We start from the raw sequence: 72089 nt of genomic DNA on the forward strand, positions 1-72089 counted from the left end.
AGTGTGTCTAATAGAGCCTTTAGAGGAAAATGAGGAATTAGATGTATCACATTGTTTTGTACGTAGGAGTGTTGTACGGGTTCAAGACGTTGAGGGAGAAAGAAAAGTACCGGTACATATTGACAATTTCGGAGTGGAGGACAAAGAGTTGCATAAGGGAATATTAGTAGCTACAGTCAGTACTTTTGAAGAGGAAGATTTCATTTGGTCAGATAGTAACGATGGTCAGAAACCAGACGCCTATAAAACCGCATTGCGCCAGAAGATTGAGCATTTGAAAGGAAAGGATAGAGACACGATAGAAGCAGTTTTAGTTGAGTTCCAAGATTTATTTAATGCAGAAGGTCCATTGCCAGCAACAGACATCACACAGCATAGGATCCCAACAGGAAATAGCCCCCCAGTTTATAGGAAGCCTTATAGAGTTGCGCATCACTTACAGCCAGTACTGGATGAATTTATAGAACAACATCTAAAAGATGGAATTATAGAATATTCTGATTCGCCTTATAATTCAAATATTGTAATTATTCCAAAGAAGTCTCCCGACAGTACGAAACGATATAGATTTTGTTGTGACTACAGGCACCTTAACAAACAAACTATCTCAGATGTTTATCCTCTTCCAAACATTACAGATATCATTGACAGTTTGGGTAACAGTAAATACTTTTCAACAATCGATTTACGTAGCGGATATCATCAATTGGAAGTTGCACCTGAAGATAGGCATAAAACAGCATTTTCTACCCCTGGAGGCCACTGGCAATTTAAAAGAATGCCTTTCGGTTTGAAAAATGCACCAGCAACTTTGCAAAGACTACTCGATGGAGTATTGCGAGGACTCAAAACTCAGCAATGTTGTGTATATCTAGACGATATTATTGTATTCTCCAGAGACATTAATGAACATGCCGTGTGTCTGCGTAATGTTTTTCAGAGACTTAGAAAAGCTAAATTAACATTAAATATGGAAAAATGTAGTTTTGCATTGACAGAGGTTACATACCTAGGGCATGTCATTAGTGAAAAAGGAATTAAAACAGATCCTCGATTAATTTCGGCTGTTAAGGACTTCCCAACACCACAACGCGTTAAGGAGGTACAAAGTTTCATTGGTCTCGCATCGTATTACCGAAAATATGTTCAAAATTTTGCTGAAATTGCCCGACCCTTAACCCAATTATTGAAAAAGGGTGCAAAATTTCATTGGTCTGAAGATTGTGAATCTGCATTTCAAACCCTTAAAGATAAGTTAACACACAGTCCAGTATTAGCCTACCCAGATTATAACAAAGAATTTATTTTATCCTGTGACGCAAGTGGTCATTCAGTAGGAGTTGTTTTGAGTCAGAATATTAATGGCGCGGAACACCCCATAGCTTACGCTTCGAGACAACTAACAACAGCAGAAAGAAATTATTCCACAACGGAGAAAGAATTGTTAAGCGTTATTTATGGTATCAAATACTTTAAATGCTACTTGTATGGTAGAAAATTCAAGGTCATTACAGACCACGCAGCTTTAAAATGGTTGCTTGGATTAAAGGATCCATCTAGTCGTCTTACCCGTTGGGCCCTATGTCTTTCCGAAATGGATTTCGAAGTTATCCATAAACCAGGCAAAAAACACACGAATGCAGATTGCCTAAGTCGGAAAATAGCACTTTTGGAAGCAACAGGCCGAGATACTGAGGACTGGAAAAAGGCACAAGATGAGGATACAGAATGTAAAAAATACGCAACTCAAAAACAATTTTGCTTTGAAGATGGTGTATTATGCCGTAAAACAAAACTTGGACCGCGAATTGTTGTTCCCCAACACCTTAGACAAGAAATAATGGCAGAGGCCCACGATCATATCCTTGCAGGACACGGTGGACAGCGGACAACCGAAAGACGAGTAGCAGAACGATTTTGGTGGCAAACCAGAAAGCAGGATGTTGCGCAGTACGTTCGTAATTGCATTGCGTGCGCACAACGAGCTGAACTTTCTCGTTCAAAAATACCCTTACAGAGGCTCCCCGAGGCTTCATGTCCATTTCAAATCTGCGGAGTCGATCTCTACGGGCCATTTCATAACACACCTGCTGGTAATAAGTATGTCCTTACAATTATAGATCACTTTTCACGCTATCTAGCTATGGTGAGTCTCCAAGATCAGCAAGCAAATACAGTTGCCCAAGCTTTAGTTAACAACTGGATACTTAAATTTGGAGTACCTGAAGCTATTATCACAGATCAGGGATCTAAGTTTATGTCTGAATTAATGAAACAGCTATGCCACTTATTAAAAATACGCAAATTACGCACAACTCCGTTACACCCTCAGTGCAACGGGCGCACAGAAAGAGTTCATCGGACAATTGGCAAGATGCTTAGTTATTATATTAACGAACAACATTCTAATTGGGATACGTATTTACCAATAATCGTGTCGGTATACAACGCCAAAACGCATGAAGCAACTGGCATGTCACCTTATGAAGTGGTCTATGGGAAAAAAATGCCGTCCCCTTTTGATGTAATCAGGCAGAAAAACGGAAAAGTCGGAGAAACAGTAAGAGATTTCAGTCGAATGATGAAGGATGTATGGAAAAAGGTTCAAAAATCTAATACAACGGCTTTGGAACGACAGGAAAGATTAGGTAATACCCAAGCTAAATATCCAAATTACAAAATCGGTCAGTGGGTTATGCTTTCAACTCCTTACATAGCTAAAGGAAAAACGAAGAAATTTGTAACAAACTACAGAGGTCCTTATCAAATTATTGAGATCACGTCACCAGTCAACGTTAAATTGCAACTGCCCACCCGAACTACCATTGTCCATGCAAGTCGTTTAAAGCCTTTTAAGGGCGCTCCAGATGTAATTCCTTCAACAATAGTGTCTGCTTTTCCGAAGGGTGGAGGAAGTTCCCGAAGAGGTAGAAGAGTGGCCGCGCCGGCACAACATACAGACATGGCCCCATAAAATCTTCGACCAAGAGTGCGAATGTCCTAGTGGAATCTTAGTAGACTGTGGATAATATACAAATGTGAATAATTAATAAGTGATAATGGTTTATTTTTTAAGAAAAACAAAGTTGAACGTAGAAACATGTAGATCTTGTAGTTAACAATGTATTCCTTCTGTGCTTTATTTTTGTTTTTACTAGGTTGGTAGGTTCATAACCATGTTGTTTGCTTTTTTCAGAAAACGCCATGCAAGCATTTCCTACATAAAACCTATCCTACCTCAATGACTCCCTTGACAGTTCCCTTCTGAAGTCATAAACTCACAGCAAGGCAAAATTGATCCCAATGTTATGACGCAACATGTCTTACAATTAAAAGGTGAACAAAACTAAAATTATAATGCTAGAAACGGGTATATCTGGAACCTTTGTGTTGGTGTTTCTGCTTTGTACAGTTTCCTTTTATTTAAGACGAAAAAATAAGCCAAATCATAATAAGACACTTCATCAAATCCCTGTTAACTGGATACCACACTCTTAACTGGTGTACTTCAGCAGTTACTTTTGAGCATTAGTGTATTAATTTTGTTTATTGTACTTCATTCTTTATTAAACAGTCTCTTGTTAACATAAACAATACTGTAGAATAGATATTCTTTCATTAGTGTAGGGTACATTAAACAGCTGTTGCTATGTAATTTTCTAAGTGCAAAATCTATTTTTTGTTTATTCATTGTCATCAAGATTTGTTACACTTATTACAACCATTTATGTACGAACTATGTGATTCATGACCCTACAGTGCTTTTGTAAAGTGATAAAGTATTTTCCACATACTTAATGTGAAGCGTGTGTAATCTTCTAAGTCGAGAGTTTTCAGTGTTTGTGCTTTTTCCGTGTGAAGAGTGGAGGAATGTTGAGTGGTAAATTCGAGGGCGAATTTCTCCGAAGGGTGGAGGAATGTTGAGTGGTACTTAAGTAAATAAATTAGTGAAATCAAAGTGAACTAGAAATTAGAATATAAATGGAAAACTTGGTTTAGTTTAGAGAGTTACATACTCGCATTCAGTGAGCAGAACAGCAGAAGAGACAATGACCATGAAGTCAGCGAGTTCCACATAAGCGGGCGCTGTCGATTCAGCCGTCAGGGCATCGCCCGACCGGCTCACGTGTTTCTCAGTTGTCGCATGTGAGCAAAGGCCCTCGCCTACATTCCAAGAGCCAATGACCGACGTTAAGAAGATTCTTCGAGAAGCTTTTCAACGTGACGGAAGAGGCAATGACCGGCTCACGTGTTTCTCAGTCGTCACATGCGATCAGAGGCCCCCGCCTACATTCCAAGAGCCAATGACCGAGGTCAAGAAGATTCTTCGAGAAGCTTTTCAACGTGACAGAAGAGGCAATGGCCGTGAAGTCGTTCACCTCCAGTGAACTGAAGTGAATAAATACGCGAGACGCGGTGGGCCCGAGAGATGAAGACAGAGGAAGACAGATGAAGACAGATGAAGACGGATGAAGACAGATGAAGACGGGGACGAAGACGAAGACGGGGACGGAGACGAAGACGAGAGACGAAGGAAGAAAAGAAGAGTAGCAGTAGTTTTCAGTCAGTTTCGGTGCTGAAGACCGTCATGCAAGAAGAGACTGCATCATGCACAGACGCACCAAGTCCGCCGCTGTAATGGAATAGCAAGCAGCAGCCGCGGCGCCAGAAGACAGAAGTTAAAAGGTATTTGAAGTCTGGTTTTTACATACCCGGGTGACTCGTGAGGACGGGAAGGAGACGGCCTCACATCAGTAGTTACCTGTGAGCTGGGATGAAGACCTGACAGCCGAAGACTGGCAAGCGGGAGTCCGTGGTTCGAGTTCGGGACACTGGCCTTCCCCCGCCGCGCCGCTCCGCTGGTCGATGCACAACACACGCGGCCGCTTAGAGAAGAGAAACACTGGGACGCCACATTCAAGGTATCACCATCCGATGCACGACGTCGCTCGCAATAATTAAACGGGCCACCTCGCGCTGCGCGTCTCCGGTCAGCTGGGCGAGACGGCGACACGAGATACACACCGCTACGCGTAATTAGACGCCGCCGCCGCCACCGCCGCCGCTGTCGCAGCAGAAGGCTACGCAAACGACACAGCTGCCGCTCTCCGAACCAGAACGTCCCAGTAAGATACAGTTGTACGAAACTTTCAATAAAAGCTATCTTATGTAAAAATGATGTTTCATTCGACCTCATACCCGAGCCAAGGGAGAACCCACCCTGCCCACATGTTGTAAGAGAGAAAAGTTAATTTATTTAATATTTTCACCCTGACAGAATGCTTAGAATGCTCATCCTGACAATTGACAGCATCAAAAGAGAAACCACAGTTACATTGAGTGACAGAAGTGTCACATTTAGTAACACGACTGTTACATTTGATGTCAGAAGCACGTCATAGTTGTTCCTGAAACTTTTGTACTTGCTCTCAAACCCATTTTCAGACACTTTAGCCAACGCGAGCTCTTGAAAAAGTATCTCCATTGTAAAACTCAGAATCGGGGTAGGGAACCAAAAAGCCAGGTCATCGGTCCCATAAAGAAGGAAAGACAAGAGGCTGAAGCTGAGCCACAGTATAGCCCGGGAACGTTTTCTAAGTGTGTCTGGGTGGTATTGTACATCAGTTCCTCGCATGTAAAACATTAATACAGTTTTTCTCAACTCTTCATTTTTTAATATTCTGATACACTTTCCTCAAAAAATAACACTGATAAAGGCATCAAACTTGCAGTATCTCTTGATAATGAAACGATGGGCTTGCAGTGGCACCGAGAACGAATTTACAACCTCCAAGGTTCTTAAAAACTTTATAGTTCTTCTTTTCTTCAGAACCAAAAAAGCATTCCTCAAAACGTATATGAAATACAGTAACTAATTTGTACGTGATTTGAGGGTGGTGTTTCATTTGTATTCTGTGAAATTACCGTGTCCAAAAAAAAAAAAAAAAAAAAAAAAAAAAAAGAAGGTTGAAATGGCTCAGAGCACTATGGGACTTATGGGACTTAACATCTTAGGTCATTAGTCCCCTTAGAACTACTTAAACTAACTAACCTAATAACATCACACACATCCATGCCCGAGGCAGGATTCGAACCTGCGACCGTAGCAGTCCCATGGTTCCGGACGTAAGTGCGGCCGGAAATTACCGTGTCCTCAGTGTCTTAAGAAATGTACTTGGCGCATATATATCGTGCACAGTATCAATACGAAAATATTGTTAAAGTAATACTGATGTACATGAGCGTGTTTTTGACATATTATGTACTCATATTACTTACTACTTTCCATATAGAGCAACATGTGTTCTCGAAGAAAACAGGTGTGTCCACCAGTCCCTACCTGAAATCGAAATCTGGATGAATAGATAGGGATTTGGAACACGATACCTCATAATACGCACCCACTGTCTTCACCAAGACGTCTCTTCCTCGGTTAACATCCTGAAAGACTTTTATTCAAGCAATTTTGGATTTATTTCTGACTTCTTCCTTAAGCATTTCCTCATTTACTGTGTCCCCAAATCCCTGTTTTTCTGATCAGAATAATAATTCCTTGTCATACAGAAAAAGTGAATTAAAATCTGCCCTGTCTAGATTAGTCTCCCACTGTCGATAACTGCTATACTTTTGTACAGTTTGCATTTAAAACATTTTATTAGTGTACCACATGAATGCTTTGGTCTGATATAGCAGAGATTATTTCATTCAAATGGTTTTCAGAATCACAAATTATCACGTTTTAATGAACTGGCATCCTAAATATGATACACAGCTTACATAAGCAGACTAAATGGACATGAGCACTTTGTTACAGGAAAGTTTTTCCACACAAGTTCCGTAACATGCTTAATAAAGTACACTGCCTTTTGTGAAAAGTGCAGCACCGAGAAGGAATTACTCGAATAGCACCACACTTGATGGTGATATGTAGCTATCGGATTTCACTTCGAGAATACCAATGATAAACACGGAAACATTCATATTGTCTTTATACTGCTGCGTTACGAAGAGTAACGTAGTATTTCTTCCACACAATAGAAAGTCAAACATTGTATAGGGCGAATGTGGGGAATTATGCTGACACCTTCCATTCATCGCGAGAACAGACGTTACAAATTTGCACCTCTGCGTATACGCCACCCAGACTGTTCTAGAGTCCTTGAGCTCACCTGCTTTTTACATGCTTCCCAGAAAGGGCATCCCAACTGACGGTAGCAGCCTTTGTTCCCACACGCTCCTCAGAGCTTCGCGGTGTGGACGAAACACAATAACAGGCTGTAAATTAGAATCGTTACCGTGTTCCTCACAGCTTTCTCCACGCTGTTCCGTTCCCGTGGCCCTTTTTATTGGACATTAAAGCGCCACGCGAACAGAGGCTCAGGAATTGAGCTGTAAGGTGGTATTAATATGTATGTATGCAAGGCAGCCGCGCACGCACATCCTTTCGCCTGTGTATTGGCTCTCAGGCCCCAGCCAACTCTGTGGCCGAGCTTTTTGTGAAGCGGCCAACGGCACGGTTGCTTTCTTTGCCGCAACAGCGAGGTCACCTATCGCGGACCCTAATGCTTCTGAAATTCTTGCTGAACCATGATATCTTCAATGATTACCATCTCTCCATATCGTTTCGGCGGAATGAAAAGTTCGCGGTCTCTCTACTAACGAACCACCGAGCGAAGTACAGACTCATACACTGTGGAAGTGGAGTTCCCTTAACCATCCTAAATAAGGTACAGCTATGTCGCTAATAGCTGCGGCGCCAGTGTAATGCTAACTTCATCAAATGATATTCGAATATGGCCGGATAATACACTTCTGACAGCAGGAAACTGTTAGCCGATTGTTCACTGTGTAGCAAGAAACTAAATGGTTACAACACTATCGATAATGAAGCGCGCATAGCTTACTGTAGTGCGATGGAGCGGACACATATCGTGTCGTCTGGTCCCTGGCTAACACGTTATATAGCAAACGTAGGCATCCCCTGCTTGAAATACAGCTACCGTTGTAGTTAATATTCAGATGAACAGCCATTGATCGCGTGCTATTGTATTCATTGTATGGGTTTTCTCGTCAGGCACGAATATTGTCTGGTATTAGTTGTCTTAATGATAAGACGTAAAGTGTTAAAAATATCGCTTGCTACCATCACCCAATGATGAACTGACTCTTCATTCAACATGTTGCACCGTGTCCTTCCTGACAACAAAATCTCATTTCAGTCACAAATTTCGTATGGTACTCCACATGATCGTACTTTCGTTATTAAGCGTTTAGGCGGTACTGAGTCAAATTCGTCTCGAGAATCAACAAATACTGCTGCTAGGCTTTCAGGGGGTCATACGTGGAGATCACGTATCTGCTTCGCACCACAAATATTTTTGGAAACCCTAATGGTAGACGTGGCTAAGGTCATTATATTGGAAATACCTAATTGTTGTTGAGCTCAGAACAAATGATATTATTGATCAACAGACAGTTGTCAACGATAATGGACGATAGTTTTGTGGGCTACTTAAGTTACTCTTCTTGTAGACGTTCGTGATATGTACGTTCTTGAAACCACTACACACAGTTATTGTTCGAGTGATCGACGGTATATGGTGGTTAAGACAGAGACCGGTGCATCTACCTATTCTGTGTAGATCCCTATAGCGCTCTATCTGGTCCTATGGTCTTGTTCAACTTCAGCAATTTCGGCTGTCTTCAACGTCACTGACGCTAATATCTGTAACATTCATCTCTGCAGCCGTACGGAAATTAAACTGCAGCAGTACTGCCACAACTTTTCTAAACGAGGATTTGAAAACGGATTTCAGTAATTCCGATTCTGCTTTCCTACCTTCAATTTCAGTTCATCTTTTTCTCCCGAATGGAAAGTAACTTGGTGCCATCTATTGATAGCCTTAATACATAATCAGAATTTCTTTGAGTTTTGTGATCGTTCTTTCGATAATGTTTTATTACGGCAGCCGCTGAAGGTTTCATGTTCTGCACTTTTCATAGCCAAAAGCTTTTCACTGAGAATCTATCCCTATGTATAGTCAAATGCTTTGTGTTATACCTATAAAGTGAAATTCTCTGTTTCTTTAGAAGTTCATTTACAGAGATACTATGCCACTTAGGGTCCCTCCAACTATGAACTCTACTGGAAGTAAGTATATGATGGCGTGCTGAAAAATAATGCCTGCGAAATTTTTATCGGGTAACTCCTACAACTTCTTAAATAAAACTAACTTCACTAACATTGTAGGTCTTTATTTTTAATATCTGCATATATCTTTCTCAACATGTACACCCCGGCGACGAACACACTTGTCCCAAAGAGAGACGACTTCAATGATACCGTCACTGAAGCGTGTTTGACTTTGTTGATGGAGCTACAACCACACCTTTGTTTGTCCGGCTTCATCACTATGAAGTCCTTGAAGGTGTCCTTTAAGTTTTGTTAACAGATGAAAATCGGATAAGCCCAAGTCGGGATTATGTGGAGGACAATCAATGACAGTGAACCCGAGACGTCGGATAATTGTAGATACTTTAATGAAATTAAATAGAAAAATAATCAGTTACCTTTTTTATTTGCTTTCTGTTATTTCTTATTTTTTGTTTTGTTTTAGTACGAACTTTGTTGTAGAACCTCTTATTTACGTGTGGTAATAAAAATTCATTTAGACAGAATTAAGTACATTTAAAATTACGTGAACTTAGTCAACCTTCTCATGCTGATAACTTCATATTAACTGATTAAGTATATTTAGTTGAGAATTAAATCATTTACATAATTCGGCCTTGGCACACATTTTCTAAATGCAGTGGTTTTTGTTTTAAATATTTACTGAATTCTTTCCCGGCGTTAGCTATGGAACACAAGACTATCTCTATTAGCAGAAAATGGTTAAATATTGCCAAGCCGTCGTTTAATTATCACTGATAAAACACACTTCACTAAACATTTAAGTTATTTGAAAGAACCAACAAATTGTTAAATTTCAACGTTAACTATCCGCCTATGAATGCTCAAATGTGAAACTAGTAATAAATTCCGTCAGTCTCTGGATCGCTGTAAAAGAAAAACATTTTCTTAATTCACTGCCAATTTTTATCTGCTCCCGATTTACGGGTTTGGTTAATTTTTCTTAGCGGAACAATTTTTTAAATTTGCCGCCGCTGCAAATCGTTCGGTCGCGGCACAGCCCAGCCACACCGCTAAAAATGCGGAACATTCTTTAAAGAAATATTACAGATGACATGGGCAAGCTAATTTACATTAGTAATACACACTTTTGATAAATTATAATGTATTTAGACCACAACAATAATTCAACTTATATTAGTTTGTAAATTCTCCTCTAATGGCGGCTAACTCTAGATACAAACAGATGAAGTCTACCCATTCATAAAATGTTACGTCACAGGTTCCTCTCTTTCTCAGCTCTCGAGGAAGAAGACAAAGAATGCACACTATGTATTCCTATTTATACGACTCTCAACCGTTATTGTCTCTTTGCAATCTGCGGCTGTATTTTACATTTTTCTTGTCGCAGATATTGACACATTCCTTATTACATTATGAGTATAGAAATATTACAATCGTAAATACATGGAGAATATTACTACAGAAAATATTACAATAATAACGAATGTCGTTTAAACAAAATTAAATAATATTTTTTGTTGAATAATTACAGTATATACAAATTGCTTCATAGAGGCGTATATAGTACAATTAAATTTTAGTTTATTAATAGTGTGTGTGCGGCCAGGGAACGTTACATTGCCCCCTGGCAGCATTTGACAAAGAGTTTCTATACTTTGACACAATGGTGCCAGTAACGTTCTTTACAATTCTGTTTTTTTTTATGGAATGGCTCTTTTAATTAGTCCCAGGGTTATATATGTTCATGGCTCCCCCATTTGGGCGAAGGCAGACAGGAAACCAGGGCTAAACTGGGCCGTAGCCCAGCAATCCCAGTTGGTTCATGATTAATCTTGTCTCTTTAACAGTCATTCTTTTGAATTGATTTAGCAGTTTGTCATCAACGGTTACATAATATCACAGTCACATAAAGTTCAACGAAAGTTTGTTGTGTGTTATTATCAACTCGCAATTATTATTTTTGTGTTATACTGCATGGTCACTTGTCCTAGGATATATCACTTAGTTTTTTGAAATCAATTAGCACAACGTCACTTTTCATAATGTTCCCACTACCTACGTGTTACAAATCTTGTTAGTGTTCATTTTCTCTTCTGAATTTACGGGTATACATAATAAATGTTCAATATTTATCAAAAATCGAGTTCATTGACATGTTATGCAGTTTGTGTAAATATTTTGGAATATGTCAATATTTGTAGTTGGTGAGCGGTGCGGAGTGATTGTTGAGAGGCGCTCGGCGCGGCGCGTCGGCTCCGTGTAGGTCACCGCCCCCGGTGTTGACAGCTACGGCGTGGAGAGGCGTGTGGCTGTCTGGTCTGCTACGGGCTGCTGCGGCCGCTGCATGGCTGAGGTAGCCGGATGCGCGTTGTATATCAGTTCGCCCGTGAGACATCTTCTTGCCGTGCTCCAGCAAACATGCAACAAGTTCACAAACAGTGTACTATCCGTATGGGCATTTTTCCTGCTGTGGGAAAGAACGCACACAGTTATTGGCAATTATTATTCAGTAGGCTTTCACTAGTCTGGTTTGCACAATGTTTCGTTGTCACAGTATCACGTTTTATGGGCACACAATATTTTTTCACCATGTCATGACTTGTCATTAGTCACACGCAAGTTTTCACCTTAGGACAAAATGTATCTCTGTTGTCAATGCGCTTTTCTGGCGTCCCTTGACACACAAAGAGCTATAGTTTGACACTAACTTGGTCCACCGTCTGTTATCGACTCACTGTTCGTGTCGTGCTAGTTCCTTGTCCACTTGCACACACGGCGATGATACAGTTTCTTATTGCTTGTTCAAAACAACCTCGTGACGTATTGCTGCAGGTTTAACAGTCACTGTCTGTCTCTGCCACACAATATTACACTTTTGTTAAAGTTTTTTCAGTTACAATGTCCGTTGTGCAATTTTTCTGCAACAGCACATTCGTAACTTCTTTGTTTGCTCTTTACCAAGGTGTGTGATAATTGCGTACATAGTAAAAAATATTAAAATTTCGTATTAGTTTGCCCAAAAATCATCTATATTTATGTTCGAGTAGATTTTATTTGTGCATTCCAGCCGGATTCAAGCATATTGTTCAATAACTCTTTTGAAATCATGTCTCACTTTACTTGCAAGGTCCTACGTAACTACAGTGTGGTCTCTGTAGGCTAAAATTGACTTGGACTGTATCAGGCTAGCTCTTTTAACTGATGGGATCTGCACATGCTTCAATTGAAGCTTCTTTGTTCGTAGCTTCGCGTTACTTAAATTTGCAATAAATTTTCCTCCCATGGTGCCCTCGGGTCACTACTGGGTGCATTATTCTCTTTGATAACACTGGTTTGAAAATAAAGTTCTCAGGGTCTCATATGATTGATATTATTGTGGGTTCGAATCTGTCAATCTGACAGTTACACATATATACATACATACATACATACATACACACACACACACACACACACACACACACACACACACATATATATATATATATATATATATATATATATATATATAATAGAAAAGGTTATACGAAGAAATATTTCAAGTTTGACACACATATAGAATATTATGCAGTACACAAATTAATCACTACTAGAATGTTCCTCCTGACTGATCTCTGTCACAGTTTAACACTATAAATAATTGCACTAATCAGGTTATCTGTCCAGACATTTAGAGCATGTTTAAGCTAACACTAATTAAAAAGAAGACATAACACAAATATTCATAAACAAAAGAGAAAGTCAATCATGTTCTTATAACTAAATACTTCTACACTAGTACATTATCTCTACAGATCACATATCATTAATGTTCCTTCATTTTCAAAAGAATGGTGTACCTTTTTTTACACATAACACATAGGACTATTAGTCGTTTACTGTAGGAATATTTTCACATCCTTACGCGGATACAGTCCCCGTACTCTTCCTGAGTGGAGATCTGCTAAGAGATAGCTACTATTTCCTTCTTGGACCAAGGAATGGAGTATGACGCTCGACAGTAGGTTTTGTGAGGCTTCACCTCGATAGTGTATTGATATCCCTTAACAATTCCTGGTCGTTCTGAAAATACATCTGCATAGTTAGATAATAACTGTACCAAATCCTGCTGTTGCACTGAGTTCAAATTTTCGGACTGTGATACTTTGTTCACAAGTGCGTCCACATTTGCTTTTAATCGATCACTTTGTACGTCTGGATAATAGAGATTTTGCCCTAGAGAATGATTGTCTAAATGTAGTATCCACTGATTCCTACATTTTATGTTAATAGCGCTACGATTAGGCACAGGTTCCTCTTCAGATCTGAGCATGGACAATTCTATCCTCCTACCCGCGTCCATCAAACTTAATTTTCCCCGAGAAAGGTCGATTACTGCGTCCCTTTCTCTCAAAAAATCTACCCCCAAAATGTAGGCTACCTTTAAACCCTTTACTACCAGGAATGAGCACGCTATGGCTTCTCCCCCTATATACATCTCTACCCGCACTTGGAGTTTAATTATTTGTCGCTGTGCACTGATGGCTCCAGTGACTTTGCAATTGTTCACAGGAAAAGTCAGCATACGCTTTTCTTTCCCCAGTACTCTGAATAAGTCCATACACATGACACTGACAGTAGCACCTGTATCTACGATTGCTTGCACATCAATATTGTTAATTTTGATCTCTATTATCGCTTGTGCTTTGTCTTTGTGCTCCTTTATGCACGTGGGTGGTTCAGTTATTAATTCATGTCCCATCTGTACCCCGTCATTATACCTGAGGATACAGATTCTCGATGTTTTGTTCTGTCGGGCTGCTCTCACTCCAAACCTCAGCCGACGATGGAGAGCGTATCTCGGCTGAATCTAGTTTGTTGGATTATTACTGGTGGATGGGTGTGGCTGCTCTGTGTCGCTGACCTCCACTGTGTGTAAGTTGTGTTGCGTCGGCCGCCACGGTTGCGCAATTGGCGCATTTTGTGGTGGCGGTCGGTTATTGTCACATCTTTCACTGTTTTGCCGGTCCGGACTGGGCCTCTGGTTCTGTGGCCAAGTTCGGTTTGCATCGTTATAGGTATTACTGTTCCACGGCCCCCTGGCATTTTTCCATCTACTATTGCTTCGTGGGCTTGTTTCATATCCGTCATCGAACCTTCTTTTCCGATCATTATTCACCGGTGGACTATTGCCGTTCCGGTCTACCTCTATTCCCGTTTTGTACATAATCTTGTCTCCTATTGTTACCTCCGCCGTTTCCATTATTTGGTGGATGCGTGTTATTTCGACCATTTCTGTAACCGTTTCCGTTACTTCTAGCCTGTTCAGAGACTGCTTTAACATCCTCCTGAATCAGGTCAATTGAGTCCAGAACAGACAAGAAATGTTCCATGTCGCTCTCCGGTACGTGTATAAGTTTTTCCTTTACGTGTATCGGCAAGTGTGATCTCAAAAGTCTGATCAAATCCCGGGATGAAATCTGCTCGTCCCAGTAACGGGTCTTATTAATGTACTTCTCAAAATATTTTCGCAAATTGCCTAATCGTGGAGAATACGGCTCTGGATTATATACCTCTTTCCGTAATCTCTCCTGAATACATGTTGACCAATATTTGGCCAAGAATGCCTTTTCAAATTGCTCATATGTGTCGCAACTGTCAGCTGCTTCGGTTGCCCATAATGCAGCACCTCTTTGTATGTAAGACATAACGAACTGTATTTTCTGTGTATGACTCCAAACGCTAGGCAAAATATTTCTAAATCCCTTGGTAAATACTACAGGGTGAACAGATTTCTTCTCCGTTGTAAAGATCCGAAACTGTCGGTTTTTAATCAGGCTTTCTTCAATCACTATTTTGGAGTGACATTTGTTTGTTTCGCTAACATTGGTTGCCTGTTCTGTCTCGCAGTCGCAATTTTTCACTGCTGTATTTATACGCCTATCATTGTTGAACCTGGCTGGCGTGACACACGCCTGTGCGTCGCCGTGCAGCAAGCTGTTTTCCAGCTCCGCAAGACGACTGTTGACATTCCTTTGTTAGGTTCTGCACTTCCGCATTGGAGCCCACGGCTTTGGTTTCAATCGCGGCGTGCACCTTCTCGTCTATTTTTTTTAAAAATTGATTTTCAATATTGTGCACTTGTTCGGACATTTTGTGCTCAATTACTTGACTTGTGTCAATTTCTAATTGTTCCACCCTGTTAGCCAGTACACTGATTTCATCTACGATACTGGCGTTAGCCACCTGGATATTATCTACTCTTTTGCTCAGTTCTTGCACCGCTTTGGGTATGGTTTCATAGTTTTGTCTCAAACTAACAATCTCACTTTACATAGCATAGCTTTACATTGCATTAACTGTAAGTCTCTCTCATGCTGGCGTCGATCACGCTCTGCTTGTTTAGCATCACGTTCTCTTTCGCGTTCTGCTTGCATACGTGCAAATTCAGCTACCAATCTCTGGTCACGCTCTGCTTGTTCAGGCACAAACGTAGCTTGGAAATTGAGCATGCGCTCGAACATAACTCTTAATGATTGCACTTCTGACATCTCACCACTCTCTGGTCCGTGTCTAGTGCTTGTGGGTGGCACAGTATTTCTACTTTCAACTGAATCACTGGCTGGCAGTGGCAACATTTCTTGCTCATCTGCCCCCAGATTCTGACATTGTACTTCCTGAACTACGCCACTAACATTACTTTGTGCCTCACTTTCTAACCCGGTATCACTGCTTGCTAACCGTTGTTCATTATCCATGTTTATATCTTTCTGACTACACAATCTAACCATAGTCAACAAAAGAAACAAAATCTGAACTAAATATCCTAACACTCAGGTTTCACTGACATAATCACACAAGAAATGGTCATTTGTTGAAACACACTTATTATATTCTACGATGGCTAACTGCTCAAATGTCCTGTTATTTAAAAAAAAAAAGAACACTAACAACAAGCACACCGCTAATGATCCGAGAACACTGCACGGAGGCTACTTTACTACCCGCAGGACAACTACACTGTAGCCTTACCTTTTGGTGATCTATCTAGGGTGCAGCTCCCCCCTGGTATTGTGGTAGGTAATTAATTTTTTGATATAATGAGCCCTCTTCTTCAGTTAGCCTCTGGGTATATAATGTTCTCATGCAAAATATCATATACAGGTATTACCACACAATATTGGTTAGGCAATTCATACAATATATGAAAAAAATATTAATTGATCTCCAACAAAGTTCGACTACAATAATTCCCTAATTATCTCATGGGTATTTTGTGGCCACTGCATATTCGAGCCCCACGTTGGGCGCCAATTTAATGAAATTAAATAAAAAAATAATCAGTTACCTTTTTTTATTTGTTTTTTGTTATTTCTTATTTTTTGTTTTGTTTTAGTACGAACTTTGTTGTAGAACCTCTTATTTACGTGTGGTAATAAAAATCCATTTAGACAGATTAAGTACATTTAAAATTACGTGAGCTTAGTCAACCTTCTCATGCTGATAACTTCATATTAAGAATATTTAGTTGAGAATTAAATCTTTTTACATAATTCCTTGGCACACATTTTCAAAATGCAGTGGTTTTTGTTTTAAATATTTACTGAATTCTTTCCCGGCGTTAGCTATGGAACACAAGACTGTCTCTATTAGCAGAAAATGGTTAAATATTGCCAAGCCGACGTTTAATTATCACTGATAAAACACACTTCACTATACATTTAAGTTATTTGAAAGAACCAACAAATTGTTAAATTTCAACGTTAACTATCCGCCTATGAATGCACAAATGTGAAACTAGTAATAAATTCCGTCAGTCTCTGGATCGCTGTAAAAGAAAAATATTTTCTTAATTCACTGCTAATTTTTATCTGCTCCCGATTTACGGGTTTGGTTAAATTTTCTTAGCGGAACAATTTTTTAAATGTGCCGCCGCTGCAAATCGTTCGGTCGCGGCACAGCCCAGCCACACCGCTAAAAATGCTGAAAATTCATTAAAGAAATATTATAGATGACATGGGCAAGCTAATTTACATTAGTAATACACACTTTTGATAAACTATAATGTATTTAGACCACAACAATAATTCAACTTACATTAGTTTGTAAATTCTCCTCTAATGGCGGCTAACTCTAGATACAAACAGATGAAGTCTACCCATTCATAAAATGTTACGTCACAGGTTCCTCTCTTTCTCAGCTCTCGAGGAAAGACAAAGAATGCACACTATGTATTCCTATTTATACGACTCTCAACCGTTACTGTCTCTTTGCAATCTGCGGCTGTATTTTACATTTTTCTTATCGCAGATATTGACACATTTCGTAATTTCATTATGAGTATAGAAATATTACAATCATAAATATATCGAGAATATTACTACAGGAAATATTACAATAATAACGAATGTCGTTTAAACAAAATTAAATAATATTTTTTGTTAAATAATTACAGTATATACAAATTGCTTCATAGCGGCGTATATAGTACAATTAAATTTTAGTTTATTAATAGTGTGTGTGCGGCCAGGGAACGTTACAATACCACAGCTCTCATGTGTGGTCTGGCACTGCCGTACTAAAGAAGAGGGTGCTGCAAGTGCGGACCAGCTCTTCGAATTCGTACTTTCAATTTTCTGAGTTGTTTCTCATGCAGCGACAAAGTCACATTACACACTGCCATGTTACTCACTGCATTCCGGAACCCTGTAGCGGCTGAGGACAGCAACTTGCGTCAGCGAAGCAGGAAAGCTGACTGAGTAAACGGCGTGACTTGTGATACCTCAACCGATATTGGGAATCGAATAAAAAATTCTGATTCACAGCTTTTCTGCATGCCCTTATATATTCAGTTCTGGCTCAACTTTTGTTCTGAACCTGAGAAATGTTTCTCTTATACCCCTCCGCACAGAAGTACATGATTCGAGATATGGCACAACTACACTGTTAGCTAGCTTCCAGAAAACGTTTATATTCTTACTTGCTTTATGTTAACTTTTTGCTTCGGTAACATTAATGCTACAACTGGGTCGAGATCATTGATACCAGTTTCAGTGTGAGTAGTCTCTTATGTGTCAGGTCCATTTGTTGCTATGAGATCTAATGTACGAACGAGTAATGCAGAAGTTCCGGTTCAGTTTCACACATAAACCAAACTATAAATGTGTCAAATTTGGAACACTATTTTAAACCTCATGAAAGAAATAGATAAAATGGCCACCGCATAGATACTATCATTTATATGGCGTCTGTTATTGAGTTTAGTACAATTTAGACTAGACAGTATATGCGCCTGCAATTTTACTCTTGTGTTGAGAGTGCTGCTTGTGTTTTACAAACGAAGGAGAAGACAGGGCCAGTATGTAAGGAGGAGACTCAATCCTTTCTCCAGTTAACTGAAAGCTGTTGTGCTCATCTGAAACTCACCACTTAGAAGGGCGGTCTTACGCTCCTGATTACGTGTGATAGTGAGGAGTCAATAATTATCAAACCTGTAGGAGGTTCTAAATAAAAGCCTGCATATTCGTTTGTTGTAACTTGGAAATATACTCAGAGAATCTTGGAATATGACGTTTCAGCTGAAAATAAAGTTTACACTGGTTACATTCATTGATCACATATCAGCTGATCTCAGTGGATGATCGGCAATCGCATTTTCTTCCCAAGTATTTAGATGAAGAATGAAAAAGGGAAAAAAATTATAATAAATAGCAAAAAAGTGAGAGTAAATAAATAAATAATAGAAAAAGGCGTGCTCACACACAAACACACACACACGCACACACACGCACACACACACACACACACACACACACACACACACATACTTACACCGAACTTACATGACCACACCCCAAACATTTAGTCACAGAAAACAGCAATTGAAAACAAAACTTGAGGAAGTTGGCTACATTTACAGAAACGAATGACGCTCAAGACACACAAAATGGCAGTTACAGTGCTATATTTCAAAAACAATGACCACAAAGGAAATTCCCAACTTTAGACTCTAGCTTTCCATACAAGGGAAAGCTGTCTGGCTTCCAATTAATGCATGAGACGGTAATCTGTATGTGCTTTCCCATTTCATTATAAAACTTGAAGGAAATGTTTTAAATATATAAGCTGTATGTGCAAACAATAGCCGGCCAGAGTGGCCGTGCGGTTCTATGCGCTACCGTCTGGAGCCAAGCGACCGCTACGGTCGCAGGTTCGAATCCTGCCTCGGGCATGGATGTGTGTGATGTCCTTAGGTTAGTCAGGTTTAATTAGTTCTAAGTTCTAGGCGACTGATGACCTCAGAAGTTAAGTCGCATAGTGATCACAGCCATTTGATCCATTTTGCAAACAATAACCTACATGTGCACACAAAAAGCTGCACCGTATTTCAGGAGACTCACTGGAGATGACTTGTAACTAAGGCAAAAGTCGTCTGGGTTAAACAAAAAATCTTAATGTGCAGCTTGCAAAGGGCGTATTTCTTTTGAACTATACAATATATATACAGCTGCTGTGAAAATGGCCATCACAAGATACTTTATAAAAAGAAAGTAGCTGAAGTAGTGGCTAGTGGCTGTCACTCCAAAAATCATAGACCTTGGCTGTTTACTAAAATCGACGCTTAACATGATAAAGTACATTAAATGATTGCTGCAGATAATTTTTCAATGAAAATTTGAAGAATACGCCTTTAGCATCAGCAGAATAGTAGATACTTCTTCATAGAATTATTTTGTTGTTGTTTTGGTCTTCAGTTTTAAAACTGGTCTGATGCAGCACTTCATGCTAGTCTACCCTGTGCAAAGCTCCTCATGTCTGAATAACTACAGCAGTCTACATAGAGCTGAATCTGTTAATGACGTCAGGTCTTGGCCTTCCCATATAAGATTTAATTCCCCGCCCACTTTCCTACTCCACTGAATATACCATTTCTTGGTGCCTCAGGATGTGTCCCGTGACATTTAAGTTGGGTGATCATTTTCTTTTCTCCCTAGTTACACTCAATAAATGTTCATTAATTATAATATCTACCCTTCCAAATTACAGCATTCAGTATTCTTCTCTAACATCACATTTAAAAATATCCTTTTTTTCGCTCTGTTGCTTATAGTACACGTTTCGCTTCAGTAGAAGGCTATGTTCAAGACAAATATCTTCAGAAGAAACTTCCTAGCACTTTACTTTATATTCATTGTTAACCAATTCATCGTTTTCAGTAATTATTTTTTTATATATGCTACGTCTACTCTTCCGGAAATGTCCGAAAGAACAGACACCACACATTCAATTAAGGTGAGGAAGACCCATTGATCACCTCAGTCCGGAAGCACACCATACTCGAATTGCTACGGGAATCAGCGAAAAGACGCGAATGATGAGGATAATGTGCAAGGAGCACTACACCAGGAGTGTGTGAATAAGTTCAGAATCTGGGTCTCACAGGAGGCTTGCTAGAGTAGTCCGTGTTGTTGCGATGACAACTGTGTCCAGATGGCATAGTGGTTAGCGCACCTGCTTTGTAAACAGGAGACCCGGATTTGACTCCCTGTGCGGCACAAATTTTCAACTTCCTCCATTGATTTAAATCAGTACCCACTAGCAGCTGACATCTTTCATTTCTTTGTGTCTTAACTCTTTTGTTGTTGTTGCCAGTATCCATTTAACAGCCTATGTATTTCGGCCGTCGTCAGTTATCTTGCTGACCAAACAGTAAAACTCACCAACTACATTTGGTATCAAATCTCCTAATGTAAACGCCGCATCATAGTTCGATTAAATTAGACTGAATTCCATTACGATGATTTACTTTTGTTGAAATGTATCTTTTCAAAACACTATCTATTTTGTTTAATAAACCTTCCAGACCTTTTGCATTCTCTGACAGGATTACAATGACATCGGCAAACCGTAAAATTTTTATTTCTTTTGAGACATTTCCAATTTTTCCTTTGTATACTTTACTGTTTACTCAACGTAAAGATTGATCAACATCATGAACAGCATACAAAGTCAACAACTCCTTTTCACTACCTTCGCCATCTGATACCTGTGTAGCCGGCCGCGGTGGCCGTGCGGTTCTAGGCGCTCCAGTCCGGAGCCACGCTGCTGCTACGGTCGCTGGTTCGAATCCTGCCTCTGGCATGGGTGTGTGTGATGTCCTTAGGTTAGTTAGGATTAAGTAGTTCTAAGTTCTAGGGGACTGATGACCACAGCAGTTGAGTCCCATAGTGCTCAGAGCCATTTGAACCATTTTTTTTTTTTGGTACCTGTGCCACCTGTAGATAATCTTTCACTTCCTATAATTTATCCCCGATAGCTTCAAAATTTCAAAGAACGTATTTCACTTAACATTGCCAAAAATCTTTCAATAACTCTATAAAGACCATTACCTTATTTTTGTCTTTCTGTGATCTTTCTAGTAAGGTAAGTCGTATGGTCAGTACTGTCACAAGTCTTCCTACATTTCTCTGGAACCCAAGCTGATCTTCTGTAGATGTGTCAATATTTCGCAGTCAAAGCTAACGGTTCTGTAATACTCACACATACTTGAGCGTTTGCAGGAGCTTAAAGGAGTTCGACAGGGGTATGAAGAGAAGGAAGACATAAAAAAGTGACTTACTTCACTTTACAAAGCTTGAGCCCCGCTGTTATTCCTCTTTCTACATTACAATTTGTTTCCCCCTACAACAGGCAAACAAAAAAAATTACGTAAGCAAAATAATTGTGCGTTCAGCATTTCTGTGCTCGAAAGGTGCATCGAGAAAAATTCCGGAGCAGTGTGGTAACAGAAATGCCAAACTTATTTTCTGTCTTTTATAGGCCATACAATGATATAGCTTTAAGAAATAAAACCGGATGCTGTCCACGCAGCAAGAAACAGTCAGCTGGTCTTCCCCTTTTTGCCTGAAACTCGCGATACATATCGCACAATGTTGGAAAGAAAAGTTACATTGCAACATGATACGACAGTGGATTGCAAAACACTGACTAGAAACTGCTTTTCTTATCATAGTCTCCCAGATGTATTGTGATAGCAGCCCATGATTGGAGTATTATCCGACTGTTATAGTTCAAAATTATTCAAACTTGTTAAACAGTATTTGCTATCCTTAGTCAGTCGACAGTGACCAAATTAAACTTTGGAATTCTTTTGAAAATAGTGAATGAAGATGCCGAAACCGAGGAAACAATGTTGGAACAAATGTCACTATGCCAACAGAAAAGAGGCAAAAAATAAAAGAAGAGAGAAGTAACTGTTAAAAATAATTATTTCTATCATCCTTTATTTCTTCCTGACGTGGAGAGAGCGCCAAGGAAACGGTATAACGTACAAGCGAGAAAATAGTCGCAAATGTGTTAAAAATAGGGAACGTATCAGGGGTTAAGAAAGTGAATAAAGTTCTGGCAGGAAGAGCCTAGTACTAAGTTCCGTCGGGAAATCTTTGAATAAGGAGCTACTAGAGACGTCGAAATGAGGATAAGTGTTTTGAAAGGTGACTACAAGGCGTGACCGCTCTGTGTAGAATGCATTTGCTTTTGTACCCATCGATGAGGATATGAAGACTCTGAAGAAGTCAATGTGTGCCTCATTTGAAAACTCTCATTCTATCGAAGGTGTTGAAACTGTTATTTAACCGTTCTTTATAGGTACCATATCAAATACTTTTATCAGTCACTAACAAGGGAACCTCCCCATCGCACCCCCCTCAGATTAAGTTATAAGTTGGCACAGTGGATAGGCCTTGAAAAACTGAACACAGATCAATTGAGAAAACAGGAAGAAGTTGTGTGGAACTATGAAAAAATAAGCAAAATATACAAACTGAGTAGTTCATGGAAGATAGACAACATCTATGAGACTGGGAACGCGGAAGCGCCGTGGTCTGGTGGTAAAGTGAGAAGCTGCGGAACGAAAGGTCCTTGGTTCGAATCTTCCATCGAGTGAGAAGTTTAATTTTTTATTTTCAGTTTATGTGACGAACTCTTATGTTTTCATCACTTTTTTGGGGAGTGATTATCACATCCACAAGAAAACCTAAATCGGGCAAGGTAGAAGAATCTTTTCACCCATTCGCCAAGTGTACAAGTTAGGTGGGTCGACAACATATTCCCGTCATGTGACGCACATGCCGTCACCAGTATCGTATAGAATATATCAGATGTGTTTTCCTGTGGAGGAATCGGTTGATCTATGACCTTGCTATCAAATGTTTTCGGTTCCTATTGGAGAGGCACGTCCTTTCGTCTACTAATCGCACGGTTTTGCGATGCGGTCGCAAAACACAGACACTAAACTTATTACAGTGAACAGAGACGTCAATGAACTAACGGACAGATAATAACTATGCAAAAATAAAGAAAGTAAAATTTTCACCCGTGGGAAGACTTGAACCAAGGACCTCTACTTCTACAGCTGCTCACGCTGCCACGAGACCACAGCACTCCTGAGCTTTCGTCCTCCTTGATGTTGCCTATGTCCCCCATGGACTACTCAGTTTGTATATTTTGCTTATTTTTTCGCAGTTCCACACAACTTCTTCCTGTTTTCTCAATTGATCTGTGTTCAGTTTATCAAGGCCTATCCACTGTGCCAAGTTATAACTAAATCTGAGGGGGGTGCGATGGGGAGGTTCCCTTGTAAGAACTATTTAGTTCATATTTGAGGATCCATTTTACATATCCGCTATCTATAAAAAAACGCAGAAAACTGACGAGTTTAAAAGTAATCATATCACAGAATATCCTTCAGTGAACTCAGGTCCGACAAAATTTGGATATAAACTCAGTTTTCGTTACACAGGAACACTTCCCACTTGATACACGTCGTGTACGTCTATCACCATAACAAAATGTGACGGGATCAGTAGTTCTCAAAATGAAAGCGGGCGTTGTAACAGCTAATGTTACACATCAGCAATTGTCGGATGGAGGAATGACTGAGTGGCTTATAACGAATGCATTCATGCGAAATAATTACTTGAACATAGCTTACCCTTGGAGTACCGGTCTTTAATCAGCCATTTATACATAATAAACTGCCTGAACAGCTAGTCACCTTCTTAAACAAGGGATAAATTACATAAGCATACTTGTTGCGTGTGAATTAATTTCATATGCTCCGAAACATCTTGAATATTCCTCCCACTTCCAACTACTACCACAAAATCGTCTCTTCATCGTCGCCTAACAGCAATCTGTGAAAGAACTGGTCGCGTAGTTACGGTTGAAGCCGATAGTAATTTCTCAGTGAAGTCTTTCACGACCGGTTATCTTAGCTGTTGGTAAATTTTCGGATTGTATGCTCGCAAGTCCACGAAACGTTTTCGTTCCTGGGTTCGTCCAGAGTTATATTGTACATCTGCAGAGGTCATCTTGGTTCCTCTAAATCTTAGAATCCACGAGATTCAGTGAAACCAGGAACTTTTCTGAAGATGTCCAACGCAGCTCTGGACGAAACGTCAGGAACTAAAATGTTTCGTGTGTCACAACTCTAAAGCCGGGAAGATTCACGAGAATCTGTAACAACAGTCGTTTGTATTTATACACAACACATTGTACCCTGGCATTTACCTGTCTCGATTAGCAGTGCAGCGATAATTTCAATATAGAATCACTTATCTAGTATAGATCTCGAGGACAAAATGAAACTACTATATTGCAACTATTTTCATAATTATGAAAAAGTATGGACACACACGTCAAGATAAGTTTTGCATCACTCCCATAAGTCTATAGGTGTGTTACGGTTGTGACTGTTCCTATTCTGGTCGGAAGTCATTCCTGACATTCTTTGTGGTCATGTACATAGTTACTGTGGCACCACCTGTGGTTAGAACGCCGCACTGGAATGGACTGTAGCATCTTAGCTGAAAGTAAAAACACCGGTAAGGACGCATCAGAGACGTCTGTCGATGAGTGCAGTGAATATGCTTCACGCCATAAAGGACAACCACGACAGTGATCTGGTATGTATCATCAAGATGCGTGAGAAAGGTTTGTCAACCAGTTAAGCTGCTCAACTTGTGCGTCGGAGTCATGTAATGAGGTGAGGACATAAAAACAGTTCCAATTGACGGGCAGTGTTGAGGACTTACACCATACAGGTCATCCACGTTCGACAGGTCCACTGGATCGTCAATATCTATGCGTTTTGAGTCAAAGGAACCACGCGCTTAGTGCTCCAGAACTGAATGGTGGATTCAAAGAGGAAACAGGACATCATTTATGGCATGATGCGACTCTACATTCCTGGAGACTATGGCGAGCAGCACGTCGTACACGACAGCACCACTGACTCATTTACAAATGGGCAAGAAGCCAAGCTAGAAGGATGTCCCACAGTTGTTGTAGGGTATTGTTTATGGACAAAACTCCGGATCTGTTCGTACCATGATAATCGCAGACAACGTCTTAGGAGACATATCGGTAATATCGAACGGCCAACACTGTGACCTATTTGTGGAATAAGGTGATGGTGGAGTGATGTTCTGGGGTGCCATTACATGAGGCCACTGTACATGTGTTTGATGAGGGCAATTTCACTGCTTTGTGGTTCAGGGACGAGATTCTGAACCAGCAGTGGGGCTGTACCCACATCCAGGCTGAAAGACGTAGTAGGCCGACGGTCGTTAATCCTGTGGGAGGATTTGGTCTGCGACCAGCGCCCCCGCTTGCCTCGTAAACTGAAACACTAAACGGTAGCCTACAGGACGAATAAAAAGTCAGAATAGGGTAAGTGATGTTGAATCGCTAAAAATCTCCTAATAACCGTGAGTTGGGAATGAATCAATCTTGGCTTAGGACCAGTGTGTGAATTTCAATTAACATTGTCCACTAATACCTAAGACTGCAGTTAATCTGTAAATTAACTGAAATATTGCTGTCAATCGAATAGTCCCACCAAGAATAATTTTAAATTCCCCTTCATTGTTGGTTGCGTTAGGCGCGATTTGTCTGTACTGTTTACTGTGCGAGGCTTGGTTATTAAATCAGCTACGATAAAGTACGGTAATGCCATCAGTTTGTGAAGGTCAAGCTGTACAGCAGTAAATGCACAGAAATAAGTTAGCCGACGTCTGATGTAGTAAGGTATCGTGTTGGGTTTGCTCACGCCAGAGTCACATTTCGTTATTACATGCTGTCTCCAATCTTCACTATATTTTTTAAAATTTTCATTCATGTTGAAAAACTGACGGAGCTCTCTTGGCTCCTTGGTGTACTAAGAAACTAACAGCATCCTCTATTGTTTCTTTGATGTACTAAGCTGCCACAAACGTGAACATGCGATATTATAATCTAGCCAGTCTCGTACTGCTTTAATTTACCATACATATTTTTCCATAATCCAATTTTGATGAAATAAAGCCTACACGTTGCCCCAAGCTACTCCCAAGTTAAGCTCGTGAAAATTGGTCTCGTAGTTTGGGACATCAGCGCGTTCAGACAGACTCAATGGTCTTATATAAAACTTTAAATTACCATACCTTTCTTTTCCGTAACACTATGTTGATAAAATTTCGTCTTTACGTTGCTCCATGCTATGCTCAAGCTACGTTGGAAATCCTGATGTAAGTTTGTATAGGAGTTTAGGAGACTAGCGTGTTGATACAAACAGATAGAGACGACAGTCTTAGGTAAAGTTTAAAATTCCGTTATTTTTCTTCTGTCATCCAATTTTAATGAAATAACGCTTATACGTTGCCCCATGCTACACTCAACGTACCTGTGGAAACCCTATGAAAAATCGAATAGTAGTTTTGTGGATTAGTGTGTTCCAAAAGACAGACACGACGATTTTACAGTTTCTTATAGATAACGGAGGTATAGATATATTAATGAAATCTAAATTGAACATGTTTCAATATTGCGTATGTACGAAGAGCATGAGTGAACTTTTGTTGTAACACGCAAAGTATATCAGTAAGCGTGAACTAAGACAATGACAAGAAAAGGAACATAAAATTTTGAAAACTATATTTTTCTCAAATCACATTCTTACAGCAAATGCAGGAAATTTTCTCGTCCGACATCGTATCACAACATCAAATTGACATAAATAGAGAAATGATTGATGTACCATCCCGAAAATTCCTGGCACATTGCAAACAACACAGGAGCAGTTTAGTCTGTCAGAAACACCCCAAAAACACGTTTTCGTACCGGAAAATATAATTTCACAAAATTTATAAACGGTTCAAAGCTCAAGTAAATGACAGCTAAACCTACATAAAATTTTCAATAACAGTGTTACTTAATCGCGAGGCAGCCTGTGTGTTGGAAGGCTTTGGTGGCAGCCTTTTCGGTAGGATTCTCTTCTGCGTGTGCGGGTTGCGTGCGGCGGCAGATGCAGGAGCTCACCTCTCTTGCAGGTATCGAATCCCGTGAGGCTGCTCGCTTTCGGCATACACACACGCACACACACACACACACACACACACACACACACACACACACACACACACGCAGATATATCCGGCTGTCTGGCGCGTCCTTCTCCATTACCTGCCATTCGCAGCTTGGTTCTCAGCTCCATCCCGCGTGAGGTTTTTCGCTCCACCGGTGACAGAAGTGACAGAAAGGGAAAATGATAATGGAAAAAAGGGGAAATGCCAGCGCTTGGTTCGACAAGTATCGTCGGTAACAGGAGTCTCCTGCATTTTGGCAATGTGATAAAGAACAGAGCAGAGAGTATTATTTATGGATAGGTTTTTGGGAGGTCGCTACCAGTAACAGTTTTTTGCTAACTTACGTAAGGTACTTAACCTTGCCACATGTTTCGAGGTGTAACCTCATCATCAAGCAAAAACAGTACTACAAAACCATTAAACATAGATACACATATACATTACAGTAGTTGTTTTTTGTCTTGGCACGTGCTGCGGCCTTTCTGCGGATAAAGACACGTAAAAGCACTGTGGGAGAACGTTTATTTGTTCTGCTGGTCTATTGCAAACCCAAAAATAAACAATTAAAGAAATAAACGAATAAAATATAAGAAAATAAAAAATAAAAAATCACTCATTCAAGTAATCGGAAATGACTTTCAGCTTGGAGCATATTCACGATTTCATCCATTCCTGCAGCTAACTGGATCCTTTTGTTCCTCTATTTACGAACGAGTAAGAAGGTCTTACACCACGTACCAGTAAGAAGCACTTACACCACGTTGTTTATTACAATCCGAACCACTTGCGGTAATAACAAGATGATAGTCAAAACAAAGTTTTTGGCCGGCGTTACCTTCCGTGTGTCAATACTGGTGTGAGCTGTCATATTCTTTAAGGTCTTTTGCACACTTTATCTAAGACAGACTGCAACAACTTGAACATTTATTTTTACTGCTGTGTGTATTGCCATTTTTGCGTAATGATAGAATTATACCTCGATACATGTTGCAGGGTTAAGTGATTTAAGCATATTAACAGAACGTTACTGGTAGTGGCCTCTGAAAAACGTATTCATGTATTTTAACTTGCAGTCACGGTAAAATGACAGGCAGTATGTCGTTAAATTGTTGGAGCATTCGTATGCATGATGACGGTATTTGGTGTACCCTACTTACAGCCGACTTCATTTTTATGTACTGAAACAGTGACGGTGGAAAGACCTGTGGAACTTCTCAACATCGGAATCACGTCTGATACTGGTCTGTTATAATAAGCTCTGCTACTAGTAAGGCATCACCGTGGCCAGAAACCGTTTCTGTGCTCTACTCGGTTGGAATGGCTTAAACTTTCCTCGAAATAATGCCGGCTCGTATCGAATCTTCAACTCGTTTATTTGTCAGATTTACAGACATTTCGATAGGTGGTACGATTGTAGTGTAGGACCCCTGGATTTATCGTTGCCGTGGCGGCGCGAAAAATAAGCCGTGCGCACCCGATGTGGAGTTAGTAAGAGGCGAGTCCTGGAGTACGATGCTGCATGGAGGCGGTCAGCTCTTTGAAAAAGAAGCCTTGCGCGCCAAGAGAGGCAGTGCGTGTCTTGGAGGAATCGTCGGCGTTATTGGTGTTGGGAGTAGTTCCCGATTGTACTGGATTGCCGTAATTGCGGATTTAGCCGTCCGTTCGTTGACTGAAATTTTAAGTGTTTGGACTGGACAGCGCTTCTTGTGCAAAGGTCGGTATTATTTACTTGCCTGCTCACTCGGTTGTTGCCTTGCATGTGTCTCTGAGATTTGTTGCAGTTCAGTTTGATGGAACAGTTACTACACGGTTTACGTAGAGTGCACTGGTGTATATTTAGTTTATCTTACGTAATATGGGATTTATGAGTTTTTATGGGCCAGGTTGTGGCGTACATTATTTAGTAATTATGGACGGTTACAAATTTTGTTGCATATCATTTATTATTTTATAGAAATATCTGTTTCCTAAAGTGAAATTTTGTGAAACTTCCTGGCAGATTAAAACTGTGTTCCGGACCGAGACTCGAACTCGGGACCTTTGCCTTTCGTGGGCAAGTGCTCTACCAACTAAGCTACCCAAGAACGACTCACGCCCCGTCCTCACAGCTTTACTTCTGCCAGTTCCTCGTCTCCTACCTTCCAAACTTTACAGAAGCTCTCCTGTGAACCTTGCAAAACTAGCACTCCTGAAAGAAAGGGTATTGCGGAGACATGGCTTAGCCACAGCCTGGGGGATGTTTCTAGAATGAAATTTTCACTCTACAGCGGAGTGTGAGTTGATGTGAAACTGGAAGGTAGGAGACGAGGTACTGGCAGAAGCATAACTTTGAGGATGGGGCGTGAGTCGTGCTTGGGTAGCTCAGTTCGTAGAGCACTTGCCCGCGAAAGGCAAAGGTCCCGAGTTCGAGTCTCGGTTCGGCACACAGTTTTAATCTGCCAGGAAGTTTCATATCAGCGCACACTCCTCTGTAGAGTGAAAATTTCATTCTGAAATTTTGTGATTTTAGAGGCCATTGTTAATACGTGTGTCAATTGTTTTGGATCCTATTCTGCAGGCTTAAGACTTTGATGTATTTCTTTGTGGCTACAAGGTTCTGGTAAATACCATCAGTTATAGAGGTGAGGCTTAGGCATCCTTTAAAACACTGTTTGCAATAACGACCCTTTGTCGGACGTGTGCTGGTGACGCCTTACGTTTAAAGTATGTTTTCTGCACTTTAATTGGTTCACTTCGTTTTGTCTGGTTCGAGTTACCTTTGGTCTCTGAGATACATTGGACAGTGGTGTCGTAAGTTTTTCTTGTTTTAATCTCCTTGTAGTGTTAAAACGTGTAGAGGTATTTCCTGATGAGTAGCTGACTGAATAGTTTCCTGGCTTCTTAGCATTAGCTTCTAAAGGCGCCATCTGACAAGTAACGTTAGAAGAGGCTTGAGTTACTTTGGCTTAATTTATTTGTGCTTAGGCTACGGCAATCTTGTTGACAGCTTTTGCTAATTGTGTTCCTGAAGTTCAGGCCCTCGCATGATTTTAGCGTGCTTGCCGCGAGAGGAAATCCCCTTGCTGTGACACTGCGCTGTTGGCGGTGTCGGCTGGTGTCTGTCATGGCGCCGCACCCTGGTGCGCAAGTTTGCTCATGTCGGCTGCCTGCAGATGAAGTTAAGTTTTATCAGCCTTTCTCTTTACCGCCAGCCTGTATATGTAGGCGTCGTGTTTTCAGATTGCTGTGAGCTTTAAATTCAGACAATTATACTTATTTCAGTCTCGTCGCCAGTAAGCCTCGTTGTATAAGTTTCCTTTTGTATAAGTTTGTATAAGTTTCCCTTGCTCTGAAGGCTATTTTTAAAGCTCTGAGTTTTAGTAACTAACGTTTTAACATAGCGTCACCTTGTGTCATGTAAGTATTCTTTAATTTTTGAATAAAATTGGTCTATTGTTCCACTTGTCCAAATTTGGATGGTTTATTAAGGCTATTTGTGTCTCCTACCTTAATGCCAAGACTGTCTGTTGATGGCTTGGGGAATATGTTTTACAGAAATGTTTTATTTCGCTGTCATTAAATATTAACTGTAAAGTTACAATCTTAAGAACTGAGATTATTATTATAACAAATGTTTTTAGTTCCATTACGGTGCCATTGATTTTTAATTATTGGTTAATCTTAAGTGGATAAGTGATGAATTTCAGATAATATTTTAACTGTCCGTATTTTCATGCACTTTCTTGAAGTATTATGTTTATTAAAAACAAGTTTGAATTTTTAAACAACTAATGATGAAAATTGTAGAACTGTCCTTCCAAATCTTGTGATCCCATCCCGTCAGTGTTCGGGGATATCAAGAAATCACAAAATGCAGTGCATTACGGTTAAAGTAATTCTAAAATAAATAAGCCAGAGACTGTGAAATAAAAATCGCTGAAGAGATCGTACTGCCATAGCCTATGGAAGAAGGTGTAGTACTTATAAAAGCGCTGAGCACCAGAACTAGTTGTCCGAAGCAATACTTGCAGAACAAAAGACTCCACCAAACACGGCACTAAAGATTTACAGCTGGACGGAAAACTAAAATACATTAACGTAACAACCAGTAATCGCGAAAAAATATTTTAAAAAATAAGGACATTTGTTTACTATTACTTTCCACACGATACGATGAAATAATAAATCCAAGCCGATCTGTACAAATCCATTTTCACAAGTAATGTAGATGTAGGTGACCAATTGAAACAAAATTAACAAAATGTAAATGTTGTTTTTAAGCTTAACATGGAAAGAAATCCATGAGTATTTATGGCGTTTTACTGAAATTAATCGTGTCCCACCCAAAATTGCACATAGATGTCGAAACATTTCTGGCTTAGTAGAAGTAAGATAAAAAATATACGAGGGCGCGCTGAAAAGTTATGTCTCCAATCTTTTCATGTGAAAAGTCTTAACCATTTTTAAATAAAACAAACTGTGTTATCGTCCTGCATCTTTATTCTACATGTCTACATACTTATTTCTCAACAGAGACAACCTAGCGACGAACACATTTCTCCCAACGAATGGCGAGTTTGCTGATAGAATTTCTGACTTTGTCGACAGAGCCACAGCTTCATCTCTGCTTGTACCGCTTCATCACTAGCAAAGTGAAGTCCTTAGAGGCGTTCTTTAAGTTTCGCTGACAGGTGAAAATCGAATCTGGCTAAGTCGCGACTGTATGGAAGAAGACCGATGACAGGAAACAAAAGGGGCTTGATGTTACATATCTCGCAGCGCTGTTGCGTGATCTGATATTGTTATGCCGAAGGGGAGGCTGCTCCATGTGTGGACGGACTCATACAATTCGAAACTCGATTAAAGCATGCTGTTTCTTACACACCGACATAGTTACATTACACACATCCAGCTTACACACTGCAATTCGGAACCTCTACCAGCAGAGGGCTGCAACCATGTAGGCATAAACAACAGAGATGCATATTGTTAATAACGTTTGTCGTACTTAAAGAAGTTGAAAAGTATTCACATCAAAAATTCGGAGGCGCTACTATTCAGCATGCCCCCGTTCACTGTGTGTTGCCAAAGGCCGAAATTTAAGAACGTAAATTCGCAGACACGGTTGAAAAGGTCCCCAGGACCTTCCAGTCACAGAAAAAAGATTAACTTTTCTGTTTCTGCGTTCTTATTTTTCCCTCTATCTACGTGTCCGTATTGTAGATTAATCGTTATGCCCTACAACATACATATTTTTTCAATAACATACTCAAATATCCTGCATAATCGCAGTACGTTATTTCTAGATCAATAAATTCTATCAAGCATCTTAATTCAATCAACCTCTGCGGTGCCCTGACCTTTCCTCAAGGCAAACTGATTATCATCCAACAGATACAAAATTTTCTTTTCCATTCATCTACATCTACATCTACGTGATTACTGTGCTATTCACAATAAAGCGACTGGCAGAGGGTTCAATGAACCACCGTTAAGCTTTCTCTATACCGTTCCACTCTCGAACGGCGCGCGGGAAAAATGAGCGCTTAAATTTTTCTGTGCGAGCCCTGATTCCTCTTATTTTATCGTGATGATTATTTCTCCCTGTGTAGGCGGGTGCGGACAGAATGTTTTCGCCGTCAGAGGAGAAAACTGGTGATTGAAATTTCATGCAAAGATCCCGTCTCAACGAAAAACGCCATTGTTTTAAGTGACTGCCAGCGCAATTCACGTATCATGTCTGTGGCACTGCCTCCCCTATTTCGCGATAATACAAAACGAGCACCCCTTTGCTGTACTTTTTCGATATCATCCGTCAGTCCCACCTGATGCGGATCCCACACGGGACAGCACTACTACAGAGTAGGGCGGGCAAGCGTGGTCTAAGCAGACACTTTAGCAGACCTGTTCCGCCTTCTAAGTGTTCTGCTAATGAATTGCATCTTTGGTTTCCTCTACCCACAACATTATCTACGTGATCGTTCCAGTTTTGGTTATTTGTCACTGTAATCCCTAAATATTTAGTTGAACTTACAGCCTTTAGATTTGTGTGACTTATGGCGTAATCTAAATTTGGCGGATTTCTTTCATTACTCATGTGAATAACTGGACACTTTTCTTTATTCAGGGTCAATTGCCACTTTTCGTACCATACAGATGTCTTATCTAAATCATTTTGCAATTCGTTTTGGTCATCAGATGACTTTCAAGACGGTAGATGGCAGCATCATCTCCAAACAATCTAATAGGGCTACTGAGATTGTCTCCTATATCATTAATACAGATGAACAACAATAGAGGTCCCATAACACTTCCTTGGGGAACGCCGGATATTACTTTTGTTTTACTCGATGACTTTCCGTCTAGTACTACGAACTGTGACCTTTATGACAGGAAATCACGAATCCAGTCTCACAACTGAGGCGATATTCCATAGGCACGCAGTTTGATTAGAAGACGCTAGTCAGGAACGGTGTTGAAAGCCTTCGGCAAATCTAAAAATACGGAATCAATTTGACATATCCTGTTGATAGCACTCATTATTTCATGAGTATAAAGAGCTACTTGTGTTTCGCAAGGAAGACATTTTCTGAATCCGTGCAGACTATGTGTCAATAAATCGTTTTCTTCGAACTACTTCATAATGTTCGAATACAGTATATGTTCAAAAACCGTAGGGCAAATCGACATTAGTGATATGGGCCTGTAATTCGGCGGATTACTCTTACTTCCATTTTTGTGTATTGGTGTGACGTGAACAATTTTCCAGTCTTCTGTGTATGATTCGCGTCAACAACTTCGATGCATGGGCCGTTCATCTGATTGTGGCACACTTCTCGCATTGATTTTCCCTTGCTGTCTTCGACATTGTGTGAATAGTTCCGCTCTAAATGTCTGATGGTATGTCTTCACCCCTATAAATTTTGTACACTAACTTGAGTAGTAGTTAGGTTGCTGCCACTTCCACCAATGATTTTTTAACTCCGAAGAAATGTTACCTATATCTTCTGTGTTATTTGATCGCAAATCTTCAAATCTCTGATGATGTGTAATACTGGATCTCATACGTCTTCCAAAACGCAATCAGCAAACGACGTATTTTTCTTCTTCTACCACATCAGCAATCGGCAGACACTTCCTTGCCCTTACACCAGTTTCCTCGCCTCCTCTAACCCTTCTCTCCCCCCCCCCCCTACCCCCCCTAACCCCCTCCCCCCACCTCACTGCTTTCTAAGACTTTCCTGTACATTCAACCTGCTCTTCCGGTTTGGAAAGCAATGTTGACCCTACGAAGTAACTTAAGAGATAGGCTGAAGAAATTAGAAACTATATATATGGCGATTGTATATATAGAGAAGAAGTTTGTAAATATTGACTAGACGACACTCACAGAGGTTCTTCTTCATTCAGGTTAGTGTGTTGTAGCCTATTCTAGATGCTATTCAGTCTGTGCACAGAGCTAACAATGAAGGAAACCAAGAATAAATTTGAAACTGGAGTGAAATTTCAGGAGAAGAAATAAAAACGTTTTTGTGTATCGATGACATTGCAATAGTATCAGAGACCGCAACAGATCTGGAAGAGCAGTCGAACAGGTAGCTTCTTCAAAAGAGATTATAAGATAAACATCGCCAAAAGTAAAACATGGGTAATAGAATGTAGCAGGATTAAATTGGTGATGGGTGAAGTAGAGGGGATACAAAATGTAAACTGATAGTGACGAGATAAGTATTTCTGAAAAAAGAGAAATTTGCTGACATGGAATATATTTCTTAAATGCTGGAACGTATTTTCTGAGGGCGTGAGATGCAATCTTTTTACGGAAGTGAAACGTGGACTTCTTCTTGTAGACGAGAGGAACAAGAACTTTTGATGTTTGGCGCCACAGACGAATGCTGAAGATTCGATGGTTTGATTCTGTAATTGATGCGGAGGTGTTGAGCTGAATTGGTGGAAAAAGAAATTTATAGAAGGGGTGAGGGTTGTACGTAGAGGGCTGTACCTAGAGGACAGTGCACCTAGGAATACATGACGATTTTCGGTCGGTAGTTCAGTTTAGTGACTGGTGTTAGGAATACATGAAAGAATGTGCACTAGAGAACGCCTAAAGCAATCTTTGCCTTTTTCTACAAATTATTGTTGATGCTAGATATGACATTGGGTTTTGTACAGCAGTCGTAAACGTTTCGAGTTCTACACGTTTAAATGGTGTATAATGTACTAAAGCTTTTAAGAATATTTTATTGACTCTTCAGTTACAGAATTTTGTGGCAACCTAAACTCTGTATACTCTTAAATATAGTAGTATAACGTGTGGACGATAAAGCCACGTTTTGTCACTCGTGCAACAGCTTGTATCATGAAACGCGCGATGGTCTTTTGCCATGAAACATGGTATATTTACTTATTAGCTGAGTTTCTTTGAAGTCTTAGCAATTTTACTTGTCTTAAAAACTGAAATTAGTGTCAGTTTCCAAGAACTTCAATTTAAAAATATATTTGTATTTTAATTGGTTGTTGATTATATTTCCACTTCGTTTCATTTCACTTTCCGTTTGTTGGTGGAGTACAGTAGTAATGTAACAGATGGACCTGGGACAGGATCTTACGTTTCGGAAAATCTTAATTTTCCTGGGTAATTTTTGCAATTTCAGAGAAACACCGCAGTATATAAAAGGTGAATGCCAACATGCGAATATGGAGCGAGTAAGAAATTATGTTAAACTTCCGTAACGGAGCTGGCTAGAGGTTAAAAAGCCTAAAAGTGTGCCAGGGTACAACACTAACCCCTACAATCAGATTAAAAGATGGGATCAGTTTCCGGGACGGGTTGAGGCATCAAGGAATCGTCGAATTGCTAATAGAGTGAAGTGTGGGGCGAGAGGGACAAAACTGTGGAGGAAGACCAACCGTCGATTACAGTAAGCAGGTTTAAATCAATGCAGGTTGCAGTAGTTATGCAAAGTTGAAATTCACAAAGGATGGGCTACTGCGGTAACCTGCATCAAAGAAGTTTTCGAAACGATTTCTACAACAGATACAATAACATTGATGTTTAATACTCATTTTCATATTGCTGTGACTCTCAAAATATGTTATATTTTTATGACACCTATTCGTTGGAAAAATTAAGTATAAAAATATGAATTGTAACCACTTCACATGGCATTCTTGCTGTTTAAGTGGGAAAGTATACGCCACTGTGACTTGAAAAAAAATAAGAAAATTGATAGTTAACAACGTGGTATAGGCTTAACCAAGCAAACAACGTTGAGAATATGAAAAGCTTTAAGAGCAGTAAGTGCACAACAGCACTACTCAGACACAAGACCAAGTAGGGTACCACCCAAGAGTTGATCAATGAAGCAACAAGCCAGCGTCAAAGACCATACGTCAAAGGACAAGTTACAAAATCTGTATACACAGTAGTACTGTCATACAGAGCTAATATGCAGTCAAATTACAACAGTACAAATACAATAAAGAAGATACAGTTGTGCACAAATTATTTTTGATTTTCTGTACAATATTATATAGTCACGTGATGCTACCATAATGTCACATGATATTGTAGTGTTACATGATTAAAACAAACCAATTATCTGGTGGAAACTACCATCTAACAAAGTGGGTGCTTAGTTTTTTTCAATGACATTATAATAGTATAATATCATGTGACAATATAATAGTATCAAGTGACTGTTGTTGTTGTTGTTGTGGTCTTCAGTCCTGAGACTGGTTTGATGCAGCTCTCCATGCGAATCTATCCTGTGCAAGCTTCTTCATCTCCCAGTACCTACTGCAAGCTACATCCTTCTGAATCTGCTTTGTGTATTCATCTCTTAGTCTCCCTCTGCGATTTTGACCCTCCACGCAGCACTCCAATCCTAAATTTGTGATCCCGTAATGCCTCAGAACATGTCCTACCAACCGGTCCCTTCTTCTTGTCAAGTTGTGCCACAAACTCCTCTTCTCCCCAATTATATTCAATACCTCCTCATTAGTTGTGTGATCTACCCATCTATCTTCAGCATTCTTCTGTAGCACCACATTTCGAAGGCTTCTATTCTCTTCTAGTCCAAACTATTTATCATCCATGTTTCACTTCCATACATGGCTACACTCCATACAAATACTTTCAGAAACGACTTCCTGACACTTAAATCTACACTCGATGTTAATAAATGTATCTTCTTCAGAAACGCTTTCCTTGCCATTGTTAGTTTACATTTTATATCCTCTCTACTTCGACCATCATCAGTTATTTTGCTCTCCAAACAGCAAAATTCCCTTACTACTTTAAGTGTCTCATATTCCATTATCCTCGTTTTGCTTTTGTTGATGTTCATCTCATATCCTCCGTTCAAGACACTGTCCATTCCGTTCAACTGCTCTTCGAAGTCCTTTGCTGTCTCTGACAGAATTACAATGTCATCGGCGAACCTCAAAGTTTTTATTTCTTCTCCACGAATTTTAATTCCTACTCCGAATTTTGCTTTTGTATCCTTTACTGCTTGCTCAATATACAGATTGAACAACATTGGGGGGAGGCTACAACCCTGTCTCACTCCCTTCCCAACCACTACTTCCCTTTCATGCCCCTCGACTCTTATAACTGCCATCTGGTTTCTGTACAAATTCTAAATAGCCTTTCGCTTCCTGTATTTTACCCCTGCCATCTTTAGAATTTGAAAGAGAGTATTACAGTCAACATTGTCAAAAGCTTTCTCTAAGTCCACGAATGCTGGAAACGTAGGTTTGCCTTTCCTTAATCTTTCTACTAAGATAAGTCGTACGGTCAGTATTGCCTCACGTGTTCCAACATTTCTACGGAATCTAAACTGATCATCCCCGAGGTCGGCTTCTACCAGTTTTTCCATTCGTCTGTAAAGAATTCACGTTAGTATTTTGCAGCTGTTACTTATTAAACTGATAGTTCGGAAATTTTCACATCTGTCAACACCTGCTTTCTTTGGGATTGGAAATATTGTATTCTTCTTGAAGTCTGAGGGCATTTCGCCTGTCTCATACATCTTGCTCACCACATGGTAGAGTTTTGTCAGGACTGGCTCCCCAAAGGACGTCAGTAGTTCTAATGCAATGTTGCCTACTCCTGGGGCCTTGTTTCGACTCAGGTCTTACAGTGCTCTGTCAAACTCTTCACGCAGTATCGTATCTCCCATTTCATCTTCATCTACATCCTCTTCCATCTCCATAATATTGTCCTCAAGTACATCGCTCTTGTATAGACCCTCTATATATTCCTTGCACCTTTCTGGTTTCCCTTCTTTGCTTAGAACTGGGTTGCCACCTGAGCTCTTGATATTCATACAAGTGGTTCTCTTTTCTCCAAAGGTCTCTTTAATTTTCCTGTAGGCAGTATCTATCTTACCCCTAGTGAGATAAGCCTTTACATCCTTACATTTTTCCTCTAGCCATCCTTCCTTAGCCATTTTGCACTTCCTGTCGATCTTATTTTTGAGACGATTGTATTCCTTTTTGCCTGCTACATTTACTGAATTTTTATATGTTCTCCTTTCAACAATTAAATTCAATATATCTTCTGTTACCCAAGGATTTCTACTAGCCCTCGTCTTTTTACCTACTTGATCCTCTGCTGCCTTCACTACTTCTTCCCTCAGAACTACCCATTCTTCTTCTGCTGTATTTCTTTCCCCCATTCCTGTCAATTGTTCCCTTATGCTCTCCCTGAAACTCTGTGCAACCTCTGGTTTAGTCAGTTTATCCAGGTCCCATCTCCTTAAATTCCCACCTCTCTGCAGTTTCTTCAGTTTTAATCTACAGTTCATAACCAAGAGATTGTGGTCAGAGTCCACATCTGCCCCTGGAAACGTCTTACAATTTAAAACCTGGTTCCCAAAACTCTGTCTTACCATTATATAATATACCTGATACCGTCTATTATATGCAGGATTCTTCCATGTATACATCCTTCTTTTATGATTCTTGAACCAAGTGTTAGCTATGATTAAGTTATGCTCTGTGCAAAATTATGCCAGACGGCTTCCTCTTTCATTTCTTACCACCAGTCCATATTCCACTACTATGTTTCCTTCTCTCCCTTCTCCTACTCTCGAATTCCAGTCACCCATGACTATTAAATTTTCGTCTCCCTTCACTACCTGAATAATTTCATCAATTTCTTCATCATCTGCAGTGCTAGTTGGAATATAAACTTGTACTACTGCAGTAGGATGGGCTTCGTGTCTATCTTGGTCACAATAATGCGTTCACTATGCTGTTTGTAGTAGCTTACCCGCACTCCTATTTTTTATATATTATTAAACCTACTCCTGCATTACCCCTATTTGATTTTGTATTTATAACCCTGTATTCGCCTGTCCAAAAGTCTTGTTCCTCCTGCCACCGAACTTCACTAATTCCCACTATATCTAACTTCAACCTATCCATTTCCCTTTCTAAAGCTTGCAACCTACCTGCTCGATTAAGGGGTCTGACATTCCATGCTCCTATCCGCAGAACGCTGGTTTTCTTTCTCCTGATAACGACGTCGTCTTGAGTAGTCCCTGACCGAAAATGGGGAACTATTTTACCTCCTGAATATTTTACCCAAGAGGACGCCATCATCATTTAACCATACAGTAAAGCTACATGCCCTCGGAAAAAATTACGGCTGTGGTTTCTCTTTGCTTTCAGCCGTTGGCAGTACCAGCAAAGCAAGGCCGTTTTTGTTAGTGTTACAAGGCCAGATCAGCCAGTCATTCCGACTGTTGCCCTGCAACTACTGAAAAGGCTGCTGCCCCTCTTCAGGAACCACACGTTTGTCTGGCCTCTCAACAGATACCCTTCCGTTGTGGTTGCACCAACGGTACGGCCGTCTGTATCGCTTAGGCACGCAAACCTCCTCACCAACGGCAAGGTCCATGGTTCATGGGGGAGGGGTGGGGGAAGTGACTGTTACGTTACGTAATACACTATGGAATACAAAACATAATTAATATAGAACTGCATATTTCTTTAAAATCTTTCTTTCACTGTAATTTCAGTGCACGTGTATCTTTCTGTGACTGTAATACAGTGTACACAGACTTTGTAACTTGTTCTTTGACCTATGGTCTTTGACTTTGGCTTGTAGTTTCTTCGATCGAGTCTTGTGTGTTAGCCCACTGACTCTTGCTGTGCCTGAGCGGTGGTGCTGTGCACTTACAGCTATTGCAGGTCTTTGTGTTCTTTGTGTTGTTTTCTGTATGGTTAAGACTGTATTACGGCGTTAAATATCAATTTTCTCACGTTGTGAATCCAGCAATGGCGTATACTTCCCTGGTTAAACAGTATGTATGCCATGTGAAATTTTTACGATGCATATTTTTCGTAAGTGCACTTCATTCTTCCAACGAATAATTCTCATGAAAATGTAACATGTTTTGAGCTTCACATTTTTCACTCTGCTTCTATTTTTGTGCCAGCAGTGTGAGGATGGTACATGATCGGAACCGGTAGTGAATAAGTGTATTGTAAGACAGCACAGTGTACATCATGCATTTCTCAAAGTATATCGATGGTGATCAACGTTGCCTGAAAGAAATTGTCATCTGATAACATTAACGTTTGGTTTCCATTTTTCTTCGATCTGCCCCTGGAAAGCAGTAGGGTCTCCAATAGTTGTGAAGAGGTGTATTAAGTCGTGTCCTCTCCTGTCGTAATACTAACAGATATATCGGGAAAACTACTTTTCCGGATACACCTAGCTGTTTCTGGGTAATAACTTTCCACAAAAGTTGTTTTCGCGTAACTCTTGGCTACATAGGACTTGCTATGGCGTCATCGATGGTAGGAGATACCTATTGTCAACTTACAGAATACAGCAGTCTAGTATTTCAAGGAAGAGGGAGAAATATACTACCCCTGCCATTCTCCTTGGTGGCGAGAGCTTTGTAGTACATCCCGCAGTGGGAAATTGGTGATCCAAAATATTTACAAAACATCAAAGAAAACTCGATCCTAATAAGTAATACTAACGTATAGCAATATGAACCAAATACTGCCCTCAGAGCAAGTGAATATGAAAGGTGTTGGATGAAAGATCTGCCTTAAAAGCCGAAGTGCCTGTCGCAGTATCATGTGGCTATATGTAACTGTTAAAATGTTGGTACGTCGGGGAGAGAGTCAGTATGCATTAGAGTTCTCCCGTACTCTCTTGAAAATTTAGGAGGGTACGTAACCGGAATAGCCAAATAATGAATTTCTTCGAAGGCCGTATTTATTCTGTGTGGGCCGAAACAGAGTAAATAACAATTGTTGGCTTTTTGAGAGAGTAATATTAACATTACAGGCTATTATTCTGCTATTATAAATAAATGTAATGAACCACATCGATTGGAAGATTGTAACGAATAGTTGCAATAATAGGATTTTAAACTGGGGATGACGCAACCAATTACCCAGTCTAAAATTTTAATATGTTAATGCCTGCCGGCTTCCATCTCACACATAAACTTCAAAGTCGGTATGACAATTATTTTGTTGACTAAACTGTGCCCTGCGGAGCTGTGTAATGGTGCCAATTTAAATTTATGCATCTGCAATAGAACGCAATAATGGAACCAATACTGCCTGAGAGTGGTGTGCCTCGAAGCAGTTTCATTCCGCGAATTTCGCACATCTGCCGTATCTTTTTGCTCGGTTATACACAACGATAGTTTCAGTAATCATCATTTTTACTGCATCGTGTCATCATCATCTACTGATCTTATGGTCATTCAGCCTTTAACGGCATTCTCAATGTCTTTCGCGCCAGTGAATACGATCTCATTGATTGGTTCACATTACAGGAAACACCATTTCTAGTATGTCGACAAGAAATAAACGTGTTCATTACAATATATTCATTACCTGGATGACAGTTTTATTTAGCTTGGGGTTTTAATAAATGACATTGTTTGTACGATAGCTACGCAAATATTGAAATTCACGTGAATGAAAGCGGACAGTTTCTCTGTAACTTTAAAATTTTACTCACGCGTTAGAAGTCGGCCATTTACTAAAATCAGTTACGAAAAATCCGTGGACCCGTTTCTGACAGAATGATGCATATTTTCCGTTATACATCACCTCCATGATTCAAGTCACTACCCATATCTCCAGTTCAATAATATTGGTTTCAGAGTAGGAAACGTATGTATCGTCCCCAGAAAACAACAGAGGCGGTACTAAGTCCCTTACCCCAGAATCTAAGAAAATGACTCTTCCCACAATATTCTGCGATATTGTAACCCGCAGATATATTAGCAGCAGTTTATGCTCAAGATGAACGTGCTGCATTGTACTGTCTCATACCATTTATGCAGTGGAACTTTGTCTACCTAATTGAAGGCACGCTGATATGCACTTTGTGAATTGATTAAAACCGAGACTCCAACTAGTATCATTAAAGACATTGGAAAAATTTAGTTCTGACTGATTTCAGCTGGGTGGTCAAGACATCCTTGAGAATTTAAAAGCCAGACATCAATTTTACCAGGTTGTTTCGTTGAAACATCTATTTCATTCAACGTTATTGACTAGTTTCGTAACTCACATTCAAGTTCACTAAAGTATATGGACATATTCCTGTAATAAGTGTGTGTCCAATGTCATACGCCACTCGTATTTACACACGGCATGGTCTCAAAGGTGTGAACATACACTGGCATGGGATAGCGATATGCACATATACAGATGGCAGAAGTGTCGCGTACGCAATGTACGAAAGGGCAGTGCGTTGGCGGAGCTGTCATTTGTACTCGGGTGAATATTGTGAGAAGACGTTCGAAGTCATTATAGCCGCACGACGGATAATAACGAACTTTTAACGTGGAGTGATGGGAGGAGGTAGACGCATGGGACGTTCTATTTTAGAAATCGTTACTTAATTCAGTACCCCGAGATCAACAATGTCAAGTGTGTATCGGGAATACCAAATTTCAAGCATTACCTTTCATCACAGGCAACCCATTGGTCGACGGCCGTCACTTAATGACCGAGAGCAGCAGCGTTCTTGTAGAATTGCCATTGCCAGCAGAGAAGCAACACTTTATTAATTACCGCAGACATCCATGTGTGGCGTACGATAAATGTACCCTTTAGGACAGTGCTGCGAAATTTGGCGTTAATGGGACATGGCAACACACTACCGACTCCAGTGCCTTTGCTAACAGTACGTCACCACCTGCAGCGCCTCTCCTGGGGCCTTGACCATATCAGTTGGGCTCTAGATGACTGGGAAACTGTGCCATGGTCAGATGATTGCCGATTTCACTTGGTAAGAGCTGATGGTAGGCTTCGAGTGAGGCGCAGACCCAATGAAGCCATCGACCGAATTTGTCGACAAGGCATACTGAAGCATGTGGTTCGTACATAATGATATGGGGTGTCTTTACATGGAAGTTACTGGGATCTCAGCTTCAACTAAACCAATCATTGATTGGAAATGGTTCTTTTAGGCTACTTGGAGACCATTTGCAGCCTTTCATGGACTTTATTGTTCCCAAAAATGTCTCTGGGCCACAACGTTCGCTACTGGTTAGGAGGAACAAACTGGATAATTTGAGCAAATGATTTGGCCGCTCAGATCGACCGACATGAATACTGACGATCGTTTGTAGGACGTAATCGAGAGGTCAGTTCTTGCACAACATCCTGCTCCGAAAACACTTTCGCTATTATACACGGCTATAAAGGCAGTATGGCTCGGTATTTCTGCAGAGGACTTCCGACGACTTTTTGAGTCCCCGAACTGTCGAACTACGCCGGGAAAACGGAGGTCCGACATGATATCAGGAGGTATCATATGACTTTTGTCAACTTAGTTTATTAATGAGCATGGGAGGTAAATTTCGACGAAATCTCGGCAGTTGTTAAAGGATAATTTCTCAATACTTTCGAAAGGCGTTCATTATAGAATTATAGTGTACCTACATCGATTTGGTTTATTGCCCCACTTAGTGACACACCGTTACCTGATCATGCGGAAAACCGTAAGAATAAGAAAGCCTATAACATGATATCGTCTGAATCACAACACACGTGCACATGCAAAACTGCTGCGGAGTAGTTGTCGTAGCTTAGTAATAATTCAGCATAGAGCCGTTGTGACGCTCTTCCATTGCATTCAGAGAACACACACATGAGGACCATATCGGCCATCTCTTTAGAAGTCAAGATCCACACACTGGTATGTATCGCTGTGAGGGAACTACTAGCACAGGACCGAGCAGTACTGAATGCAGCCCGGAGGGCGAAGTGGGCATTGCTATTGACAAGAACAAACACCGTCACTAGATGAAACAAGTTCGTTTCTAAACTAAATAAACAGCGCCTACTGTCAACATTTGCTCTACAGTACAGATATTTTCCAGTGCAATGCGTACACAAAGATAAACAGGAGCAAGGAATCAAACTAAATGCTACTAAGCCTTGGAGACCGCGGAAAGCTGGAGCCAAAGTGTCAAATATTCCTGAAAACGATACGAAATTTTGCGTGTGGTATTCAGGTTCACCTTGTTTATTTACGTATCTATGAGGGTGACACGGCCACACCCATTTAGGCGTTTTACAATGATCTAAAGCTCGATGCCGTCCAGTACTGCTAAATAAAGTAATAGTTTCAGCTAAACAATATGGTACAATGATATTCTGTGATTTCTGTAGTCTATGAATTTCAACATATATCTTAGTTGTTAGAAAGTCAACGGAAGGAGGCCTTGGTCGTTTGATCGTCACTAACCCAATTCAAGGTCTGAGTCAGTAGCACACAGTCTGATAGATCTACAACAGACATAAAATTGAAAAAAAAATAGCAGTCGTATCAGATGTTCATCTAATCTGCGCGTTTGCCTTTCATTAACCCGGGGTGGGCCTAGAGAGAAAACTTGTCTCCTATAACGTTAAGGGTATTTGGCATGAGTAGACAGAATATCAGTCTAAAACACGCATCAAAGTAAATGTCAATGTAAACGCTAATTAATGAGCGTATCTGGAGCATCAATTCACCGTGTTATTCTAATTTTGTAGGGAGTTCAATGTATGGAGAGGAAATCAATGTTACGTCCATTCTCTCATGGAAAAACTCTCCTGAGAGGAGCAGGGTAAATGTCTATAAACACATTAACTCCACTAGGAGAAAGTACGGTGCTTAAATTGAATGTATAACGCAGATAGTTAATAAATAAATTACGCGTTTTCTTGTCTGACGAGTGACTTTTAACTCACTGATACAATCTGGATCTGACTGATTGCGGAATGTTTCTGTGATACCAGGGGTCAGACGATGGAAAAGGACAGATGTATCGGTTTCAGGTAAAGACTCCTGATGCGGAAACAAGTCAAGACGTATCATTGGTTAAAACTAGCAGTGGTAATCTAGAACCTAGGAATTAATGTTTGTACTAAGTAGTTTGTAGATTTATAGTGTACACTGTTGCGACAATAGTTAATGGACCTAAATTACTTAGAATGAGTTCCTGAGGGAGATAGTTTCCACGTTGTTGGAAAATATCCCACTTCTGCTTCGTACACGTATGCAGTGATACATCTTGTATTTAAACATCTGCGCCATACGTTCATTGAAAAGTGGATAGTGAGAGAACCGTTATTCTTTCGTGGTAAGCTGTTTTACTTGAACAGCAACCAATCGTATTATTCTTCTAAAGTGATATGAGAAAACATTGAAACCCCCCTTTGACAAGAACGGCTTATAGGAGGGTGACCTTTGAGTAGGTCAGACTTGAAAGCAGGATTCTGGTGTGGAAAGCTGGCCAATTATATAACATGCCACTTGTCTTACCAAGATGCTTATAGAGGCATGCATTGATCTTTCAAAGTTTTGACCAGTAACATGAATCTTCAATAAATCTTAAAAACGCTTAAAACAACCCACTTCGGTTTCGCAAAATAAATCTTTGCAATCAATCAAAATAGTGGTAAAATAATTGATTTTAAATACCCTGCCCTAAATAGATGTTCCAAACATCAGTCTAACTAGATGAGTTAACGACACAGACACTATAACCAATACCAGCTTTAGTCAACACATTCACAATGAATTTTAACAAGGAATTTACCTGAGCTCTCATTACAGTCTAATTTGAATGCTTAACAAATAAATTCTCATAACCAATAGCATATAACTATTAATTTATCAAAGGTGAAGAGACTAATTCCCCTAAATAATCATAACCAATAGCACAAAACTATTAATTTATCAAAGGTGAAGGCACTAATCTACCTCTTTAATTTACACTTGGCAGGTACCTCAATACCCTGAAATCTCTTTTCCAGAATTTACTTGAAAATTAGTTTAGCTGTCCAACTCAGTTTAAGACATAAGTTCGTCCTTGAAGAATAGCAGGAATATCCTGGACCTTGGGCACTGCAGCTTTGTGGAGACCATTTGCAAGCGGACCCACTCTATCCAAAAACATCTCTACAGACAATAAATTGTGTTACTTCCAAGTTGCAAGCATAATATAGTTCAAAAACCAAGAACTCAACTAATCTCTCAGTTGAGTGTGGAAGGCAATCGCATGACATCATGAAAGACTTAAACTAGACTCGATGTTAACAAAGCGAATTAATTTTTTCGTCCTCCTGGACAGGTCACTGGAACTGCCTTGGAACTGAATCAACACGGCTACTGCTTCGCAGAAGGTACGTTGTGCACCACAGCAGAAACCGAACCCAGCCCATTCCTTCAGAGCCTCCTGTTAAGACTAGAGTTGCGTCAATCACGTTGTATCTACTTTTACAACAGAAAAACGTGAAATTAATTGTAAGGATCCTCCAGCCACTGTAAGGCCAGCATCTAGTAATGCAATCTTGCTAAGGTGAGCCCAAATCTGCACAACGTCAATTAGGGATGAAATGTAGACAAATAAATCTCAAACCGGTGACGTGGAACCTAGTGACCTTCTGTCTTAACTAAATCCTCGAAAGTTAAAGAGCAAGATTTGCCTCCTCAGAAGACGCGCATGGGGCGCATGGGCGCCAAATAATTCTGTCAAATGGTTGTACAATTTAAGAATCAAAACCTGCCAAATTTAAACGGCACGTCCGCTCACAGGGAAAGGGAGTTCAAACACCAACTCGATTACAGTTGTCTCCTTTACAACTGCCACGGTGTTGGCCGTCTACACCATTCTCGAACAGCTCTCTCTCTCTCCTTCACTCCATGCACTGGGCCCGGGTTCGATTCCCGACCGGGTCGGAGATTTTCTCCGCTCGTGGACTGGGTGTTGTCCTCATCGTCATTTCATACTCATCATCGCCCGAAAGTCACCCAGTGTGGCGCCGAATGAAATAAGACTTGCACTTGGCGGCCGAATCCGAATGGAATATCTCGGCCAACAATGCTAGACGACCTTTTCATTTCTGAGAGCTCCAAGGGAGACCACAACTCAGCGATTCGCGCTGCTTAAAAGACCGCTCTTCTAGGCCGAGCGCATGCTCTTTGGACCTATGATAGCTTGCAGCGAAATCGGGTGTATGAGTCAGGTACGAGAAACATGTGGTGAATGAAGATCATCTCTTGGGACAATCCTCGCTGCCTGCGACATTGTTCCAACAACACTGGTGTTGTTCCAACAGGGTGGTCAAAAACTGTGCTACGGCGTCATGCGTACATTGAAGTTGAGGGCCGTCGATTTCAAGAACTGTCATATACCCAACACCTTGTGCATATACGATGAAAAGTAGTACAAAATTGGTGTACTTCGATTCTTATTCTCATCAGCAACCCAATGATAAATTTCAAAGTGTAGAGTATTAACTTAGAAATTCCGATTCACTAGTTGATAGACTAGTTTCTCGCATTACGTAATAGTTTCCCGACATCCCTAAAATTTGCAGGGGTTGGACAAGCATGTGGAAACACAGAGAAAAATATCTTGTACACGAAAGCAGATGTTAGCCAACCTGAAGGCGGCACTGTTGTATTTGACAACAAACGACATCTGTGCAATGTCTACAATAATTTGCAACTGTTAGTCGTGGTCAGAACAGTGTTCTTTATAGTTCTGACTGCAGTATGTTTAAGCTAAGTGATTTCCAAAGTGGACAAATTGTTGGTGCTCGTAACCAAGGTAATAGAAATAGTTGGTGCTCCTAGAGGCACGACACTGGAGATTTACACTGTAAGAAAATAAAAGGAAAAAGAAAAGTGCAAGAAACGACTTACCACGAAGCAATTTTTCGAATGGGGTGGAAACCGGTAGATGTGACGTAAATGTACAAGCAAACAAAAATGATCACAGTTTTAAAACAAAAAAGATGATTTATGTAATAGAAAGAGACTCAGAAATTGAGAAAGTCAACAACGCGTTGGGCTATCTGTAGCCCTTGTGCAAGCAGTTACTCAGTTTGGTATGGTTTGTTAGTTTGTTGGATGTCCTCCTGCAGGATGTCGTGCCAACTTCTGTCCAGTTCGCATGATAGATCGTCAAAATCCCTAGCTGATTGGAGGGACCAGCCTATAATATTTCTAACGCTCCCAATCAGGGGAAGATCCGGCAAACAAGCTGGTCAAGATAGGATTTGGCAAGCACGAAGACAAGCAGTAGAGAATCTCGGCGTGTGCGGAAGGATGCCTTGAACGTCAACCAAAGGCAACCTGCTATGAAATAGAATGGCACGCAAAACATCACTCCTGGTTGTTAGGCCTCATGGCAGGTGAGAGTTAGGTTGGTAACCCACCGCTATACGTGGTTCCTCTAGACACATCTTCACTGGTCATGCGGGCTCATTTCGAAGCGTTACTCATTACTGAAGATAATGCTACTGCGTCCATTGAGATTCCAGGCCCCTATAACCAGCGAAGACGTATATGGAGATACCCTAGACTGCAATGGAATCTCAACAAGACTGTCACCCACCATACAGCCGAACAACCAGGAACGTTGGTCTGTGGTACGATTTCATAGCTGGTCCCCTTTGGTAGTCATCTGCATTACCTTTCAAGAACAACGGTACGTTGACGACATCATACACCAAGTTTTATTGCGTTCATGGTAAGCCATCCCAGTTTTTATTTCAGTAAGGTAATAACCACCAGTGCATGACGAGAGTTTCTGCTGCTTGCCTTCGTGCTTACCATACCCTACCTTGATCACCAAAGTCGCCGGATCTCTCACAAACTCAGAACTTTTTTTAGTGTTACATGCAAGATCCTCCAACGAACTCGCAACTATCTAATGCAATAGTTGGATAGAACTTAGCACGATACCCCTCAGGAGAACAGCCTACAAACTTACAAACATTGGCAAGCCGCGTAGCTGCTAGCAAAAGGACCGGAGGCAGACCAAATTGTATTCACATGTTTGTCTGTACATCACAGCTACCGATTTCCGCTCTCTTTAGCGTAAATCACATACAGCGAAGGCGGAAAACCATCATCCACTGCCTCACAACGCAGACGTAAGTGTGTGTAGAGGATCGTGGCAGAGGATAATTTGAAAATGACTGTGACCAGAAATAAGGGGCACCAGCTACAAAATTCACTGAAGAACTGAACGTCGGACTCGTGATCCCTGTCAGCACTTAAATAACACGAACGGAGCTCCATCAGCTGGATATTGCAAGGCGAGCTACAATTCCTAAGCCACACATAAGTGATGCAGGTGGTGCAGAAGCCATACACCTGACCAATGGCGAAATGGAGGAAAGTAATGTGACCGGATGTGTCTTGCTGCTAGACTTATAGCCCTACGTACAGCCTCCCAAGCCTACGATGCAGACTGCTTGCTGTCAAGAGTGAAACATGGTGGGGGTTCGGTGATGATCAGGGCAGACATGTGGTATTGCATGGGTGCTATGGGTATTCTGTAAGGTCGCATTACTGCCGAGGACTGTGTGACCATTTTGGCTGATCATGTTCTTCTCACGGTACAATATTTGTTCCACAGAGCTAATGCTGTGCTCCAAGGCTACAGGGCGTCTGTTCATACAGTTTGCATCGCTCAGGTCTGGTTTTTAAGCACTACGATGATTTTCGCCTCTCCCCTGGCGATCACAATCGGAGGGCTCGCTATTCACATCCAGCGTTGTTACCTGAGTTTTTCACTATTTTGCAGAAAGAACGGTGTAAAATTTCACTTACAACCGTAAAGGAAAGTGGCATGACAGGCAGGAGCAAACGTAGCCGATGCCTCTGTGGCCAAAGCAGCTCAAATGAAGCACACAGTAAATTTCCAGCAGTAGCCTGCTCTACTGATAGTGGTTAATGTACTAATTAATACTAGGTTCACAAGTTACGTAATTTGCCTGTAATAGGCATGTTCTCTAGAAATGTAACACGTACGTGGTTTTCCGTTTTCTTTTATTGTGCAGTTCAAGTTCATTGGTACTCTGAAATAAAATCGTTTTAACTCCATTAATGTGAGCACCTGTCAAAATCCAGAAAAACCACCTTTTTGCAGCGTGGACCGCTACGAGAAGCTCAGGAAGAGCGAGACTGTGGAAAGTACCGACAGGAGGTGGAACCATGCTGATTTCGCTGTCGTGGCCAGCTGCGCTAGGTTTCTCGGCTGAGGATACTTGGTACGAATGGCCCGATCGAGATTAACCCACAGATTCTCGATTGGGTTTAAATCCAAAGAGTTGGTACCAGAGGAGTACGATAACCTCATCCTGGTGCCTTTCACACCACGCACGTGCACTGTGAAATGTGTGGGATACTCGACTGTCCTCTTGACGGATGCGCCGTCTCGGCCTGTTTTCCGAGCTGTTATGTCTTTGCTTACTGGCGCAATCCGTTTTCCTGTTACATCACCTGGTGGCTCTTCGGACTTCTGGTATTTGGCTCTTCGGTTAGAGGGAGTTGGAGACAGGTTATTCAGGCACGGTGGGGCAGTGAGAGACAGAGACGTGTGATGAACGGTTCAAAATGGCGTCGAGCACTATGGGACTTAACTTCTGAGGTCATCAATCCCCTAGAACGTAGAACTACTTAAACCTAACTAACCTAAGGACATCACACACATCCACGCCCGAGGCAAGATTGGAACCTGCGACCGTAGCGGTGGCGCGGTTCCAGACTGAAATGCCTAGAACCGCTCGGCCACACCGACCGGCGTGATGAACGGTGAACATCCGATTACGGGGGCCAGATCGGCGGTTGCTCGTCAAAGTAGGTAGTATAAAGGCACATTTGCATGCCGTGCGTGAGTGTCCTCGGAAACGCGAAATCTTAATTAAATAATTAATCTCTGACAAATAAATAAAGCCTACGGCACAGAACTGCAGCGCTATGCCGCTGATGAAACAAAATACAATTACGACACTCTCATTAAGAAGAAGTAGGTCATGTACAACAACTGGTGCGGGAAGCACATATATTTTATTAACTGGCACACCGTCATCTTTGATGTTATATAAGAACACTGCGAGTTGCAATCTTACTAGGCACTCGACTCTGTAAAGGTTCTATATTTATGAAAGTAAGTTGAATTATTTAACTGTAGGCTTATTCGTTGAATATATCTGATTTAACTAACTGTGTAAACTTTTTTATGTTTAGTAGACAGTCACCTCTGTACGACGTATTGACATGGCTGGCAAACTATTCTAATATTGAGATTTTCAGTCCGCACCTACCACAGCAGTCTTTGGAAACGATTTAAATACGAAGTCCGATTATTTGAGTCTTATTTCACGGTCAACTGCGAATAACATTGCATTTACGAAAAAGCCATTGTCAATCGTCTGATACCAAACAATTAAACGTCCACGTTCCACGTAAGCAAATATTAATTACAACCAATCACTATCATACATATACAATAACCAATATTTTATTTTATTTTTTTATTTACTTATTTTATAGCAGCTACGGCACAGGGCCGTGTTGGTGCGGAGTGCTGGGCTGTACGCTGTTGCACCCGTTTGGTTATCTGCAATTCGGAATGACTGTCTTCTGATGTGAGCATCGTGATGACGGTGATTCTCTCAGATAACCGCCCGCCCTACCCTATTTTTGGGTAACGTACATCTGTTTATGGATTTTGGCACATGTGCTGAATTTTCTGCCGTTAGGCTTGTTTGCTCGCTGATCTCCATCACTCTGTACTCAAGCTACTAAATTCGCCCCCCATCCCCCTTCTCTGTGTGAACGTCCTTTATGGATTATGTATTTGAATGTATTTAAACTGTGTTTTCCTTTTTATGGCAGTTTGTTCAGGGTTTCTGTGATCTCTGCCATTACTGCTTGGATGTGAAATTAAAAAATGGTTCAAATGGCTCTGAGCACTATGGGACTCAACTGCTGTGGTCATAAGTCCCCTAGAACTTAGAACTACTTAAACCTAACTAACCTAAGGACAGCACACAACACCCAGCCATCACGAGGTAGAGAAAATCCCTGACCCCGCCGGGAATCGAACCCGGGAACCCGGGCGGATGTGAAATTAATTTGTTGTAATGTGCTGTAGGGCATCACATGTTTTAGTGGCCACTGAGCTCGAAAATCGTTCTTGACCCTTAATGTGACTAGTTCTCGCTTGCCCAACTTGTGCATGAATTGTAACATCAGGCATGGCCGTTGTTGTAAATATCAGCGGCCCGATTAAAGTTGGTTCGTTTCCTGCACTCGCGTTGGTCTTGATGAGATTGAGAACTTCTCTTACAACAGGAATTTATTGATTATTGTCGTGTAGTTTATTTATAATGTGATTTCGTGCTTAGGTATTAGCATTCAAGCATTTCTTGCTACTTCTTGACTTTACTGAAGTAAATTTTTCGGGGCTTTTGTTTAACAACTGGCGACTTAATCAATTTAATTGTTATATGTGGTCATTACTGTTCAACGATTAACCGGTGAGTCACGTTTGTTTTAAATACGCAGTCATTGTAGCACTTAGATTTTGGTCGGAGTTTGAGGCGGGATTTGCATTTGGTATTCTTATGTCGGGCCTTGCGAATTCACTTACTTTTTGATGCGCAGTTTTGCTTGAATTATGTCTGTTTGTTTGCCCTCGTCCTCCCGAGTTGTTCGGAGCGATGGAGCCGTTGGCCCCGGTGTGTTATCCGCAACCCGCCGATTCACCGGGCAGGCTATTCTACGTCGTCTGTGTACGTTTGTGTGGCCTGGTGTTCCGCCTCTTGTCTTGTGGTAGCCAATGAGGCGGCGTGGCCTCCTCACTTGCTGCGGCATCTCTCTGTAAGTTAAGTTCTTCATCTTCGTGGCATTCGGACTTAAGTTTAAAATGGAAGTGTCGTCTGCCCTAAGGCATCCTAGCCAAGCCTTGCCTCCGCCAGTCCAGCCCTATATCGTACTGCTGCCTTAAGATTTACTTTCATTTGAAGATCTTTAAACACTTTAATTGTGGGTTGGTGAACTCGTAAATTTTAAAACCGTTGTTACTTTCCTGATTCAAGGCTGCGAGTGCTCAAAGCTCGCTCTAAAATCTTTTATCGTAATCCTGAACCTGTAAATTTTAAAATGTTGTCGCCTTTCCTTTTTGAAATATTGCTTAAGGGAAAGAGACTATCCATATTGGTTAAATACTACACATGTATACCTTAAAAATTTTGTTACCATTCCTGTTGGAGAAAGTGATATTGCCTAAGGGACTTCAGATTGTCAAATTCTTAATTTGCTAAATTTTGAATATTGTTACCTTCCTGTTTGAAAAGTTCCTAATGTCAAAGACCTCCACCAGTTTGTGAAATGTTGAACCTGCAATTTTTTTTAAAAAAAGAAGATGAATTATTCTTCTGTTTCTAAATTGCTACAGTCAAAAGTGCCCTCAAGTTATTTTTAATCGTAATTCTGAACTTATAAAACTTTTCTAAATGAGGGCCACCTTCCTTTTTCCAAGTTTACTATCTAGTGAGCAGTTCTCAAATTGTTATGGTAATGCTATCTCTGTAATTGTAGAGAAATGACATTTGCCTGGTTGTAATTTTACGATTGCCTAAGGGACTGTCGAGTTGCAGTTTTATGAACATTGAACTTGTTATTTTAAGGAGGCGTTACTTGTCCCGTAAAAAAAAAAAAAAAACTGCAGCTGCTAATATGGGTATTTATAACGCCTTGTGTAACTTGTGTTAACTTTCCTTAAACTTTCTCTAATGTCAGGGCTACTTCATTGTAAGTTTGGTATATCTAGTTTGTCGCCCTAAAATCAATCTCAAACAGTTATTGATTTGTATGTTCTTGATGTTTTTAAGTATATATTATTAAATAAAGGATTGTGAAGCAATAAATGACTACTCGTGAACGCAGCCGGTACTTTCCTCCCACCCGTTAAGTTGGTGTCGTATACTGGGGTGTCCACTGAGATCTCATTAGGTATCATCGTCCCTAGGAAAACCAAACTCCATGTAGGGTTCAAATGGCTCTGAGCACTATGGGACTCAACATCTTAAGTCATAAGTTCTAGGGAACTACTTAGACCTAACTAACCTAAGGACATCACACACGCCTATGCTCGAGGCAGGATTCGAACCTGCGACCGTAGCAGTCCCGCGGTTCCGGACTGCAGCGCCAGAACCGCACTGCCACCGCGGTCGGCTCCATGTAGGGGTGGACATGCTTCCAAAGAGTATCTGCTTACTTTTGTTGACCAATTACGCCTTTCACTGTGATGATATAATACAGGGAATGCCATAAAAAATTCCCCAGACCATAACTCTCCCTCCTGAGCCTAGACCCTTCCGACTATTGTACTCATGCGCTGACCCCTGAGCCATGTCTACTGCCACTTAGGTGTAGCAATTATGTTTTTAATTTCACTATTGGGTATCTTTGATTTAACATTGAACTTCAACTCCCTATCTAAAACTTTCACCATCATCAGGTGGTTTTTTCCTGAGTGATGGAGCATACTACATTATTCATTTGAAAAGGCGACCTCTGGACGTCCACTAGCGTTTCTGGCTTGTAAATTACGGCCTTCGTCGCCGATGAACATCAGTCAGGATGGCGGCACGAACCAGTAGCCTGCTGCTGAATCTCAAACGCATCAACGTTTGCTGAACGGTCGTTGAGGACACACTGTTGGTAGCCCCTTGCTTGATCTGGGCGGTCAGTCGCTCAACAGTTGCACGTCTATTCGCATGTACACATTTCCACAGCCGTCACTGATTCTCTCATTTATTTCGCGTTGTCTCTATGGCAGTTTTGAATACCGCCATTTTACTATCAAAGTAGGCATTAACCACGGTGCTACGCGAACAGTTTACAAACTTAGCCGCTTAAGGAAATTCTTTCACTCTTGACCAAAAATCCAACAATCATGCCCTTCTCGGCCGGCCGAGGTGGCCGAGCGGTTCTAGGCGCTACAGTCTGGAACTGCGCGACCGCTACGGTCGCAGGTTCGATTCCTGCCTCCGGCATGGATGTGTGTGATGTCCTAACGTTAGTTAGGTTTAAGGAGTTCTAAGTTCTAGGGGACTCATGACCTCAGATGTTAAGTCCCATAGTGCTCAGAGCCATTTGAACCATGCCCTTCTCGAGGTTAGATAAATCGCTCTGTCTCCGTTCTACTACGCCTGCACTGTTTTCCGTGTTACCTCGATGCGCTTTGTAGACCCTCCATTGTTAGTGCTGCCACCTGCCGTTTGTCAGTGGTTCTTGCACGTTGACGCTGAACATAGGCGGTGGTACATTCATGTTACTGGACCGTGTATACAGATAACGGACAAACATATAGTAAAAATTTCCTCCCTTCTCCAAAATTAAAAAATTCATGTTACCTTAAGATCATGGCTCTGAGCGCTAAGGGACTTAGCACTACTGGCCATTAAAATTGCTACACCACGAAGATGACGCGCTGCAGACGCGAAATTTAACCGAAAAGAAGATGCCGTGATATGCAAATGATTACCTTTCCAGAGCATTCACACAAGATTGGCGCCGGTGGCAACACCTACAACGTGCTCACATGAGGAACGTTTCCAACCGATTTGTCGTGTAAGAAGGAGAAATGCGTACCATCACGTTTCAGACTTTGATAAAGGACGGATTGTAGCTTATCGCGATTGAGGTTAATCGTATAGCGACATTGCTGCTCGCGTTGGTCGAGATCCAATGACTGTTAGCAGGATATGGAATCGGTATGTTGAGGAGGGTAATACGGAATGCCGTGCTGGATCCCAACGGCCTCGTATCACTAGCAGTCGAGATGACAGGCATCTTTTCGGCATGGCTGTAATGGATCGTGCAACCACGTCTCGATCCCTGAGTCAATAGATGGGGACGTTTGCAAGACAACAACCATCTGCACGAACAGTTCGATGACGTTTGCAGCAGTATGGAGTATCAGTTTGGAGACCATGGCTGTGGTTACCCTTGACGCTGCATCACAGACAGGAGCGCCTGCGATGGTGTACTCAATGACGAACCTGGGTGCACGAATGGCAAAACGTCATTCTTTCGGATGAATCCAGGTTCTATTTACAGCATCATAATGGTCGCATCCGTGTTTGGCGACATCGCGGTGAACGCACACTGAAAGTGTGTATTTGTCATCGCCATACTGGCGTATCACCCGGCGTGATGATATGGGGTGCCATTGGTTACACGACTCGGTCACCTTTTGTTCGCATTGACGGCCCTTTGAACAGTGGACGTTACATTTCAGATGTGTTACGACCCATAGCTGTACCCTTCATTCGATCCCTGCGAAACCCTACTTTTCAGCAGGATAATACACGACCGCATGTTGCAGGTCCTGAACGGACCTTTCTGAATACAGAAAATGTTCGACTGCTGCCCTGGCCAACACATTCTTGAGATCTCTCACCAATTGAAAACGTCTGGTCAATTGTGGCCGAGCAACTGTCTCGTCACAATACTCCAGTCACTACTCTTGAGGAACTGTGGTATCGTGCTGAAGCTGCATGGGCAGCTGTGCCTGTACACGACATCCAAGCTCTGTTTGACTCAATGCCCAGACGTATCAAGGCCGTTATTACGGCCAGAGGTGGTTGTTCTGGGTAATGATTTCTCAGGATCTATGCACCCAGATTGCGTGAAAATGTAATCACATGTCAATTCTCGTATGATATATATGTCCAATGAATACCCGTTTATCACCTGCATTTCTTCTTGGTGTAGCAATTTTAGTGGCCAGTAGTGTATGTTCTGGACGTGGGTCCAGTTTCGTAAGGCAATATCTCAGTAGGATAACCCTCTAATAAATCACTAGTATTGCTACCTCGGACTCAGGAAGAGACTCCTTGTCATATAATTATTGTAATAAATGATAGCAGTGAAAGCGCTTTGCCAATAATCAATAGAAGTTTCAATGAACTTATTAGTCTTTCTTACAACGGAAATATTCTCGATTTGAAAGCTGTTTTCATCCTGACAGTCTCATTTCACACGTTTCGAGGGAAATGTTATAAGTTAAAACTGCATTTCTTAGAGCAATTACCGAGCGAGGTGGCGCAGTGGTTAGCACACTGGACTCGCATTCGGGAGGACGACGGTTCAATCCCGTCTCCGGCCATCCTGATTTAGGTTTTCCGTGATTTCCCTATATCGCTTCAGGCAAATGCCGGGATGGTGCCTTTGAAAGGGCACGGCCGATTTCCTTTCCCATCCTTCCCTCACACGAGCTTGCGCTCCGTCTCTAATGACCTCGTTGTCGACGGGACGTTAAACACTAATCTCCTCCTCCTCTTAGAGCAATTAAAACCTATTTCTTTGCTGCTATTTGTAGAGCTAATCTATAAAACAGCATCCCACTAATAATACGCGACTGTCGGAATGATTATTCAGTAGTCTGACGAAACTGTTCCAAGCAGAACAGAATCTGTATGAATATGTTCCTTGTTCACCTCCAGACTGCATTTTCATACACGATTTTAAACTTCGGTGCAAGCTGTCGTGGTTGTGGAGAAATTCGTATCGTCGATATAATGAAAATTGTATGAACTAACAGCTGCAAAATTACAGCCATTTTTTACGTTGCCAGTCTTCAGCAGCTTTTTCAGTGTTTCACACGCTGGTGGGTATCCCAATATGATGTCGAGAAGAGATACAGACAGCTCTGGATAACGAGAGTAACTTCTGTAAACAGAAACAGATGCAGAACAGACCAGTAAATTCAATTGTACACATGCTTGACAATTTACTGAAAGAATTATTCACTCTAGAATGAAATTAACTCTCGAACTGAAACTCTGGAATTCGTTCGTGTACCGTTGGCTTTGACATTATTACCCGTATTCAACCTAAACACAGAAATGCAACACAGTGTTTACAAAGGAAATCATGTGCCAGTCGCTATTGTTTCAGTAATACGTGGTTACTCGTAAATATCTCTCAGGTTTCAGAAGACAAACAAAAAAATTACGTGTATTAGTGGACAGAGGAGATCCCTGAGTTGTAGATGTAGACAAATTGCCGCTCCACATTGTCGGACCGAATACACTCATAACCTGCAGACAGGGAATCCAATAAACAGATTTTCAAAGTGAGCTGCTCTCGCTACGGTTTCCCACTACAAACGTAAATACTGTAAATAGTGCCATTCTTCTGAGTGGAAGTCGAACTGCCATATGCTTGTAAGCGTTCAAAGCAATTGCTTCTACGTGGTCTTCAGTTTTTCCCGTGCTTCAGATGGCACTTTTCGGTAAAAATTGGTTCGTCAGTATTTACAAAGACTTCGAATTACTGAAATATTGGAGACGCTCTTCTGAATGTTCTTAGAAAGAGTCAAACGGAAGCCTAATCAATTTTACGTCCTATATTTTTTCGTAAATTTTGTTTAATCATCCGCATTTTCACTAAAACTTACTCCCTACTACGAGCAGAGGGAACAGCCTTCTAAAACGTTACTCCAAAGTAATCGAATTTATAATTAGCTAGATAATAGACCTTTACGATTCTAGTCTTACAGAAAAAAATGAGTAACGGAAGTCTTACACTAGTTCACCATATCGTCATGTAAGCTTCAGCTACGAGGATATACGAATTATTACAGTAAAGAACAGAAACAGAAGACCTCTGAATTCAAGTACCAGTATTAGTGACATCTCATTAACATGCTGTAATACATTATGTTGCCGGTACAGACTCTCCTTCAGAATGTGCCTGCTATAATTTAGCTTGGAATTTGAAATTCCATTATGAGGTTTGCATTTCATGTATGGTGAGGGCCTAGTGGTACAAACATCATTCAATAAATATTGTCCAACTTTTTCCTTGAAACATATTTGTTCTTAAAAGTTAAAATTTGGTGACAATTTCTCTTACTCGTAGATCTGACATTACGCAATACCATCTATTTTAAAATTTGTGGGGATCTACAGCCTCCAGCTCCTAAATACCAATGTATATGGACTAAGATGCTAAAATTGAACGAATTTATACTGTTCAATAAGAAATGTCTGCAGAAGGAGGTGAAACCATGGTACGTAAATGTAAAAGTAAAGTGCAAATCACAGGCAGCCCTGCGTTTAAAGACCTATAACGATAAACTTTGTAGTAGATACGAGCTACAGGATAAATAAATGTGCTTAACACATATGAAAGTGAGCAAGATTTTGTCACCCCTAGAGTTCGATTAAATGTATGGTGCGTTTTGGAATTATCACACTGTATAAGTGACAAAGTTAGAGCGAGAAAAAAATAATTCATTGCGTAAATTTTTCGGATAATTAGTAATGAGTTTAAGAATGGCGAGAAGCTCAGACATTCTATATGTAATTTTAAATTTTTTGACACAATAGTCAACTTGTCGAACCTAACCTTCTGCACTGAGGAGATGAAAGTTTTAGATAGGGGGTTGAAGTTCAATGTTAAATCAAAGATACGCAATAGTGAAATTAAAAACATAATTTCTAACACCTAAGTGGCAGTAGACATGGCTCAGGTGTTAGCGCATGACTACAAGAGCATCCCTTGTAAAGTAGCGAAAGCTGAAACGCAGATTATGCGAGACAAAACTGACAGGCGTTCTAATGCATTCGAGGCCAGGATTTTACAGGGAATAAACATTAATAGGGCCGTTGCAGTTAAGGCACATAAGGGCGATACTTTGCTCATTTTCAACCAAGATGATTATAAAACAAAAATAAAGGACTTGCTTACTAATAATAACATCGCGAAACTTACTTGTGATCCCACTAATAAAATCAATGCTTTGATTAAAACAGCAGTTAAGCGATGCAACCTCATACTGTCTGATAAGGACAGCACAGAATGCATCGTTATGAATCCCAAGGTTCAAAGACTTAGAGTTGACCCAAGGCTACATAAATATAGCACTTCTCTTCGGACGATCGTAGATTCTATTGACAGCCCAGCTCATAAGTTAGTAAGAAATTAATTTCCATCATTAGAGAGTGTTTCATGTTTGAGACTGAACGTAATGTGAAAAATTCTGATGAGGCTACCGACACTGATAGGAGGAAAGTTCATTTCATTTGATATAGCTAACCTGTGCACGACTGTGCCAATATCAGAAACCACTGAGATAATTAGTAATAATCCACGGGAGTACAAGACAATCAGTTTTAAGGAGATACATGAGATTACTGAAGTACTTCAGCTGATTCTGTGTTATAACTATTTTACGTTTGGTGATTCAGCTTACTCTCAACTTGAGGGCTTAGCAGTGGGGAACTGTCTTGCACTCATCATAGCAGACATCTTCATCAACCATACTGAAGATATGTTTTTTGAAAGCTGTAGAGACACAGCGAATAATTTAATTTATTGCAGAAGGAACGTTGACAACATCCTGGTGCTATTTAATGGCACAATATAAGAAATTAATCAGATACTCTTCCGACTGAATAGCTTACACCCCAATACGAATTTTACAATGAAACTAAAATATAAATTTCATTAACTTTACGTCAATAGTAACGAATTTTTTGTCATCAGACTACCGGTTTCGCTCTATAATGACCATCTTCAGATCTGTTTTATAAAAATTTGTCCTATAAATTTTCTGTCATCAGACTACCCGTTTAGGTCTGTAATGACCATCATTAGATCTTTCTTACGAGGGTTGTCCAGAAAGTAAATTCCGATCGTTCGCGAAATGACCACCACAGTGAAAACCCGATGAAGCATGCCACAGATGTGTTGGGTAGTGTCTCTAGTTCTAGTAAGACTGTTGATCGCATCAAGACGCTCTTTTCAGTTGTGAGCGCACTGTGAGCGAGTAAAGGTGCCTAGAACAACGATGTCTCCCTCCAAGTAGGAGGGCCCACTGAGAGGCTTCGCCTTAATGAATGCAGCCCACATAGCACAACGGCCACGCATTTCCTTCTTCATGGCAATTCTCAATGGCACTCTGCAGTTGCAGTGAAGATGCTCCTGCAGCCGTTTCGATTGGAAGTGTTCGATCACCCACAACACAGCCCTAATTGGCTCGTCCTGAGTATCATCTCTGTTCACATGAAACGCTGGATACGGGGACAACACCTGGGCGCAGGCTACGCGCTATAGAACTGCGCAGAGAATTATCAGAAACCACAGTACGCTACCATGTATGACGATGGTGTTGGAAATTTGGTATAACGTTCCGACAAATATGTAAGTCAGAGTGGCGATTATTTAGAGAAGTATCTGGAAAGTGAGGCTAACTCTTACAAATAAAATGTTTCTGAATTTCACTGTGGTTTCCATTTAGCGACCGATCGGAACTTACTTTCTGGACGACTCTCGTATAAAAACATGTCCTATAAAACTGATCTGAAGCTCATCGTTGTAGACCGAAACAAAACACTTGTGACTGCAAACTTACAGTAAAGAAAATTTATTCTATATTCTGGTCGCTGTTTTATTCGCGACCATGTCGCAGCATGAGAAACTAAAAAAAAAAGTGTTCGTTTTCTGGATTTAAAAATGATGGACGTTAGAGGTACACATAGTTTGGGCATCCACTATAAAACAACGAGAACTGATACTATAATCCATTACGACTCATGCCCTGATTCACATAAACTTGCTTTTTTGCAAGTGATGAAAGTAGGAAGACAAACATACCTGTTCATCATAAGAAGTTAGTAAAGAAGTGAACATGTTGAAGGAAATTGCTTGTAGAAAAGCTTACGACAGCAGAATGTTTTGAGGTGTGCACATTAAAAAACTGAATGTCTCTGTAGGAAAGAATGTAGATAGTGTTACAGTAACAAAGGAGCAGTCTGAAGAAAACATGAAATCCAAGCCGAAGGTACAGATACGTTTTCGAACACAAAGTCAAATTGGCAGATCTCGGCGCCATAATACCCACAAGGCAGGAGTAATGAGGCAATCTGGGATCCGTAAAGTGAGCAGTGAACTGTGAAAAATATTATAAGGGTCAAACACGGAGGAATTTTGGTAGTAGACTGAGAGAACATAGTAATATTAGTACTAGTAACAAATGTTCGTTCAGTAATCACTTACGTGATAACAAACATACTGCGAATGGCCCTAATGCACTAGAAGTTTTACATGTTACTGATATAAGTAAATTTATGAAGAAATGGAAATTTATACCACTTTTAACAAGCATCCAGAACGTGTTTCAAATGAGGAAACGGAGTTTGAAAAGCAGGAACGTCCTGCAGAATTTTAAAAATATCTTATTTTAGGCTCTGTGCATTGTATTTCCATGTTGCTTTTTCGTTTTAATGCAACCTCCGACCCTTTGCTATGTGTCTTTGTCGTGTGTAATTGGGCACATTTTTAACAGCTCTTGTATTTGACAATTGGGATTTACACTGAATATCCCCCAAAGGGGTTTTATTCTTGTTGGATAAGTTTATAATGTATGTTGTGTCGAGACTGTGCACTTGTAATATATCTATTACATTGTGTACAAAGCAACGGATCCTTCACTTCATATTACAAGTCTTGTTTATTTGCTGCCGCTCCCCACATTTGTATGTGTTAACACCGTGTTTATTCTTAATAAATAGTTTGTTTTAGCTCATCCGCTACTTGCTGTACGTACAGTGATTTATACATATTCCTTTCTTAGTTCTGCTATTGGTTACTATATATCTCTCCTCAAAGTATGTGATACGTTTCCATGTATTTGCTCAATATTAGAGGTATGAATACGATAATGGGAACAAATGTTTTGGCATGTAATGTTGAATATGTAACATCGGACACTGCTCTGTTTTGGGACTACGTTTTATATATCAGTGTTATGTTCATTTTTACATGGCCTCATAATGTTTTTACTACTAACAGTTTATTATTTTTGCTGTTATTTTCCAATGCCGTTTTGCAATACAATGTATTTTTACTAACGTGGCCAAAATGCTTTTATAGGTATTTTACAGTTTTATAACGTAATTTATATCGTGACAACAACATACCTGTTATATTTTCTACCCAGTGGTTGCTTCGGAACTTCTTGTTGCAAGTAATATGCTACACCTTACAGTTTATAATGTTGACACATTTTTTCTTAATGAGTATGGTATATTAGCTCATCTAATCAGCTTGGTGTTGAAGCTCTTTTCTTCTGTGTTTGCTTTAACATACGTATGTTTTAGGATAGGATCTGCCCTTAGCGCCAGCCGGTGTGGCCGAGCGGTCCTAGGAGCTTCAGTCTGGAACCGCGCGACCGCTACGGTCGCAGGTTCGAATCCTGCTTCGGGCATGGATGTGTGTGATGTCCTTAGGTTACTCATTTTTAAGTAGTTCTAAGTTCTAGGGGACTGATGACCTCAGATGTTAAGTCCCATAGTGCTCAGAGCCATTCTGCCTTTAGCAAAATACAATTTTGCTTTTTAATCCAAAGATGTTTTACTGAAGTTGCAGCATCTTCAGCGGGCTTTTATTTTTCATTTGTTACAGATAAAGATTGTTCTTTGCTGTTTGTATACATGTAGCTATTAGTTTTTAAATCGTAATTACAAATATTTGAAAAAACACATAAATTACGAATTCATACCTTTTTACCACATGGTGTGGTTTTTCTGATATGTTGTGTTTTTACAGTGGCCGTTTTGTTCCACAGTTTGTCATCTGAAACAACTTCTACCTTAAAGTAGATAACTTGTTTAAGCCAAAATTGCGATTTGAAAACGTGTTATTTTTATGCCTGAAATTATTTGGTTCTATGTGACTCATGACTATTTTATAGCATCAATTACAGCACTGATATGACCTTCAAATCTACTGTTTCCATTCATTGACTCTTGACACAGAAGACCCGTATTTCCATATATTACCAGTTAACCACGATGTACTGAAGAATCAAGTAAACTGGCGCACCTGCTAATATCGTGTAGGGCCCCTACGAGCACGCAGAGGTGCCACAACACGGCGTGCCATGGATTCAACTAATGTCTGAAGTAGTGCTCGAGGGAACTGACACCTTGAATCCTGCACGGCTGTTCATAAATCCATAAGAGTACGAAGGGGTGGAGATTGTTTCTGAACAGCAGGTTGCAAGCTATCTCAGAACAATGATGTTCATGTCTGGCGAGTTTGATGGCCAGCGAATGTATTTAAACTCAGAATAGTGTTTCTGGAGCCACTCTGTAACAATTCTGCACGTGTGGCGTGGCGTATTGTCCTGCTGGAATTGCCCAAGGCCACTGGAATGCGCAACGGACATAAGTGGATGCAGGTGATCAGACTGGATGCTTACGTACGTGTCACCTGTCAGATTCGTTTCTAGACGTATCAGGGGTCCCGCATCACTCTAACTGTACACGCCCACACCATTACGCTGCTTCCATCAGCTTGAAGATCCCCTGTTTACATGCAGGATATGTGGATACATGAGGTTGTCTCCATCCGCTCGATACAATTTGAAACGAGACTCGTCCGACCAGGCAACGTTTCCAGTCATCAACAGTCCAGTGTCGACGTTGACGTGCCCAGGCGAGGCGTAAATCTTTGTGTCGCGCAGTCATCGAGGGCACACGAGTAGGCCTTCGGCTCCGAAAGCCCATATCGATGATATTTCCTTGAATGGTTTGCACGCTGACACTTGTTGATGGCCCAGCATTGAAATCTGCAGCAGTTTGCTGAAAGGTTGGACTTCTGTCCAGTTGCTTGAAGATCTTCTTCCGGCCGCAGCACAGTAGGAGGTTTGATATTTCACCGGATTCCTGATATTCAGGGTACACCCGCGAAATGGTCGTATGGGAAAATCTCCACTTTATCGCTACCTCGGAGACGCTGGGTCCCATCGTTCCTGCGCCAACTATAACACCACATTCAAACTCACTTAAATCTTGATAATCTGCAATTGTTGTAGCAGTAATCGATCTAACAACTGCGCTAGACAGTTGTTGTCTTATAAAGGCGTTGCCGACCGTAGCGACGTATTCTGCCTGTTTACATATCTGTGTATTTGAATAAGCATGCTTGTACCAGTTTCTTTCGCGCTTCAGGGTATATTTTTACCCCTCCACATCAAATATACGAGATCTGGTATTGAGATTATCATTCTCATTAATAATATAAGAAAAAAATTAGCAGCAGATATTGTATGAAAATTAACTTATCATAAGTGAGCCCTGATTATGAGGTGGTATGAAGCGAACCATAATTTGACATCCATTTATAGGCTCTATTGAAGGAAGATGGCCTTTTCCACTTTTGCTGCATTAATTTTATTCAAAGCTTTTTGCCTCTCGTAGCGGGGATGGTACACCTGAAGGACCAGTCTTACTGGCAGAGTTGTAATTATTACTTATTTACCAATGATGCGTTTCACCTGATTCAGTAATCTTAAGACTGGCTGATTTTAAATGGTGTGACGTACATGGGATACTACGCATACGAAACGTCACAGCAAATAACTGTCTTCGTCAAATACACTGAAACATTACGCGGTGTTCTTGCTGAGGCGTTCAACGTAATGCAATGAATTCTGTCTGCGGAGCCAGAATATAAGCAACTACACAGCCAATATGTTTACAAGGTGACAGATGTATGTTGCTCTGATGCTGTTTTGTATTCACTGGATTACGTTGTATGCCGCAAGAATGATACCGCGCAATGTTTCCGAATATTTGACAAGGCCAGTTATTTCCTTCTACGGTTCGTATACTTGGTATCGTGCCTAACATCATCTAATGTCAGCCAATATGAATATGCTTGACCCAGGATAAATGCGTCATTGATAAATAAATAACACTCTCAAACGTGCAACCAAGACTCTTTGTTTAATCATCGTTAATTTTTTTTCCACGACCACTTTCAACCTTCTAGGCCAGTGTCAAGTGATTTTGTGCTTCTGTACTAAGGAGAATGGAATTACATGATCTCCATGAATAGAAATGTAATTAATTGAATGTAAACGTATTTTAAATACAGTAGGCTGCAAAAGAAAACTACGTTTCAGATATTGAAATGTCAGCATCTTTAAATCTGTGGTTCCTGTTCGTTTTGGTTCACAAATACTTTCGTGTTTGTCTGACAACTTGACATTTACAAAGGTCTCACATTGATCAAAGGCTAAACCATGGCATGGAATAAATAGAATAATTATTTCAAATACCAAGACTGTATAAATTTATTCGTGTAGTTGAGGAAATTTAAAAAAATAGGAAGAAATAAATTACTACAGAAAATAAAATAAAATAAATAAAAAAATTAAAATTAAAATATATGATGAGGTTCGATTAAGCTTTAAATTTCACATTATTGTGAAGATGATTTCTCATTGGTAGTTAGAAGAATGAAACTGAAGTTACCGAGGAATCATTTGCTCTGAATATCTGTTACTTGATTAAGAAACCTTCATGTTGTCGTTTTAAATGACTGAAAATTTCAGTTTTTTTTCAAAATATTCATTTGCTCCCCTTTCTTATTATAACTTGGAGCTTTTCGTGAATATCTTGTTTACACGTTTTACAAAGGAACTTATACTGTTATCGTTAGCTTTTATGAGTTCATTAAAACGTATCCAAAATTTCTGCCAGTTTTTCCGATGAATATCTTCGTCACAGTCGTCACATCCAACTTTGTATATTCCTTCCTTATTCAATGAATCTGTTGTTCAAGTGATTAATCTTATAATATTACTAGTATTGTTTGCCGTATGGAACCCAATTTAGATACTTATACTTTCAAATGTTTTGGCTATTTCATCAGAAATTATTCCATAATAGTGCAGAAGAACGCATTTAGTGTCTTGTTTGGATTCCTCTCTTTCTAGAGTAATTGCACTTGCATTTTTGCTTAAATTTAATTTCTGTATGTACATTTTTTTGGTAATTTGTGGTTTGAAGTTATTTACTTTAGCTGAATTACCTAGTGTTACTAATTCTTTACTGAATCCTCTTCTTCAAGTTGAAAATTTATTAATCATCTTTGAGCGAAAATATACTTTTTTGTGGGAGGCATGATTCGTTGTTAATTAATGTGTATGTAGTGGTTGGTTTTCCAAAAAAACGGTAATAAGCAGGTGCCTTTGACATACCGGAGGCATTAACCCTCTTAAGCGAGATAACACCGTCTGATAAAAATTAAAAATAAAACATGAGACTTAACTTATGACAGCCACTGGCACGATTTACTGCCAAACAAATTTGTAACTCTTTGCACATCATTTCATTACAAATGTGCCTGTGGTCTACGGAAATTCCAACTAAATGATGAACTACTAGCACTACAGGGATTCATTATATTGACACAGGACTTGTATTGAGAACTCCGAATCTTGCCGCTGCGTTCCCTTGCCACGACGCAGCTATTATTCTGAAGGTATGTCAAGAAGAGACCGATGCAATCTCGCCGCTGTTGACGTGATCGCGGACTTGACTTTTATACCCGTTTTACTGCGACAGTAAGGCGCCAGATGGAACAGTTACGCACCGCTGCACGTTACGCCACGAAATGGGTGCCTTCTGCAAGCACAGGAATTTCCCAATATCTGAGACGCTATGACGATCAAAGTTATGGCCGATCTAGGTCCCCGGTCACAAAAAAGAACGCTTTTCATTATGGTTTAGCTCCTTCTCTGCCGAAACAGATACTAAAGTATTGACATGTACTGCGTGTATGTCCCTTATTTTAGCGGAAAGCCTGCTCCTCCCTATAACATTCATGTACACTTTCTTAAAACCATCGTTTCGCACGTTATACTTCAAATCGAGAGCATCCACCCACCCACCCGCACGGACACGCACAGACGCACGTCTTTGGTGTCATGGACTTTGAATGCCTAATTCAGTGTCGTCATACGGCATAAAAAATGATTTCAACATAAATATACGTATAGATCAACTAGAATAGCACAGCCGAGCACTTATCTCACTGAATCTATGGTTTTTAAGTTAATAGTTTCGAGATTTACTACAAAATTTTGACATAGTACTTTCAGCCGAATGTAGGAAGATTATTTTGTACAAAAATAAAATACTGCATGCTTATCGTATTCTTCAGCTGCTTTTCCGTATTGAAAGGTGCCTGTTTAGTCAAGAGTTCCATTTCATCCTACTATAGCTTGTTCTTACAGGAGCTCAATATTTACCTTTACTTTCCGACAGGCTAATCAATAACAGTCACGCCACTCTAATTTTTGTTGTACACAGCTACAGCAGCGCTCCGAGCGGACAGAAAACTATACTTCTGGGTACGATGTTGGATGAGTGCGAGTAGTATCATTTATATTGATTTGTAACTTGGTTTTTTTACCATATGGGGCACATATACACTCCTGGAAATGGGAAAAAGAACACATTGACACCGGTGTGTCAGACCCACCATACTTGCTCCGGACACTGCGAGAGGGCTGTACAAGCAATGATCACACGCACGGCACAGCGGACACACCAGGAACCGCGGTGTTGGCCGTCGAATGGCGCTAGCTGCGCAGCATTTGTGCACCGCCGCCGTCAGTGTCAGCCAGTTTGCCGTGGCATTCGGAGCTCCATCGCAGTCTTTAACACTGGTAGCATGCCGCGACAGCGTGGACGTGAACCGTGTGTGCAGTTGACGGACTTTGAGCGAGGGCGTATAGTGGGCATGCGGGAGGCCGGGTGGACGTACCGCCGAATTGCTCAACACGTGGGGCGTGAGGTCTCCACAGTACATCGATGTTGTCGCCAGTGGTCGGCGGAAGGTGCACGTGCCCGTCGACCTGGGACCGGACCGCAGCGACGCACGGATGCACGCCAAGACCGTAGGATCCTACGCAGTGCCGTAGGGGACCGCACCGCCACTTCCCAGCAAATTAGGGACACTGTTGCTCCTGGGGTATCGACGAGGACCATTCGCAACCGTCTCCATGAAGCTGGGCTACGGTCCCGCACACCGTTAGGCCGTCTTCCGCTCACGCCCCAACATCGTGCAGCCCGCCTCCAGTGGTGTCGCGACAGGCGTGAATGGAGGGACGAATGGAGACGTGTCGTCTTCAGCGATGAGAGTCGCTTCTGCCTTGGTGCCAATGATGGTCGTATGCGTGTTTGGCGCCGTGCAGGTGAGCGCCACAATCAGGACTGCATACGACCGAGGCACACAGGGCCAACACCCGGCATCATGGTGTGGGGAGCGATCACCTACACTGGCCGTACACCACTGGTGATCGTCGAGGGGACACTGAATAGTGCACGGTACATCCAAACCGTCATCGAACCATCGTTCTACCATTCCTAGACCGGCAAGGGAACTTGCTGTTCCAACAGGACAATGCACGTCCGCATGTATCACGTGCCACCCAACGTGCTCTAGAAGGTGTAAGTCAACTACCCTGGCCAGCAAGATCTCCGGATCTGTCCCCCATTGAGCATGTTTGCGACTGGATGAAGCGTCGTCTCACGCGGTCTGCACGTCCAGCACGAACGCTGGTCCAACTGAGGCGCCAGGTTGAAATGGCATGGCAAGCCGTTCCACAGGACTACATCCAGCATCTCTACGATCGTCTCCATGGGAGAATAGCAGCCTGCATTGCTGCGAAAGGTGGATATACACTGTACTAGTGCCGACATTGTGCATGCTCTGTTGCCTGTGTCTATGTGCCTGTGGTTCTGTCAGTGTGATCATGTGATGTATCTGACCCCAGGAATGTGTCAATAAAGTTTCCCCTTCCTGGGACAATGAATTTACGGTGTTCTTATTTCAATTTCCAGGAGTGTAGTACCATAAACAGCGTCATTAACAAAAAAATTATAAAGATTTGATATTAGTTTACTGACGACCCCGTGAGGTATAAAACTGTATGTTATCGAACAGTTTATTTATGATAGTCTTGTAACCTACAGAAATTTACCGAGGAATATCGTTTTCCGCCGTATATCTACTCAATAACATTATCTTCGTTCAATCTCTCGTCATATCTGTGAATATGGAACGTAGGAAACTTGAATGGAATGCAATATCTATATTATTTAGCGTAACAAATAAGCCACTGCAACTGTAGCCAATGAGAAAACGCACACCTTGATTAAAAAACGTCGAAAGAAATAAAACTGTTTTCCAAAACAAAAACAAAAACCAATTTCACAGCTGTTTCTACAATTGATTCACAATCGGCAAGAATCTTCAACAAATTCAGTTTCGAAACAAAACTAATTACATTTACAAATTTTTTCGTGTACTAGAAAGGCAATTGAAGTGTAACAATATGCGATTCATTAGGCTTCACATAATATTGTTACGTGTCAAGGAAAGTGCCTATCATAAAAAGAACAGATAAGCAACAGAAATATTTGTTCCTCATGGATGATATATGTACTCAAACTCTCTGGAGTTTGTTGAAGTAAGCTGAAATTATGTACGTATTCGAATGTATTCTTCATGAATAAGTTGTAGCTTACGACACTGAATCAGATTCGGCTCTTTTTATTTTTGTTACATGATCATTTATGTGTCTTGATAATTCACTAATGCTTGAAAAGCAAAACTGCAACAACAGTTTCATTACTTAAATAGAAAAATATTTAAAAACGAACGTTAATCTTACTGCTGACACTCGCCACTAGAGGCACTGCTGTCGTTGCAACTGTCAGACGGTACCAATTTTCACATCAGTGAGTGTCGCGATTGTATTTGTTAGACTATGGTTACACTCTGTGTGAGTCTACTACAATCAGTTTAGACTAAGCACTGCAGTATCCTTTCCTCATAGTCACTGTAGCAATCGTGTCTTTGAGGTTGAATTTTTGCTTTCGACCAATGTGACATTCGCTGGTGACGGAACAGGAGATCCTGTTCGTTTCAAAATAGAATTCGCCCTTCTTGTCTCTGATTTCGGATGACTACTAGAGTCTAGCTATGTTCTGATCCTGAAAGCAACACGCCTTTCCCTGGTGGAGATGCATGCGGTCGTGCTCTTCACTTTGACGCAGAAATTAGTTATTTGAGCTGGAGCAAGCCTACAGGGACGGTCCCGTGTACACGCGCTCTGCGCCATCGTGTATAGATTACTTTTGTGGAAAGATTAATTGGTAAGCTAATATAATTTCGGTGTTTAGTGAGACATTGGGGAATATTTTAAGTCCCGCCCGAACATGCTCAAAGAGTGGATCGCGATTCTGCGCGCTGTACCTGATCGAGAATAAAAGGAATTAATCTGTGGAACAGAAATTATTTAGATGCTCATGGGATGGTTTTAAATCATTGGCGTCCGTAAGGAATTTGCCAACAATGGAAAACTCGATTAAAGCAATGTTAGGTGGATGAATGCGGTTGCAGA

This window comes from Schistocerca serialis, chromosome 1 (genome assembly GCF_023864345.2).
Source record: "Schistocerca serialis cubense isolate TAMUIC-IGC-003099 chromosome 1, iqSchSeri2.2, whole genome shotgun sequence".
Taxonomy (NCBI): domain Eukaryota; kingdom Metazoa; phylum Arthropoda; class Insecta; order Orthoptera; family Acrididae; genus Schistocerca; species Schistocerca serialis.